This window comes from Quercus lobata, chromosome 11, assembly GCF_001633185.2.
Source record: "Quercus lobata isolate SW786 chromosome 11, ValleyOak3.0 Primary Assembly, whole genome shotgun sequence".
Classification (NCBI taxonomy): domain Eukaryota; kingdom Viridiplantae; phylum Streptophyta; class Magnoliopsida; order Fagales; family Fagaceae; genus Quercus; species Quercus lobata.
Window position 1 is genome coordinate 33,049,732 of NC_044914.1, and position 72,089 is coordinate 33,121,820.

The 72,089-nt window shown below is 34.0% G+C and overlaps 2 protein-coding genes across 4 annotated transcripts; both read left to right on the forward strand.

The window, feature by feature from the left end:
* Window positions 1-2,700: 2,700 nt before the first annotated feature.
* Window positions 2,701-26,550, forward strand: LOC115968311 (DNA repair protein REV1). Of its 2 annotated transcripts, XM_031087667.1 has the most exons (26): window positions 2,701-2,987; window positions 3,183-3,327; window positions 3,679-3,794; window positions 3,905-3,981; window positions 4,203-4,717; window positions 4,920-5,057; window positions 5,240-5,372; window positions 5,468-5,556; window positions 5,729-5,779; window positions 5,864-6,064; window positions 7,702-7,821; window positions 10,317-10,409; window positions 11,996-12,055; window positions 12,142-12,228; window positions 12,448-12,531; window positions 12,659-12,731; window positions 16,268-16,336; window positions 16,526-16,627; window positions 17,660-17,953; window positions 18,071-18,144; window positions 19,672-20,252; window positions 21,727-21,787; window positions 23,659-23,831; window positions 25,376-25,534; window positions 25,621-25,693; window positions 25,851-26,550. In XM_031087667.1, the coding sequence occupies exons 1-23, from the start codon at window positions 2,776-2,778 to the stop codon at window positions 23,710-23,712; spliced, it is 3,429 nt and encodes a 1,142-aa protein (XP_030943527.1). In that variant the 5' UTR covers window positions 2,701-2,775; the 3' UTR covers window positions 23,713-23,831; window positions 25,376-25,534; window positions 25,621-25,693; window positions 25,851-26,550. The 2 variants fall into 2 exon arrangements, with proteins under 2 accessions (XP_030943527.1, XP_030943528.1); XM_031087668.1 differs by lacking the exon at window positions 10,317-10,409.
* A 13,825-nt stretch (window positions 26,551-40,375) lies between these two features.
* Window positions 40,376-48,331, forward strand: LOC115968880 (factor of DNA methylation 1-like). Of its 2 annotated transcripts, none has more exons than XM_031088410.1 (7): window positions 40,376-40,503; window positions 43,245-44,133; window positions 44,812-44,993; window positions 45,276-45,365; window positions 45,484-45,771; window positions 46,435-46,647; window positions 47,814-48,331. In XM_031088410.1, exons 2-7 carry the CDS (start codon window positions 43,245-43,247, stop codon window positions 48,042-48,044), a joined length of 1,893 nt encoding a protein of 630 aa, XP_030944270.1. In that variant the 5' UTR covers window positions 40,376-40,503; the 3' UTR covers window positions 48,045-48,331. The 2 variants fall into 2 exon arrangements, with proteins under 2 accessions (XP_030944270.1, XP_030944272.1); XM_031088412.1 differs by having other exon boundaries at window positions 40,392-40,503; window positions 43,241-44,133.
* Window positions 48,332-72,089: the final 23,758 nt, after the last annotated feature.

The following is a 72,089-nucleotide window of genomic DNA, read 5'->3' on the forward strand; positions in this document are numbered from 1 at the left end:
CAAAATGTATTTTACTTATAATTGGGTAGATCTAAGATGAGTTTAGTATTTCAAGAAACATATTGTTCAAGTTAAGTATTAAAGACATGAAGATTGGTCCAAGAAACAAGTGAAGAAAAGTTGTTTAGTAAGTCTTGATAGATAGCTTGACAGATGCCTGCTATCGAGACTTAATGTGAAACTCGATAGATAGCTCGACAGCAGCTTAATCTATCGAGAATTACGATTTCAGATTTGAAATTCGGCCCACTCTTATATATTTGTTTGAGATTTCTTTTCTCACAACCTTAAACATATATAAGGCTTATTTTAAAAGCCATCACACATGAAAACAGAGACTAAGAAACTTATTTTCTTTGTGTGAAGCTACAACGTTTGTACACCACAGGGTTTTGTAATCGAGTGCTTCCAGATTTTCATTGTTGATGAAGTGAAGAATTTTGCAGCCAATAATACCTGTTCAAGTTGTTGGAGTTAGTCACGTACTTGAGATCTATGCAAAGGGTTAGTCCCAGATTGGAGGTTTGTGCATCAAGGGAAAGAAGGCTACTACAAGATCAAGTTCAATTGGATATTGGAGCGAAGATTCAATTGTAGGTTGGTATTTCAGGATAGACCAAGGGAAGTTGGTAAGATTCCTTATACTTATAACTACTTGATTGTAGATTAGTAAATTCTTGGGAGTTGTGATCTTAAAATCACCCGGTGAGGGTTTTGTCTTGCGAGATTTTCCTCATTTGTCAACAAATCACCGTGTTTAAATTTATTTTCCGCCGCATTTAGTTTAATTGGTGATTTGTTGGTGCCTCCACAATTTGCATGCAATTGAACTTAATTAATCAATTTGGGTAATTGAATTAATTAACCGGAGTCAAGCTATCTTAACCCAACAATATATAAATATATATATATATTTATTTATATATATATTTTTTACTTTAGTAAAAAAATTTAGGTTTGGGTTGGATATTTTTTCTCAAGTTGAAGTCCAAATCCGATTTTGCCACATATATGAACTTCATAAGAGTATCAACATCAGGAAATGCTACTCTATTCTATTTTACCATCTCAAAAAGCTACTTTATTACTTATACTATACAATTTTACAATACCTTCTGCATCCCAAAACTCTATTTTTATTAAAATATTATTTTTTAATCTTTTTTTATTATTTCTTTCCAACCATCACTTTTTTTAAGACTTTGGCATGATTCGATTTTCCTGGGCTTTCCAACAGTATTTTTTTTCCTCTTTCTCCCTCAACCTCTAGCACCGGTTCAACACACAGAGCCACACACACAGACCCATGATACACCGATCAACCTATCCAAACCTATCACCACACACACAGAGCCACACACACACACAAACACAAACCATCAAATCATCAACAAAGCCACACACACAAACACAAACCATCAAACCATCAACAGAGCCATACACACACAAACCATCAAACCAGTTGGAGCTAACAATGGCCACCACACCCACCACCCAAGCCATCGATCAGCAAACCCAAGCCACCGATCAGAAACTCACGTCGCCGATTTGAAACTCAGCCAATTTGAAACCCACCGGAGCAAACCCATTAAAAAAAAATCATCACCATAGCCACCATCGGAGCTACCGATGATCAACCCAACCGATCCACCCACCGATCAATAGATCCATCGTTTCAAACTACCATCAACCAATCCCAGCCCACCGATCCAAACCTAGCTCGCCAATCCACGATGAGAGATGAGAGAGAGGCCGTGTGAAGCTTCAGCGATGGAGATGGGTGAGGGTGAATTAGTTGAGATGGGTGAGGGTGAATGGGTAAGGGTGAATTGGTTGAGATGGGTGAGGGTGAATTGGGTGAGAAATTTCAGAGATGGCGATGAAGCTTCAGAGATGAGAGAGCAGATGGAGAAACAGAGAAGGAAGAGAGGGAAGAGAACAGAAATAATGTGTTGATGAGAGAGAAATTTCAGGGGAAAACATCATTAAAAAAAAAATATATATATATATATATTTTTTTTTTTTACAATATTGCTACAGTGCAATTCTATGTTTAGAATTGCATTATATCAGTATTGCAAAAAAATTTGCAATACTGCTATTTACAATTCTCTGATGCAAGAGTTTTTGGGGCTGCAAATGCTAAATTCTTCTTACATTTGGCATTAGCATTCCCCAATGCTAATGCTCTAATGCATGATGCTCCTCCTATCTTATAAGGTTAAATGTGCATTTCTGCACATGAATGGAAATATTACGAATGGAGTAATGCTAGAGAGGTACTACAAAGTTTACTACTATAAGTCTACAAAATGACATGGCATAGTGCTACATCAACCATTTAAAATAGCCATATGAATGGTTAGATTTTAGGTTTTTGAAATAAGTAATGCTAAATATGCAATAATTTTACAACAAATTTTTGGTAGTAACTTATTATTTTTTTTAATATTAGCCTAGAACTGACATTACTTTTTATCAGTCAATAACGATTTGCTATATATAATTTGTTATGAAAATGTTGCGACCTAGAATTACTTAGGTTGTAATTTGACCATATACCTGACCCAAGCACAACCAACTATCCATGAATCATGGTCCATTAGGTAACCCGCAACCATATGGGACTGGTTGGGTCCTCCACTATATATATCTCACAGAAGCTCCATTTTGCCGCTTCATTTAAATCTCTCACACACACAGAGGAAAAAAGAAAAAGAAAAGCATTTGCGTTGAAAAGCTTGCTCGACACTCTTTTCATTTCTCCAAAGAAAAATGAGCATGGAATCGACTCGCTCAGACAACTCGGCCAAAAGAAGCTTCAATAATAACCGTAACTCGGCCTCTTCAAATTCAAATTCAAATTCAAACCCTTCCAATAAGAAGAAAAAAACCAGTCAGAAAACCCTAGGCGTCGCTTGGGGCTCCAGTTCTCGCTCTTCGTCTCGCTCCTCCTTCAACAATTCACCGTTCTCCAATTTCGGCAGGTTCTTCTTTTCTCTCTCTCTCTCTCTCTCTCTCTCTCTCTCTCTCTCATTTCTTCAATTTTTGAAAATTTATGATTTTATGGTTGAGAATAATTGGAATTTCTTCATGTCAAGCACCGTTGAATTTGTTACTTCGTGTTTTTGTTTTGATTGCGATTTTTTGATGGTGTTGTTGACGATTTTTTTTTAATGTAGTTATATGGTAGAGAAGAATAGGAAACTTCAGAACCAGTTTGAAGCCGAAGCTTCGACTTCTTCTCATGGTGGTTCGGGTTCTGTGAAGCCTATATTCGATGGGGTTTCCATCTTTGTCGATGGTTTCACGGTTCCTTCCAGTCAGGTTCAATCGCTTTTTGTAATAATTTTCTGTTGAACTGTGCTTGGTTGCTGAGAAAATTAAACAAGAATAGTAAAAAAGAGATGAAAGTTGGACACTTAGACCTTATATTAAATTTGTTCCAGTTCTTGGTCTGAACTCTGAACCTTTTGAATTATTTAAAAAACAGGACAATGACTTTAAAAATTCGTCTACACTAATTTCAATAGGTTGAACTCAAGTGTGGGGTGGGGTTTAGGAACTGAACAGTGGAATTTGATAAATTTTGGAGTTATTGTTAGTGTTATAGATTAGTAATCAAGGGTTATTGTTACATCTTCATTTGTCACTGTTATTTATAGTAAGCTATTTCAGGAACTGCGAGGCTACATGTTAAAGCATGGTGGAAGATTTGAGAATTACTTTTCAAGACGTTGTGTAACCCATATCATCTGCAGTAATCTTCCTGATAGTAAAATTAAGAATTTGAGGTTTATCTCACTTTTTTTTTTTTTCAAACTCTTACGAATGTGTGTGTGTTTGTTTATTATTATTATTTTAAAAATCATTGTGATTGCTATTGTTTGTAATTTCAATTCAGGTCCTTTAGCCGTGGGCTCCCTGTGGTAAAACCCGCGTGGATTTTGGAGTCTGTTGCTGCCAATAAACTTTTGAGTTGTAAGTTCATGCATTTTATAAATTTGGATTTCTCTTGACAAAATACCTTGTTAGAGACCCAAACTAAATTCAGTGGAAAAAAGAGGCTTGGTCTCCTCAACATGGCTAGAGTGAGAATTTTTCAGTGCTATATTCCTCTGTAGTGGTCATGCTCTGAAGATTTTCTTTTTCTTCTTCTTCATCTATCTAATTTGCTATGGATTTGATTTTGCTATCTCCAGGGGTTCCGTACCAACTCGATCAGCTTGCTAATAACCAACCAAAGTTGTCATCATTTTTTACTCTGAAAAGAAGCTCAGTCTCCAACAGTGCCTCAACTCATGCACCTTGTCAAGTAAATCCTGAAGCTGAGGATTCGTCTTTAAAAGTTGGTACATCAGGTGATACATATTTTTCTGAAGTGAGTGCACCCTTTGAGCACCATAAGCAAATTAGTAGAGAATCAGATGATCTTGTGAATGAGAACTCTAATGCATCATTAGTTGAGGAGACCACTAGCAGTTCTGGCAAACCCTGTGAAGTGGCTATGGGAATACCAAGTAATATTGACGCAAAAGATGAGAGCAGTGTAAAAAATGATCTGCAGTCAAGTCATTACCAACCCGCTGCACTTGTTAGCAGCAACTGCATAAACAACCAAAATATTAAAGGTTCACCAAGTTCAATGGTCAGTGAGCCTTCTAATCAGAGTCATTCAACTCTTGGGGATCCAAATTTTGTGGAAAATTATTTCAAGGTAATGAATAGGAAAGCAAATTGGTTAAAAGAAATATTGGCTGTATATTTAATAATTATGTGTTTCAATAAGTTTGTTTACTTGATGTGTTCAAATGATTACCAGACAGAACATCTTGTTGCATCATGTTATGTATGACCTTGTGTGTATCTGCCCTGGGGCATTTTCAGGTCATATTCTGACCATATTATAATTTCTGCAGAACTCGAGGCTGCACTTCATAGGCACCTGGAGAAATCGATACCGTAAACGTTTTCACAGCTTATCTAATGGGTTTAATTGCACAAGTTCTAATATTAAAGCCTCTCCTCTGAAGACTGCCATTATGCATGTTGACATGGTAATCTCTATACTCTTGGCTGTTGAATATAACTTTGGCCTTTGGGTGTTTATTGTTTTCCTTCTAAAGACTGATATAATATGGTTGTTAAGTTTACCAATTTTAGAATAATGTGATTTGAGCCTGTAAGAATGGATGTAATGCTGACATGGTAATCTCTATACTCTGATTTGCTTCTCCAGGATTGCTTCTTTGTCTCAGTTGTCATCAGGAACCATCCTGAATTACGAGATAAGCCTGTTGCTGTATGCCATTCAGACAACACGAAAGGAACTGCTGAAATTTCATCTGCAAACTACCCTGCTCGAGATTATGGTTGGTTTGTGCTAAGTTCTCTCTATTTCAATCAACCTTACCACCTTCTTGGGGGGATTCTATTCTGCATTTAAGTTATATTTTTATTCTTATAGGAATTAAGGCTGGAATGTTTGTTAGAAATGCCAAGGCTCTTTGTCCCCACTTGGTCATTTTTCCATACAACTTTGAAGCTTATGAGGAGGCAAGCTGTAAACCATACACTTGAACATTTAATTTTCCTGACCAAATAAATTTCTCATAGAGTGTGAAAGTTGGCTTTCTATTTTCTTCTAATTGCGTTGCTTTTTATATTTCATCTTCCTTTTTTTTTATTGGGTTTATTGGCGGCACATAATCTGTTGGACAATTTGCAGGTAGCTGATCAGTTTTATAACGTATTGCATAAGCATGGCAACAAAGTGCAGGTCTGCTTGTAAAAATGAATTCATTTTGTGCATATCAGTTTTCACTTGTTGTCTTGCTAATATTTTAACTGATGTGGAATGTAGGCTGTAAGCTGTGATGAAGCCTTTTTAGATGTGACTGACTCAGAGGGGGATCCCCAGCTTCTAGCTTCAAAAATAAGAAAAGAGATTTTTGAGACTACCAGATGCACTGCAAGTGTTGGTATTGCTGGGAATATGCTTATGGCTCGCCTTGCCACTAGAACTGCAAAACCAGATGGTCAATGTTACATTCCTCCTGAAAGGGTGTGTTTTGGGAAAATTTTCATGCTCATAAGTTGTGTATGTATGTCTGAATGTGATAATTTTCAAGTATGTAAAGCACAGCATTTTAACAGCTTTAAATTATTTTTTTACTTATAAAAAAAAAAGCCTTATCATTATGTTGGGATTGCATGCCTTCGAGTCTTGTAGATTATCTTATATTTGGCAGCCATTTAAGTTTAAATTGAAAATTTCTCATTGTCTATTTAAGAACTACTTTAAATATTAATTCTGTTGTTAAATTATTAGGCATCTTAGATTCTTGTTTTCATTTCCTCAAGCACAAGAAGGCAATGCCCTCTTTATTTTCTTAGTGGATTCTTGCATGAGGCTTCTATGAGCCAGGGCTTATGTTTAATTTATTCATGTATTTATTTTTAAACATGTATATTAGAATATGTAGAGATTTGATGCTGGGTGCCTGGAGTAGTTGATATTTGAGGTTTCTTCTCTCTCTCTCTTTCTCTCTTCAAAAAAATTATCATCAAAGGATGCCTGGTTAAATTTTTGGCCCATGGATGCCCATCTCTATAAAATTTACCTCATCTTTTATATAACATATATATGGTACTTTGCATCTCTTCAACTCATTGTCGATTGTCTAAATATTCATGTTGCTACTAAGGATCTATAATTGAAACTTGAAAGGGTTGATGATAATTGTTGAATCAAATGTCTTCAATACTGACGGAAATACCTTCCATTAGTCAACTCTTTTTCTCAATCAGTTGAACTAGCTCAGCCTTTCTACTGCATCTGGTGTGGTTGACATTCTTTTCAAATTTTCCCCTTGGTGAAGTTTTTTATCTTATATTTTTTTTATTTGGGGGGGGTGGGGGGGTGTTATAACATATTGGGACATTTGGAATAAAGTGCGTGTCAGGAGTTTAACATAAGAATGGCAATGATATCAAGAAGGCTGCATTAATTTTTTTGCTTGTATCTTGCACCAAGTGCTTTCAATATATGCATGGGCATTTTGATTTTGTCCTTGTCAATCCCATGAGAACTTATTGTCCTTATGGAATTATAGTAAATGGTTGAAAACTTGGTTTATCCTTTTTTCCATTTCATTCATTGAATTTCTCTGTTGAGATTTATATTGCTGCTATGTCATATACAATGGGCACGTTGTTATCTTTTACCCCTAACACTTCCATTTCAATTATGCTTGTTGATGTTTCTTTGGAAATTGGATTTACTTCACCTTATAAGCTTTAAGTTTCAGTTATGCCTATTTTGTTACTTATATTTTTATAAATTGTTCTTTCTTATTTTTTTATTCTACCTGGTAATATACCTTATTTCATAAGCTTGGATATGGTATAAAAAAAAAATTATTGATGGAGCTAATGCCTTTGGTCCTTGGTCCACACTACAATTTTTGTTACTGAATTTTTTTTTAACACTTTTAAGTGGGTGGTAAGTAAGGATGACTTGGATGTTTTTTTACCTTTTATCTATCTTTCCTTGTTGCAATTTTCCAGGTTGAGGCCCTTAGTTGCTCGCTGTGACTTTTTGTTGACTTTGTTATTCTATCTATTGTCAAATATCATGTAAAACTATAAATAGAAGTTCAGGGTTAGTGCAGATTGCCTAACGTAGTTTGAAAATTTCAGGTTGATGATTATTTAAGTCAACTTCCAATCAAGACACTTCCAGGGATAGGGCATGTTTTAGAGGAGAAGTTGAAGAAGCAAGATGTTTGGACTTGTGGACAGTTGCGTATGATTTCCAAGGTCTTTTATACTACTGATATTTCCTTTCTTTTCATTTGCCAAAATGGTTAAATTAGGTGAACCTCTCCATTTTGTTTTATGATTATCAAATTAGAATGGTTGAATTTTGCATGTATTATTTTGGTGAACCTTTTGCACACATATTGTACACTTAAGGTTTTCCTTCAATCTATAGTACAATTTCATTTATTACTCCCTCCATTACATTTTGTTTGTCGAGTTTAGAAATTTAACTTTTTAAGGTAACATCATTTAATGCTTTGTCTTTCAAAGAGAAATATATAAGTTTTCAAAATTGCCCTTACAAACTTTCAAAAGTTTAAATTTGAATAAAGTAAAGGGAAGGGTATATTGGGAATAAGATCAAAATAAACTATAGCCACATGTCTAATACAATTAACCACATGATACACATGTTTTGGCCAGGTCTACATGCATGGGAATTAGATTTTCCTAGTGGAATACTCAGCCATGGTATCTCTATTTCCATATGGCATATTTGGCTGTGTCATTACCATTGCCATGTGGCATACTTGGCCATGTCATCATCCCCTACATCAGTACTTATATAAAAAAAAAATGGATGGGGAAAAAATATTCAATATATGCCTAGGAAACTTGAAAATGAAAGGAGATACAAGACTCTAAAGAGATACAAGTATAATAATCAAACATGGTTGAAAAGTTGAAATAGGAAATGCTGAAATAATTAAGTATTAATATGTAAGAAATAAACTCAAATTAAGGTGTCTTGAACTACCCTAATGTTTAGAGAGAAGATTTTTAAAGCCCTTAATCTTTCTTCCAAAGATTTAAATACAAGTTATTAGGGTCTGAAGAATGTTTGAAGTTACCTTTTAAGTTCAGGACAGGTGTTTAGAAATTTTAAACATCTGTTTGCATTTGAGTCTTTAAAATCAAATGACTATTCAAGTACGCCAATGATTCGAGAGTGAATCGATTGTTTATTGAGACCCTATTTATACTTTCTTAACTAGGAAGCCGTACTTTAAAATCTAATCATTGATTTTAATGCCCCAAATTTTGTGCATAAACATCTGGTACATATTATGTCTCTTTCTTAAAGTTTCTTTCCAATTCAGGAACAATTTTCAAAGCTTAAATTTTGGTTTGACATTGAATTCTTTAGGTTTCTACTCACCATGTGATGAGGCAATATTTTTGTTTGATAGGTAAAATAATATTATTGAAACGAGACTACTTAGTGACAAGAAGCACGAAGTATCCTAAAGAATTACAATGAGAGAAATATCTAGACGTGGATTGATTCTATGAAGGAGTGAATAGAATTAATATTAGTAAGACTCAATACAAAAGGCCACTCATAAATAGAACTAATGAAGGGTGCTTGCAATTGAGATGACGTGCACTCCACATCTTCTAAAGTACGCCGATTTCGTTCCCTCGATATAGTCCACATCAAACATATATATGAATTTGGTCCTCGACATTGCTACTCACATGGTAAATCAAGAACCTTCTCTGGTGAAACCCACTTAACCCCAAACATCCTGAATATACAACTCCACAACTTGAAAGCCACACTACAATGAATCAAGAGGTCATCCACAGTCTCCCCTCTACAACAGCACATACAACACCAGAAAATTCTCATAAGTGAGAATTTTCCCCCAAGCCACTGTCCACACAAAGAAAGAAATTCTCCAAGGGGCCTTGGCCTTCCAAGGAAAAGGCGGATGGGGTGATCCCTGCAATGTCTCATAACCTCTCTATATGGCCTTCCATGTGATGAGGCAATATCAAATAGGGCAAATTGTGTCCGTAGAGTTATGAGCAAATAAAGAAGATTTTAGAGTTTATCTAGTATGTCAGAAGTAAAATCTTGATTTGTTTTCCTGTTGTATAACCTAAAATGATAATATTGCTTCATTTTGGCCTTTAAGGAATATTTTTTTCATTCTTTATACCCTATGAAAATGCTGCATTTTACGTCTTCATTTTGGTTTAGATGTGTTATGTCTGCACTTATGTGGGCCAATGAGCTCTAGTTCAAATGACACCTTCTCCCTTTGTAAGTGAAAGGTGCACAGTGAGTTCGTGGGTTCAAGGCCCATTAGGTGTGTGTAAATTACCTATAAAAAAAACAATGTCAGCCCTTATGCCGACTTGAAAGCTGACAATGTCCTGGGATTTGTTGTTATGTTATGCATAAACATATCTCATTTTAGTTATCTTTCTAGAAGTCTGTGGGTCATGGGTAAATCATTTTTTCCTTCTTGGCTATCCTAAGAATTGGTAATGCTCAGAATGGTCTGTGTGCTATCATTAAGGGGCATCCTAGTCAGCTGTATTTCTTGCAATTCCATACTAGACAATAAACCTTTGGAGGTTTATTGATAATGCTTTACAGTTTGGCTTTTCCTATATTTTGGACTAATTATTTTGAAATTTTATTATTTACATTGTGGTGATGTTCAAGTATTCCACTATTTGCACCTTTTTGGCATCTCTAGGACTCTCTTCAAAAGGACTTTGGACTGAAGACTGGGGAGATGCTATGGAATTATAGCAGGGGACTAGATAATCGGCTGGTTGGGTTAATTCAGGTTTGGCAAAGAACACGATATTGTTTAACTATATAGTTTTGAGTTTAAATAACGTCTTTCTTTTTAGCTTATGGTTAAGGTAGACAAATACTTTTTCAAATATCTGTAGTGAGTGTCATGTTAGTTCCCTTGCATTTTTATGAATGGAATGTTATCGATTTTTTTCTTTTCACTAGTTAGGTGCTGTACTTGGCTGTTATCTGTGATTAGTTAAGTATATGATTGTTTATCAGGAAATTATGATCTTATCTAACTTTTTTTGGAGGATAAGTTTTGACCCCAAGGGAAGGGGGAAAGGGAGACTTGAAACAGTGACCTCTGCAATATGAGGCGTGGTTCCCAGCTATTTGTGATATTCCTTGGATTTTGATCTTGTTTGAACTTTTTTGTTATGAGTAGTGTTTATTACACACATGCTAATGCACACACCTTTACACACACGTGAAAAAGAAACTGAAATTGTGACTTGAAGTCATGATTTTCAAGTTGGACACGATTTCAGTTGCTTTTTTGTGTGTAAAGGTTTGTGTATTAACGTGTGTAGTAAGTTTTTTCCTTTTGTTTTGATCGGTTTATGGGTATGGTCTATTCTTCGACTGTGCGGGAGTTTGGTCCCGACAAGGTTTGTTGGAAGCCAGCAAAGAACAGAAGTTTTGGGGTTAGAGGATTTTATCGTTCCTTCTACCCTCCTACCCTTTTATCCTTCCCTTGGAGAATGTTATGGCAATTGAAGGTTCCTCCAAGGGTAGTTTTCTTTTCTTGGTCTGCTTCTTTAGGTAAGATCTTAACAACAGATAGCCTTCGTAAAAGACGTGTGCTTGTGCTTGATTGGTGCTATATGTGTAAGTGATGTAGGGAATCAGTGGATCACCTTCTGCTTCATTGCCCCATAGCTTGGGAGTCGTGGTCACTGGTATTCTGTTTGTTTGGTATCCACTAGGTTGTGCCTCATACAGTATTGAGTATTTTGAGTCTTGGCAGGGAAAGTTTGGGCGACATCGCAACATAGATGTTTGGGGAATACTGCCTCATTGTTTGATATGGTGCATTTGGCATGAAAGGAATGCTAGAAGCTTTGAGGGTTGTGAACTTTCTTTACGAGAATTTAAGTCTTTTTTCTTGCACATTCTCTTTGACTGGAGTGTGGTATTTTCTCATTTTTCTTGTTCTTCCCTTCCTGTTTTACTTGATCGTTGTTGGTTCCTGATTTGTGCCCCCATAGTACATCCCCAATGTACTTGGTTTGACACTTTTTTTAATAATATTTTTACGTTATCTATAAAAAAAAAAAAAAAAAAAGTTTTTTCCTTTTGTTATATATCACAATGGCCAATAAAATTGTATATCTCTTATCTTCATCTAATACTTTGACAAAGAACATGGACTGCTGTATAGTTTAAACACCTGTTTGCAACAACGGTTGTTCATCATGCTAAAGTTCATTTATGATTTGGTGACGAGGTGTCACAGCCCATATGAGCCAACTAACTTGAATTTAGCATTCTTGTTTGGATCAATATTCTTTACTTCTGTTTTTGTTTCATTTGCCATCATTCAGCCTTGCTTATCAGAGATGTGATCTGCAGGAAAGCAAATCTGTAGGTGCTGAAGTGAATTGGGGTGTGAGGTTCAAGGATGTGAAAGATGTTGGTATTTTGATGCACTTTGAAGCTAATTATCACATTTCTGTTTTTAATAAATTTGAATAGTTATTGACGTTGTCCTTATTTAGGCTCAAAACTTCCTCTCAAACCTCTGCAAGGAGGTTTCGTTGCGCTTGCAAGGATGTGGAGTGGAAGGGCGCACTTTTACCCTCAAGGTGTCATATTTTTGTTTAATGTATCATTCAAATATATTTTATCATTACTAGCTTTGAATGATTTATTACTGGATTCAAGTTGAATGGGCTTCATTTATTTATCTTTCTTTTAATTTTATAAGAGGTTACTATGCCTTAAATATTTTGAGGAGCTTCTTGTCTTTTATGGGATCCAAGTAATTTGAAAACTTCTCGGTTTATGTGATTCATTGATCTTAGATAAAAAAGAGAAGAAAAGATGCCGAGGAGCCTATAAAGTATATGGGCCATGGAGATTGCGAAAATCTGAGTCACTCCACAACGGTAGAAATATACTTGACATAATTTTATACGCATATCTATGTGTGTATATAGAGCTAATTTTGCATCATTAAATGGTTTTAGCTTGGGGATTTGAGTTCAAACTATAATAGTAATTGATGTTTTAAAGGTTCCAGTTGCTACTGATGATGTGGAAGTACTTCAAAGGATAACAAAGCAGCTTTTTGGGTCCTTCCACTTGGGTAAGTCAGCTTCCTCTAAATTTAATTTAATTTTGGTAAGCAAAGAAAATTCATTGAGGGCAAAAAGGAGTGCAATCAATGTATATGGGAAGTATACATTGGTTAGATATGATTAAGCCAAGTTACTTATAAAAAAAGAAGAAGAAAAAGATATGATTAGTCCAAGTTCATATTTAGACCTGACACCACTTCGAAGCACAAAAATAGAAATCTTCATTTTTCACCAAACCGACATCACCTCAACATAGGCAATAAGAAGCCGTAATTTACATCATAACATACTTTCGCCAAATCCAATTTACAAAATATCCCCCGGACTCTTGATTTGATTCTACTATCTAAGAAGCATTCATTGGAAATTGAAATTGAGCCTAGAAATTGTCTCCCTTTAATAAATGCTTTTTGTTATTCTAAGATGTTATTATGTAATGCCAACCTAAACATATTAGTTAGGACCTAGGCAATGATCTTATAGACCCCACCAATAATACTAATAGGTTGAAAGTCTTTAATTTCCACAGCCCCAATTTTCTTAGGAATAAGTGCAATAAATGTATCATTAAGAATTTTTTTTTTTTTTTTTCATTAGTATGTATCATTAAGAATCTTTTTAAACTCTCATGTTATCATTTTTTACTGCATTCCAACAAGTTAGGAAGAAAGCCAAAGAAAACCCATATGGACTCTATTCATTTCTTTCACCACCTCAAAAACCTTTCCTCAAAAGCTCTCTTTATTAATACAGCCTCCTTTTCACTGATGTGATTGAAAGGAAGGCCGTTCAACCTTGGCCACTGATTCACCTCTTCATTGTACAGATTCATATAGAATTGCACTATATCCCATTAGGCCTGTACACACTAGCAAAAGCACACTCAAACTGGCCCTCCACATATTTCTGAATTTTTAAGAAACAGAAAATCTCCCGTAGACTCTCTAAGTTTCTCTACAATCCTTCTATTCCAAAGCAATAATATACCACTAGCAGCCCCTTTTGCACCCGCACCCAAATAGCATCAGTCTACTTGTTGTTACCCCAAATGCTTCTCTCTACACTTTTGAATATCAGCTCCAATTTTGTCCATTGAAGGCACACCAAGTCAACCTTCCGTGATCTAAGTAAATTTCTGATTCTCATCCTTTTGTCACCATTGGCTTTATTGGAAATAATTTGGACCTCCACCCCTTCTTACTAGAAAATCACTTTTAACCTTATAATTTAAAGATCACTCTATATTTTCAGATCTCTTCTACCTTCAGTGGCCTAGTCAACTGATCTTAGAGGATATCCTTTTGCTCCCTTCTTTTTCCATTTTGCCTCAATTACTACAAATAAGCTTAGAATTTTCTCCTAATAGTCTTTGAAGTCTTTGCATGACACCCCCATATATCTATTGAATCCATTGGTCATCTGTCTAACCCACTTTGAAATATCTGGTTCAGTGGAATGTCTCTTCATAGGCTTCAATAGAATGTATATTCAAGGGTTAGCAGAAAATTGGCTCACTTAGAGTAGAGTCTACCTTGATATCTGATGTACAACAAATTGTGGTGGGTTTAGGGTTGGAGAATTTGTGGATCTTGGGTTTAAAACCCTTTAGAAAAAGAGTTAAGGTTCAAAAGAGAACATATTTGATTTATGGTTTAAAAAAGGAGAAGAATCAAAATTGAAAATGAACTCAGAGAATTCCCCAATAGTTGAGTTGATTGTGGTGGGTTTAGGATTAAGAGAATTTGTGGATCATGGGTTTAGAACCCGTTAGAAAAAGAGTTAATGTTGAAAAGAGAACATATTTGATTTATGGCTGAAAAATGTAGGAAAAGAATCAAAATTGAAAATGAACTCAGAGAATTACCCTATAGTTGAGTTGATTGTGGTGGGTTTAGAATTAGGAGAATTTGTGGATCTTGGGTTTAAAACCCTTTAAGAAGAGTTAAGGGTCAATGGAGTAAATATTTGATTTATGCCTGAAAAAAGAAGGAAAAGAAACAGAATGGAACTTTTGTAAAATCTGTATACAGTGAATGGTAACATAAACAGTACTTTTGAACATGATCGTGAACAGTACCTGAGAGAAAGAAAAGAAGAAAGAAAGAAGAGAAAGGGAGGAAAAAAAAAAGCCTAAGGCCAACGTGCCTTAATACACAGAACACTTAATTATTTTATTAATCAACTCTAACTTGTTTGAGTACAATAAGACACTTATGTAGATCCTACTCTTAACTTCTACTAGTAGAACTAGGTCTTCTATTTTGACTATACCAAATCCCAATTGAATCAAACCAAAGCTCACAAGACCCATAAACTAAATAAGACTTACTTATGTATAAAAGAAAACCCATGGCCCATAATTATGGCCTCTACCCAACCATTGTAGAATTTTAAAAAACACCTTTGAGTCTTAAATAATCAAATAACATATTCTTAGGCTTTGCCTTAACCTTAGGCTTCCAAATAGGATATTCTTTCTCTAGCCATGCTATGGTTGTGCCATCAATATCTCGTATCTTCCTTACAACTTTCATCATACTAACTTATTAAAAAAAAAACTTTCATCATTCTAGTTTAAATGGGTTGGCTGAAAGGCTGGTTTTTGGGTCAGTTATGAGAACAAATCCTTCCCTGAAGTGTGTTCCTCCTCTTTTGGGACTTGGAACTTACAATTGGTGTCATCGTTGAAACTAATGTAAGTTGTACATTGGAATTGTCTTCCTTCTACCGCCATCTAAATTCAATGCCACTTGCGGGTTGGAATGCAATTGTGGTTCCCCTTCAACATGACCACCATTTGTAGTTGATCCTTGATATTGCATGGTGGATTGGTTGATTCCAACTCTTCTACTGTGGGTTTCTGCTGCTCTGCCATTGGTTGACGCAGTCTTGATTCCCTTGATGCTTCTTGACTCGTTTGACTTAAAAAGATGGGTTTGAGAGTTGATGAGAAACAAGATTGTGATAATTGGCCAAAATGAGTAGGTTGGCTTGAACCTGAAATGGAACCTGATGTGGAAGCCCCATTGGAGTTTCAGATTCTCCAAACCTTGACAGGCTTGGGTTCAAAAACCAATGGATTGTTGCCTTTGTCTATATTGTGTTCTCTATTAAATGGCAAAAATTATGGTCTAATTGCTTTTTATGTTCAAGATGTTAAGCTATCTCTATTATAAAACTAATTGTTGATTAAATTAATAAAATTTTCACTTCTCTCTCTGCCCCTTCTCATTTGATTCTTCATCTGGCACTGTAACTGTATTTTATTTCAAATTCAAGTTTTTGGCCTTTTTTTTTTAGTATGCAAAAATGTTTGTATCATTAGTCACTATGTTTGTCGCTTGAGGACTTGTTTAGGTTGGCTGAGATTTGTAACCTGGTTATGACCATCATATATTAACTACTCTATGGCATGAGGGTTCATGGTGACTGCTTTGATACTTTCCTCCTTGATAATAGTAAATTGAGTTTTAACTTTTAAGATTAGTTTTATCACATAGTATGTTTTTTTTTAAACATCTATATGTTCATTAATTTTACATAGATGTCAAGGAGATTCGGGGTGTTGGCTTGCAAGTTTCCAGGCTTGAAAGCACAGAGAATTCCAAGCAAGGTATGTGTTTTATTGCTTGAACCTAGTTCCCACTTCCATTATGCTTACCAAATCTGCATTACTATTGTATAGTGTGCCTATGGAAAGACTAAATGTGGTTTACACAACCCCCTCCCCCAACCCTCAACCTGCATTGCATCACTTTATTCTGACTGATAGTGAATCTGGTTGTTGCTTCATTGTTCGAAGGGCTTGAAAGAAATTCTTTGAAATCATGGCTCAACTCTGCCTCAGCCAGAACAGAAGAACTATGCAAGAACAATTACGTAGCCAAAGAGAGTTCTAATCAAGGTAATTGGGTGATATAATTCTAAGTTGTGTTTACTTGACAATTAATTCTTGTGCAGTTGGAAATGGAATTAGCAATTAAACCACTGTTCCCATTTGTTTCAGTATATTTTTGCTAACCATTTTATTTTTAAAAGCTAACTCACCTAGAGAGACTTAGTTGTATGGTTTTTTATTAACCATTCTTTGTTCTATTTCTTTGGGTAAACATGAGAAATAAATAAATTTAAGACACTGTAAGAATAGATCATTCTAGACATGCATTTATCTGAAGTCCATGTTAATCAAAAATTTCATAAGTGAATATGATTTTAAACAGCAGATTAGGCATCCAACAAACTGAGACTGTAAAATTTAACTGGTGAAGTTCACTAATAAAGTTTTCATTAGAGAAAAAAATTGAAGTCATTCAGATCTCTTTGGATATCAACAAAGCACATTGCACATTTTCATCACTAAATGCACATGTATGGAGTGAGAGAGTTTGGTGCTTTACATTCCTTCTTTCTAGTGGAATACGGGTTTCATGTATACTAACATAGTTATGGAGCACTTTTCATATCTATTCTTGGTACCAAAGTATCAGCCTTATGTTATTGATCAATGTTGGGATTTAATATGATCAGTACATCGAGTATACTTTCAAAAAAAAAAAAAACCTTAAAAAAAAAGTACATCGAGTTATTTTTTTCATTGACTAAATAATGTTTGCTGACATCAGATCCCATGCAGCTAATTTGTAAGTTGTCTTGTCCTCTCCAACCAAAATTCTTAGCTAATTATCTAATGTGGAAGGTTTTATGTAATCATATTCAATACAGGAAAGTGTTGACTGCTGAATTTATAAAACAAGCCACTTAGACATTATTTTAAACTTCAGGAAAAATATGTCCACCCTTGCTGATGTGACAGCTTCAGATTGTTTCCTAGTCTTCCATGTATCATGTATCATTTAACTATTATTTTTTTGTATTCTTGATTTGGTTGAAGATGAACTAAAATTGTATGGCTTCTGGTATTGGTTCCATTTCACAGGTTGTGAAGGAGAGGGGGATGAAACTTTGGGCCAGCTGTGTGGTAATTCAGTTGGGCTTTCAATTCAAATGGACAGTAATACCTCCAATGGTGCAGCTTGTCTGAATGAGGTTTCAGTGCTGCCACCTTTATGTCATCTTGATATGGGAGTTTTGAAGAGCCTTCCTCCTGAACTTTTTTCAGAGTTGAATGAAATATATGGTGGGAAATTGGTTGATTTGATTGCTAAAAATAAAGGTAAAACTGAAAATATCAACCATACTTTGAGCGCTTATTCACATGAAAAAATAGAAGGTGAGGGCTTTTATTTATTTATTTATTATTATTTTTTTGTAATAATACCAGGATATCACTAGTTGTTTCTCTACTAATTCTGAGTTCATAAGGGATGTGTTGAATTTGTTTGCTTAGGTGCAATGAAAGAGGGGCAGGCAGCTCTCCTTTCTAGCATGGTCTTCCAAAATGAAATTCCAGTAGAAAATAAGGTAACATTTCATATATATATGATTTTCCTTTTCTTTTAATGGGTATTTTTTCTTCATGAATTTTCTCTTTCTAGCATGGTATTTTTTTTTTTAATGTACCTATCAAAAAAAAAAGAAAAAAGAAAGAAAGAAGAATTTTCTCTTTTTAATGCTTTATTTTTCCCTTGACTGGCTATTATCAAAATTACATGAAAGAGTTTTCAATTTATTGCATTCTGCAAGACTTATATTTTTATCTTAATTTTGATTTTCTTTAATTTATAATCCATCTTGCACAATATCAAAATGTCTGTTAAATGGCCATATTTCTATTTTAAAGTGCCTCTAAAAAGGTTTTGACATTTTTCCCACTTTCTTCCTGGGTTTGTTGTTGTCTTTCTGGAAATCAATTTCTTCTCCCTAAAATCTTTTGTTGTTATTGTTATTATTATTATATTTTATAAGAATACTGCATTGCATGTTGTCTGTTGGAAAAAACTTCAAAGCAACTTGCTTACTAGATTCTTAAGGGACAAAGTACTAGCATTGTTTCATTTATGTCCATCAATTTTATTAAGAAGCTGAAAGATAGGATACAAGGGATTGCTTATAAGAATATCTTGTTTTGAAGACCGAGAACTAAGTGTTGCTAAGCTGAAGTTTTTATTTTTGAAGACGCTATATGAGTGGACTTTGCCACTTGTATCCTTCTTGGTTGAGGGGTTATTAGATTTCATGGACTCGTCTCTTTGTACATTAGTTAGCTCTTTGATGCTTTTTATCTTTTTTGTGCATTTTCTGTACACAATCTGTGTATTGGGATCACAATTTTTTAATGAATTACCTATCAAAAAAAAAAAATAATAATAATAATAATATAATTTCTTTTAGTCATTGATGCAGTCATGCTGGACATTGAGTTGTGAGTTTTTGAAATGTGATGTAATTAAAAGCTCCCATGAATGGTCGATGTGGATTTTGTGGAGGGAGTGAAATCATTGCACCTTAGAAGATTTCAGCTGAAGATTTCCTTTATTAGACAAATATTGAATGTTAAGGGTATTAGTGTTAGTAGCACTGTTACATAATTCACTGACTCACTTTCGTTTGCATGTAAGACTTGATCTATTTCTTAGGCTTCCTTGTGTTTATTAATGCATGGGGTAGTTCTTTAGATAAGATAATAGAATTCGTTATTTATAAATACCATGCTATAAAAAGAAAATTTGAACATAGTTACCTGTATATTGGGTCTAATTTTGAATATTGTCTATCTAACTATCTACTGTACTCTTATTTCTCTTTCTGTTTATGTTTATCATTTTAATACTTTTCCTAAGTTCTTTAAGATAAATGAGAGAAACACAGCACTTCAGTTACCTTCCTTGTCCCATACATAAGCTGTAACCCTAGTTAAGGATATTGCTACTGAGTATTGCTTTTGCAGCTGTTCTAAAATGAAATAATGATTGAGTTAATGGTTATTTACATGCATTTTACATCAGTATTTTTAGCTTATGGTTATTCAATACTTTTACTTTTTGCTAGGCAGAGCAGCATATAGCTAAGGAAGTTCCGTCAGTTTCTGGGGCAGAATCCTTTGTTCCTGCTTCAGGACTCAAGAAAACTGATTTGATACCTTCCTCTCTAAGTCAAGTAGATACCGCGGTTTTACAACAGTTGCCTGAAGAATTGAAAGTTGACATACTTGAGCATCTTCCTGCACACAGGATGCAAGTCTTTTCTCCAAATGTTCTCTTGGATCCTACAGAAATCCCTCTGGAAGCATTAGGTACCAAGACAGCTGAGAACAACTCTGGATCAAAGGATTTTGTCTTGGACAACAATCTTTGGGTTGGAATTCCTCCACAGTGGGTTGATAAGTTCAAAGTCAGCAATTGCTTGATATTAAACATTCTTGCAGAGATGTATTACAAATCAGGCTCAACTGGAAATTTATCTCCAATTCTACAGCGTATTAGTTCTGTATCTTTACATCAACTAGATGCATTTCAAGATGGTTGGGATGAAGCTATGTACATCTTGTGTGAGCTTCTGAAGCAGTATATTAAACTAAAGATAGAATTAGATATTGAAGAGATCTATGTTTGTTTTCGTCTTCTTCGAAGGTTTGCTTTGGGGCTTGCTAAATCTCTTTCCGTCATGCATAGTTTATCCTTCTCCATGGTTATATTCCTTTAATAGCATTTCATTTGGCACTAAAGCTGACACTGGTTTTTCTGTCTTCTAATTTGATCCACATAACATCTTTTGGTGAATGTTATGATGGTTTGGGTTGTCTTTGCATGTAAATTCTTAAGTTCTTGGTTTTAAAAAATGTGGCATGACCTGAATTCAGGCTGGCTTATAGTTGAGACTTAGCTAAAAGCGTATTTTGTGTATTCTGATTCTGTTTATGAAACATCCATATATCAACTTCATAATGCATGATGTTGTACTCCTCCCTATGTACACTGCCGGTGTACAAGGATGTTTTATTTGGAATCAATAAATTTTTGTTACTTATCAAAAAAAAAAGAAACTTCACAATGCATGATGGCCCTTCTATCTTATAGGCTTGAATGTGTGTTGTTAATGTGAATGAAACTGTTAGGAAACTGACTAATATTTTTTAACCTGGAGCTGTAGTAATCTAATCATTCTCATAAATGTGGACTTAACTCATTTGCTGATGACATTTGGCTCTCGTGTTTGTGAATTTTGGTTCTTAACCATTTATCATTCTAAAATAAACAAATAAACTCCTGTGGGGTTGAAAATATTCCCAACTGCTGGCCTAGAATTCTGTCCAAAAATCTTCATTTAAATTGATAACTTCTGTATTTTTACTTATTCTAAATGTCTGGAAAGTTGCACCAGTAATTTGTCTGTCAAGGCTAAAAGGAGGACATGTCAATTAAGGAGATAATAGAGAGCATGACTTTAGTAGGATAGAATGGAGGAAAAAAATACATGTGGTTAACCCTAACTAATCTATTGAGGATTCATAGTAGGCCCCAAAATTTTTTGGACTAAGGCTTTGTTGTTGTTGTTGTACAATATAAAGTAAACAGTTGTGATCAACAAAATGCTGATTATGGGTGTTGGTCTTGGATTAATATTATTTGACATTTGTTGGAAATGATGAATATATGCTCATCTTTGGTGATAATTTGAGTATTCTAGATCGCTTTGCTTGATGATCAAATAAAATCAAATAGATTGTGATAGGTTTCCTGAAGAGAGGATTTGATACTTTTTCACCTCTTTTTAAATCTCTGATTGTACTATTAATCTTCAAAATTTGAGTGGTCTTATAAATCATAGGATCTGATTTATAGGGTCCCTGTTTGTATAGAACTGGGGATATGCCCTTTCATATTTATTTTATAATAAACATATTATTACCTATAAAGAACAAATATTGTATCATGTTATATTGTTATTATTATTATTATTATTCTCTACCATCTATATGGTAATGATACTATTTCATGATCTTTTGTTGTATGTTATGTTCTGGATTGATTGTTTCTGATTTTTTCTTCAAGCATCTTAAACTGCTGTTCTACATGCATATTGATTGATACTCAAATTCTTCAGGTTTGCAATGAAATCAGAATTATTCATACAAGTGTACAATATAGTCTCTCCTTACCTTCAGGTTAGTACCTCAATTTTCCTGATTATTGCTGTGGCTTTACTTAGGATGTCCTATGTATAAATTGCATCTACTTTCTATGAGTTAAACTGAACACGTCCCGACTAAAAAACAAAAAATCTGCAAGATGTAGGCCTTAAGAAATTAGGATTTTCTATGGTACTTGCTCTGCTGATATTTGTATCATTTTTTCCCATGCCTCCATGGCTTTCCCTGTTCATCTAAATGATTACAAAGAGTAATTTATATATTTTTTTGACCCTTCAGAAAATTTTTTCCCCATTGCTGGTTCTAAACAGTTTCGGTTTTTATTGTTGTTTGGTGCAATAAGACTTGAAAATAGACTTATAAATAAAAGGGACTTGATATTAGAAGTGTAGGGATTTCACTGAATCCTACCCTAGACTACAGCGTAGTAAAGCATTTTTAAACCTTTTTTTTATCAATTGTATCAATTAGTTGACCTGTATATAACATTGTGTTTGGAAGCTATTGTAGAATTAAGAACTATGTTGCCTATGATTTGGATCATATTGCTTTTGTACAATTAAGAACTACATTGCCTATGATGTGGAATCATATCAGTTGATGGGAAGGGAATGGCAATGAAATTGATGTGGATTCATATCAGTTGATGGGAAGGGAATGGCAATGAAATTGTGGTATACACTAACGCAGGATAAACTAGACTTTTACAACAGGGAAAATAAAGATAGATGATGACCTAGGAATCAGCACGAAATGAAGGAAAACCACTAAACATCAACACGAAATGAAGGAAAACCAACAGGAATTAGCACCTAGGGTTGGCTGGAGCTGGCACTAGACCATGGAGACAATTTCATAGAAACTTTATTCATCAAAATAATCTCCCTTTAATAGGGGTACATTATAGTCCTTTATATAGACTTACTAAATCCTAATTCTAAATGATATAGAAAACCATAATTATTATTGAATTAAAAAAATAACTTTGCTTCTAGGAATAAAATACTAATAACCTAATAAACTATTAGGATATAATCAAAAAAAATTGACCAATAAAAATTCCATTTGACTCCAAAATTCAATAAAATAAATTTTTCCTTATGCATCCCGCATCAACCACACTCCAAACCGGAGGTGTAGATTTATTTAGATTACATGGTTGAGAGCAATGAATTAGTCCTAAATGCACGAATGATTATATTTTTTAGCCACGGATGATAAATGAAACAAGCCTCTTTAAATTACAGTGTTATGTTTCTTACTTAGGTAGGGAAAAAAGTAGTATGTGAAAGCATCTACTTACATACATGTAAAACACTTGTTGCTTTAGCTGCTAGGATCACTGCCTTATACTCACTTCCAAAAGTATTTCCTATGCTGTAAGTTTTCTGTTTGCTAATTTGTGACCTTGACTTATATTTATAAATAATAAATAGAAAAAACTGGGTAATATTTTTGTACAAATTTGCGGTAAAAACTAAAGTGTGTTGTATGACAGAAGTGGACTGGGTTTGTAGGATGTGCATTCCACAATGTAGATTACTATGGCATCAATGTTTTGTGGTTTCTCTGAGTTGTTACAGGCTTAATAGTTCCTAGATTTATCTTACAATTGTGTCACCTCGGAAATACTATCCATATTTGGACTTAGTGTATTTTTTTTTTCTTTTTTCTGAAGGGATCTATTGAACTTCTGTAAAGAGATTCATACAAGTTGAATACTGTCCTCTATATTTTGGTTTGAATAAAAATAGTCATAAATTTGTAACTGCCTAAGTTGCTCTCTTGCTATTAGGTAAACACTGAACTGCTTTCTTGATATGATAAAACTATCTTTTTTTATATGATTTTTTTTTTTTCCTTCCTTTTGGAACTCAACCCTGCAGGCATTGGTTGGAGAAAAATATGGAGGAAACTTGCATATGTCATTGAAGGATTAATGCTGCACTTATTCTGTGATTTCTCTGATTGATTAACCTTGTTCCAGTGTCCAAGCGGTGCACTGTGCAATTCATGAGGGATAATTACCTTTAAACCACAATGCAAAATTTGGGGAGTGGTATGATTTCTTGAGCAATATACTTACCAATTTTCTTAATGATTTAAAATATATATATATATGTATGTATGTATGTATGTATGAGTTTATCAATGCATTCCCTTGGTCAGTTTTCTAATCGTTCTAAGTGTATGTGCATCATACATTGTAACTTGAAATATTATGTTGCAATCATTAAAGACTGCGCTTTTATGGTGGAAATACATGCCAAGATTTACAGAGGATTATGTCCATTCTATGTACTTGGGGATGGCTACGCAAATTTTATGGATCTTTTTGTCTCTCTACTTTATTTTTTACTAACATTTTTATTATATTGAAATCTTCATGTCCTATTGCATAATATTTTATTCTTTACTCATGTATGTTTTCTCTTTATTGTGCTTATAACTTGAATTGTATGTTTAAGTTGAAAATTTTTGCACTTCCTTTTTATATTTGTGGTATACCTAAGTTCCATTTCTTTGAGTAGAATTTGCTACTTAATAGAAAAGACATTTATTAAAGGTCGGGTTATAATTAGTACTCCATTATCAAGCTGTCTCTGTTGACCTCCTCTTATCTTTTCTTTGATTTGGATTATCACAAACTTGTCTCACAAAGCATTCTTTGTGGTCCCTTTTCATGTCTGAACTGTAGATCGAATATTTTATTAATAGACTTTTTGACTTTCTAGTCAATATGCATATATTTTTCTTTCGATTATAGTTAGGTCACTTATATGCAACACTTGAAAGGCTCGTCTTTTCATTTTATTTCTATATTTTGTCCTTTTATAAATTTCTTTTTTCTTCATAGATGATTGACAGGCTAAAGAGAATGGTCACTTTTGGGGTATATTTTCTTGTCATCAAATTTTTTATTTTTTATTTTTAAATGTAATCATTTACTTTTATTTCAGATTCAAGTGGAGAAGCATTAAAAGAAACTAAACATGGATGTTTAGTTACATGTAACCTTTACATCATTATGTAATTTATAGAGTTGTGATTTGTATATATATATAAAGAATTTTGATTTTTTTCCCTACTATGCCATCAGAACTTTTATCCTTTTCCCCCCTCTTTGTTAGATAAATCACTGAACTCATCTGTGGTAATGTGATTTTAGCCATCAAAATCTTTTAACTTTTTGCTTTAGGGATGAGCAATTAGCTATAGCTCAACTTGGCTCATTTGCATCTCTAAAGCTAATGTTTTTTTTTTTTAAATTGGTAAGTTACACATACTCGGTTGACTATTTATAATTCAGAGACCTTGAGCTAAACTGTTGCCAACAATCCATGCTTAATTCATTTCGTCAAAGTTTGATAAGCCAGGTCTGCTCGGTCTGTTAAAATCAATCACTCATAGCTTGTGTCAATTTTTTATTACTATGTATTTAAAATTCAAAAGATCTTAGAATATAATTGATTGTACTCTTATCTTTGATGACATAACCTGTCAATTTGAAATATATGTCCTTTAGGCCTTTTTTGTTCACACACACAGACTTCTATTCAGGGCTTTTTGTTTCTATAAATCTTATAAAATTTTGGATGACAGAAAACCATAAATTGGAGGCCTGTATGAAAGTGTTTTGCTTACGAACCTATGAACCAGACAAGACAGTTCAAGCATTGAGCTCGTTTTCGAAACAAGCTATATTAGGCCCAAGCTTCAGCTTCATTAACTTCATAACCTGGCCCAATCCAAGCATAACAGGTTCACATTCCAACTCATGAATAAATTAAGTTTATTATATTTGTAGGTAAAATTAGAGACCTTAATTAAATATTTTTTTTGTCCAGTTGAAGTTCCTGAGACAGAGATGGAACCTCCCTGATAAGATTCTTACACCCAGATCTTGGAAACATTTTCAAGGTTCGTCATTGGGCTTGCTTGTGAGTATTTGAGTAAAGACATGTTCTAAATTACTCAAAATGCTGGATACTATGTGATATCCAAGATCATCTCATTCATAAAGTGCATTTGAGTAAAGACATGTTCTGAATTACTGGGAAATTTTTTTTGCTTACAGTTCTGTTGGTGTTGAAGTGCATGGCAGTTAAATTATTGGAAATGCTTGATTGTAGTAGCTTGTGAATTGCCGCTGCCTCTCCTGCTCCAAATCTGCACCTTGTGTTGAAGTTTGAAAATCTGTGTATTTAATACATGAAAGTCCTGTCTGAAATTGTGAGCTCTTGTTCCATTTGGTTTTGTTGGGTTTAATATTTTGTATAGTATTGCACAGGTTGTAAACTAGAGGTGAAGTTAGTTACTCATTAGTTTCCTCATATCCACTTGCTCTCCTTAATTAGGTGATTGTAGGCACTTCAAATTATCAACAACCCAAAAAAAAAAAAAAAAAAAAAAAAAAAAAAAGAAGAAGAAGAAGAAGAAGAAGAAAAGAGTAGGCACTTCGGTTTGTAGGATTGCCAATAGGGCCAAAAGGCTCTGCAGTAAAAAGGATAAAGGTATGTTTTCCCTTGCTCAATTACTTGTAAATATAAATCTTGTATTTGACCCGGGCATGATATGATTATTGTTGTTAGATTTTGAAATCCCAAAATGTATATTACTTGTATTAGTTTGACTTAAGTGTTTTGATGTATATAAAAATTAGATGTATCGACATAATTTGACTAAGGGGTTCAGTTTCAATTGTCTCAAATTTTAACATACTTTGACATTTGTTCCATTATAGAATGAAATAGCAGGCGTCATATTTTTGAAATGTAGACTCTTTTGTTCCATTATGGATTCAGTTTCAATGCCAATGACTTCAAAATTTGTAACCAAAAACATTGCATGCAAGTTACGACTTATAATTTGTGTCTTGACTTTTTCGATCTTTACTTGTGAGAATACTGGTTACGATGGCTTTAGCCTTTGACTTTGTGCAAACATTTCTTTGTTTTTGTCCACGTGTTTGTTACTTTACACAAATAAAAGTGTCCACGTGTTTGTGGTCATTCTACTAATAGACACCTATGATTCTCTCTCACCAAATTCTGGCTTAAAGGTGGTGGTAACATTCTTTGACTTCTTAAGTTACATGATTTCAGGCAAAGATTTAGCAACTTAAATCATGATGAAGACTGAGGAGGGTCAAATTAATACTAGCAACATTATATTTTAAAATAATTATATTAAAAAATATGTGATTTTTTTTTTTTAATCATTGAATTGAAAGGAAAGACTAACAAGAAATCAACACCATCAACTCAGATTGTTTTTTTTTTTTAAATAAAATTTTTATGTTTTATATCATTGCTAATATTTTATGGTGAATGGTAAAACATGTCAATTTTTTAGCTAGGTGGACAGAAATCCTATATGAAACGCAAAGTATGTCTATGTATATTGAATTATTTGTCCCATTTTAGTGACTAGTCGGTTGTCAAAACATTAAAATGCTCATTTTAAGGGTTACACGTGTTGGACAAACCTCTTAATGTGAAAAGGAAGTTAGATATCTGAGAGTAGTTTGAGTGTTGGGCCATTGGGGGAAAAGAGAAACACTTATTCGGTCGTAAAAGCAATCAGTCAGAGAAAAGAGATACTAAAATATATTTGTTTTTGAGAGAGAGATTATACATCAAAAAGTAAAGGAATTGCCGTGGCCTAACAATTGTTTAGCTAGCCCACCAAATTTTATGTACCTTTTGTCCCACAAATTGACTTCATATCTTTCATCCTCCGCATCGCTAGCCAAGCATGCATTTCAATGGTCAAACCGTGGGCTAATACGTTTTCAAACTCAAAACATCAAAGAAAGAAAACACAACCCATCTCCACCGCTAACTATATCCTACGATAGCCAAAGTCAAAAAACAAAATCACACCTTTTAACAACTCACCTCACCTCTCTTCTCTCTATCACCTTATATATTAGACTCTCCTTTCGCTCTATACCACACCAAAAGCCTTTAAGCCTCCAAGATTACTAAAAATAATGAAGGGACATTCTCTTACATGGGCTTTCAATATCATTTTCATCATCATCTTCACCCTCTTGCTCTCTTATTCCATGCATATTGAGGGTTTGAGAGTTCTCAAAGATCAATCTTCTTCTTCTTCATCCATGAAAAGTTTTATTATAAACCAAGCTTATTCTGGACCCAGCAAAGGGGGAAGCGGTCACTGATCAGAACCATGGTCGGTTTAGCTATTTTACTTACAATATAAGGTTCAACAATTTTGCAAGAAAGGAATTAGTCAACGTCGTCTTGCTTCAGCGTGGTCTAAATCAAGTTATATTAACCAAAAACTTGCTCTGCTAAAGTTGTATGCAAATTTTGTGGAGATGATATTTATGTCAAAGAGGTCAATTGGAATTTATGCCTTCATTTATTTTTATTTTATTTTTTGCATTTTTTTAGGTCAGAACCTTTTCATTGAATTATATATGTAAGTGGTTCATTTTTTATACAAGAATGTATACCAGTGTGACCTTTTCTCTTGCTTAAATTTGGGGTTTGCGCCCACATTTCTCTGTGTTAGGCTGCTGATGATAGATTGCATGCATGTCAACTAAAAGCAAAAGTGATTCGCCCTCTAAGTTGTGGCGATTTGTATTGGTTAGTTTTAAATTTAAATGCATATGGAGCAATTTTATTATGAAGCAATTTTCCCAGGAAAAATATGGAGTAACTAATGAAAAATGTCACAATATGTAAGTTCATGTAATTAGAAGGTTTTCTTAGTTCTTCCGCGATCTAATATTTCCATGCAGGGTTCAGAAACACATTCATGAATAACGTGCCAAGCAATTTTTATCAACCAGATTCCGTAGGAGCTTACATATATATGTTGTATTTGATAAGAATTGTTAAGTCTTAAAATTTTCAAAAGAATGATATTCTTTGAATGAGTAACTAAAAATTAAGAATTAGAGAATCATAGACCATGATAAATTGGTAATGATATGGTGACAACAGTTTGGTAGCAAAGATGTTATGGTATATTGATGTTAATGGTGGTGGTGGTGTTGGTGTTGGTGTTGGTGCAGTGCTAATGTTGACAGATAGTTGTGGTGGTGGGGGTGATAGGGAGGTTAGTAAGGGCTTGTGATAGTGGAGGTGACAGTATGACAAGTAGTAATAAGGGTAGGTATCATGACAATAATGGTCTTTTATAAAATTTATAAATGATTCATTCCTCATGAAATTTGGATTAAGATTAATTTAGATACTTTTTTTTTTTTTGGTTGAGAAACCTAAGATTTAGATACTTGACAAACTGCTTTCAATTCTAAATGAAATTCTTAGTCCTCCTGGAAAAATAAAAATAAAAATTTGGGAATCTTACTTTATAATTTGGAGTAAAATTCCATCCCAAATTTCTTATCCAAACACAATAATGTGTGGCATAATAAAAAGATGGAGATTAAAGTATTAAAGCACTGTAGTCTTTTTTTTTTTAAGATACAGACAATATTATCTTTCCATTGAAAATAAAATTCAATCAAGTTGTAAGCAGAGCCAAGATTTCAAATTAGAGGGGGTAAGAGGAATAAAAGACAATATTAAAAAAATAACTTAATATATATATATTAATGATATAATAAATAAACCATTTTAAACTACTTCACTTCAAACTTTGACCATATCATTAGGATGGTAATTAGAAACTTCTTAAAAAAGCATGAAGAATTGCAAAATCTACGTCAACAGATGTGTAATACGTAATTATCAAATTAAATCTTTAAAAAAAAAAAAAAAAAAAAAAAAAAAACTCAATAATTCCAGATTGTGTTTATTAGGAAGATAATGTTTATCCAAAACAGTTGCTTTGATTTTGTAAAATGATGCTTTTATGTTGTGGACTGATGTTGTTTTTGTGTCCTTGTATAGCATGACGTGAGGAATGATTCACATCAATTGGCTTTCTCGGAGTAGATAAGGCTGGTTGAGGAGAAAAAGGTGTGTGACTCAGTATTTGGTTTTAACTATAGAATGTAGCTTGTAATCTACTGTTTAACAGCCTGTCTTTAATTTGAATTTTTGTAGCTTTCATTAGTTAGGAATTTAAAACTAAGCTTCTAAGGATGAAACAGGTCCTCCTAGAGATACTTTACTTGGAAAACCAGCAATATGCTAAGCAAAAAAAGGATATGGAAATTAGAGTGATGAAAGGGAAACTAGAGATGATGAAGCGTCTTCGAGCTGCAGCTCATCTGAAGAAGATGGAGAACATGAATAATGAATTGCAAAAATATAAAAATAAAAATAAAAAATGAGGATCTGTATGAATATAAGTAGAATAACATAGCAATATGTTAACCAAAAAAAGGAGATGGAGATGAAAATTAGGAAACTAGAAGTGATGAAGCATCTTCAAGCTGCAGCTCTTCTGAAGGAAGAGGACATGAATGATGAATTGCAAAAAAAATAAAAATAAAATTGTGGATCTGTATGCTTTGGAATATAAGTGGAAACAGCAATATGTTAACCAAAAAATGGAGATGGAGGTGGAAATTAGGAAACTAGAACTGGTGAAGCATTTTCAAGCTGCAGCTCTTCTGAAGAATTAAGATGGAGGACATGAATGATGAATTGCAACCAAAAAATATTGAGGATCTGTATGCTTTGGAATATAAGTTGCTCTTGTAGCTGTGTGATATTAATTAGGGTTAGATGTGTTTTACGCTCTGTTGGTTATTGTACCATAGTTTTATTAGAACTGTTTAGGGTTTTTGGTTTTCTGTTAGATGAGTTAACCTTCTTTAACTTGTTCTGTGTTTGGTGTTTATAAGATTGGTTTGTTCTTTTCATTGAATTTATTCCATTTAAGCCTTGTTGAATCACTTGATTAACCTGTTTTGGTAATGTTACACTTACATGCTATGCATGTATATGCCTTAGCACTAAATTGAAGTTGCTTGTGCTGGGGTGTCATTTGATTCTTGAATAGTACCTATGACATGCTATATGTAATTTTATTGATATAGGGTACGTTTGTTACTTTTTATGCTCATGGAATTAAAAGTTTGGATAGAGCTCCTTCAGGTAATTCTGGTCTGGTTATAATTAAGAAGTTATAATAGATGGCGTAGATTGCAGTCAAATGCTCCACCACCGAGCTATGAACCCATAAATAGTGTAGATAGATATTGAAAGGCCAAGATGGTTAGAATGAAAGCCAACAGCCCAACATCTAACACTTATTTTCATAGTAAAGTGTACTGTAGGAAAGTATTCAGAAGTATAAGTTTACTGGGTATGTTGAATGTGCGTTCAGAAGAAGTATAAGTTTGGAATTGGAGTATGTTTTACGGAAATTTTCTTTTCTAAAGGGATCTATTAAAGAGCTTCATACAAGTTGAATACTTTTTTTTTTAGATTAAATTCACAATTTCTAATAACTTAAACTTTTGAGAGAATATTTAAATCATTAAGTATATTTCCCAAGAAATCTTACGATTCTCCAAATTTTGTATCGCGGTTTAAAGGTAATTATCCCTCGTGAATTGCATGGTGCACTTGGCCATTGGAGCAAAGGTTAATCAAGCAGAGACATCACACAATAAATGCAGCATTCATCCTTCAATGATTGACAGGCTAAAGAGAATGGTCACTCTTTGGGTATGTTTCCTTGTCGTCAATTTAAAAAAAAAAAAAAAAAACGTAATCATTTACTTTTATTTTCAGTTTTCAAGTGAAGAAGCATAAAAAGAATTGTGATTTTTTTCCCAATTGCCACCAAATTTTTTTGTTCTTTTCCCCTTTGTTGGATAAATCACTGAACTCATATGTGGTAACATGATTTTAGCCATCAAAATCTTTTAACATTTTTAGCTTTAGGGATGATCAATTAGTTAGCTATAGCTCAACTAGTACTTCCTTCTTTTATAATTATTGGTTGGAGCATGAGGTTGTGAGTTCAGTTCAGTTGATTGGTTAAAATTCAGAGAGACCTTGAGCTAAACTCTAGCCAATAATCCATACTTAATTCAGTTCGTCAAAGTTTGATAAGATAGCCAGATCTGCTCAGTTTGTTAAAATCAATCACTCCTAGTCCTAGCTCATGTCAAGTTTATATTGCATGTATTTAAAATACAAATGATCCAAGAATATTGTTGATTGAACTTATCTTTGATCACATAACTTGTCAATTTGAAATACATATGTCCTTTAGCCCTTTTTTGTTTACACACAGATGAGAGGAATAAACACAAAATTCTTAGATCTATGAAATATAAAAATAGAGAAAAATATGCGACAAAATAAAACAATCACACAAGACAATATATATGTGGTTTGGCAATTTGCCTAAGTTCACAAAGTTGCAAAGATTTCACTATTCATAGAAAAAATTACAAGATGTGGCAATACAGTTTTCTCTTTCTAAAAAAAAACATGAAATCCTAATCTCCAAAACAATAGTTTTTCTATATTATGCACAAGATTCACAACGGACTACAAAACGGGCCAAAAATTATTTCCTGGGGCAATGGCTTAGACCTATCGGCCCAAGCTTCCGCTCCAAGGATTTAGCCTCAGAAAATCGCCTATTAAAAACTATTAGAAATTTTATTTTGAATTGGGTTATGATTCGGATTAAATACAACTAGGCTCCACAAAACTCAACAATGCACACATATATACACATAGACTTTTACCCTATAGAGGGTTTTTTGTTTCTATAGATCAAATGGGAAAAAGATATGTTATAGAATTTTGGATGATAGAAACCATAAATATCTAGGCCTTTATGAAAGAGTTTGAACCAAATTTGGGCCAAAGCCAACGACTTCAAAATTTGGTACCCAAAACATTGCATGTGAGTTACGACTTAGAGCATTAGCATCCAAGGATGCAAAAAAGTTCTATTTTGCATCCTTAAAACCTTACTTTATCTATTCTACCATCTCATTTTACAACTCCTCCAACATCCCAGTTTCTATTTTTACATCCAATTTATTAAAATAATATAAACTATACAATATTAAAATATATATATATATATATATATCTCTCTCTCTCTCTTCCATTCCTCTCTTTCTCTGTCTTTATCTCTCTGGTTTGTCTCTATCTCCCAAGCAAACCAATCACAAACACCACTTCACCACCACACATGCCCATCAAGGTAGCAACCACCACCACCACACACCCTAGCAAGGCAGCAACCACCACCACCCCACCATCACACACATTGCACTAAGGCAGAAACCACCAACAAAACAGGAGGAAAAAAAAACCAATCACCAAGCACAACCACCACCCAAACGCCAAACCACCACTAATTCAAACAAACAAATAGACACCGATTCAAATAGACAAACACAACCACTGATTCATCATTTCATCATACAAACACCAACAACAACCTTCATCGATCTAGCCACCGATTCAAACAGACAAACACCAACAACATTGATCCAGCCACCAAGAAAACCACAAACCCAGAAACGATGAGGAAGCATGCTTCACTGAGAAACCCAAAAATTCCAAATGAAACCCAAAATTAAATCAACAACCCTTCAATCTTTAGTTTGGGGATAGAGCAATACAGTGAAGAGGAAAAAAAAACACCAACTTCTTCCATCGTCGATCTAGCCACCAAGAAACTACAAACCCAGAAACGAGGAGGAAGCATGCTCCATCGAGAAACCCAAAAATTCCAAAAGAAACTCAAAATTAAACCAATAACCCTTGATTCTTCAGTTTGGGGATAGAGCAATACAGTGAAGAGGAAAAAAAAAGTCATCGAAAAAGAGAGTGATTGAGCATGGGCAATGGAGCTTTTGTAGTTGGTAGAGAGAGGGAAAAGAGTGATTGAGATGAAGAGAATGAGTGAGAAGAGGAGAGTGTAGTTTGTGACTTGTACCGTGTAGAGTAAATGAGGAGAGAGAAGGTTCTCATTTTCTATTAAAATAATAATAATATTTTTACAACCAAGTGAACAGTAGGTTCTATATATAAGAACCCATTGTTCACAAGTTGCAAAAATTTTTAAGAACCCATACCTGGATGTTGGACAATTTTTGATGTTTTGGATGTAAAATAGCAAATGGGAGGTGTTTACACCCCCCAATGCTAGTGCTCTTATATAATACATGTTCTTGACTCTGAAATTTTGGTTACTATGGCTTGGTCATTTAATTACTTTGTGCAAACATTTCTTCATTTTTGTCCACGTGTTGTGGTCATTTGGCTTAGACATGGAAAATGGTCAGGATGGGTCGGGTCATTCGAATTGCGGGTCCAAAACAAGCCATTTTAAGCTTGTTGAAAATGGGTCGGATCGATCGGGTTGTGGGTCAGGTTAGCCCATATTTTTCACATTTAAAATAAAATAAAATAAATGCCAACTTTTTAGAGACAATGAATCAAATCAAATAATTAGACTATTTGTTACTAATTTACTATCATACATGTGATGTGAAGGAAAAAAAATAAACAAACCAACAAACATAAGGATTTTCATATCCTTGCAATTCAAACAGTTTTGACTTTTGAGCATGACTAAATTTTTTTGCACACTTTAAATTCAAAGCTCACTAATGATATCATTCTCACAAAAGAACCAAAAAAAATAATAATAAAATAAAAAACTAAATGTTATGGACCATGTCAAGTTATCAGCCTTATTAAGTGCACAAATCTTGCATTTAAAATAATAATAATGTTAGATTATATAGAAAGATAAACTATTTATATATATATATATATATATATAAACCTCTAAAAATAAACATAACAATTTAAGTGAACAAGAACAAGTAAATATTTTATAAGAATTATGTATACCTCAATCTACTCAACGTTGGTAGTAGATTCAACACTACAAATATTCATACTTGTGAATTATAGTTCAAGTTGGCCAATTTCATCAATATCTTTATCTACAATACAATATTTTAATATAACATAAGTGTACCATGAAAGTAAATCAAAGCTTATCAATAAAGAGTTAAAAATGTATAATTTATATGACTCTATTAATAAATTAAAATACCTTCAAATCCATATAACCAACTTTGGATTTTGCCTTTTTTTGAGTCACTATTGAATTATTTTGTTTTGTTTATTGTTTGTTAATTTGTCGTTGACTCACTGTGGCCGGGTTTGTGGCTTTGTGCTAGTTAGATACTTAGATTAGATAGATATTAGTATATTACATTATTACTATTAATACTACATTAAATAGACAAACTTGGATAAAACAAAAAAAAAAAAAAACAACTTGGACATGTTGTTAGATACTTAGATATTAGTATATTATTATTCATTTTGTATATTATTTTTTCTTTTCATTTAACTCTTTATTTTTTTTTTTAGTAAATAGGGGGCATAACTGCTAGAACACACAAGTTCATTGTGTGTTTTATAATAATGATATGTACCTAGGAGTAGTCTAGCACACCTTACCATAAATGTCATATAGTTTTTAAACATTTTTTAGGAAAAAAAAAAGTTAAAAAATGGGTGGGCCATAGGTTAGGTTGGGTTGGCCCACAAATAAAAAAGGTGGGTCACGGGTTGGCCCATATTTAATTCGGAACAAAACGAGCAAGTTTGGGCTGGTTTGGGTCGGGTCAACGAATTTCAACCTATTTTGCCATGTCTAATTCTGTTGATAGACACTTATGATTCTCTCTCACCAAATTCTTGGCTTAAAGGTGGTGGTGACATTCTCTGGGCTTCTTAAGTTACATGATTTTAGGCAAAGATTTAGCAACTTAGATCATGATGAGGATTGAGGAGGATCAAATTAATACTAGCAACATTATATTTTGAAATAATTATATTGAAAAATATGTGATTTTTTTTTTAATTAATGAATTGAAAAGAAGAAAAAAATTGAAAGGAAAAACATAGGCAAGAAATCAACACGATCAATTCAGTTTTTTTTCTTTTTTGTTTTTTTGTTTATGTTTTATATCATTGCTAATGTTTTGTGGGGAATGCTAAAACATGTCAATTTTTAGGCCAGATGGACATAAATTCTATATGAAACGCAAAGCATGTCTGTGAATACTGAATTATTTGTCCAATTTTAGTGACTAGTCGGTTGACAAAACTTTAAAATGCTCATTGAAGGGTCACAGAGTAGGTTTGAGTGTTAGGCCATTGGGGAAATGAAAGAGAAACTAAAATATATTTGTTTTTGGAGAGAGAAATTTTACATCAAAAAGTAAAGGAAATGCCGTAGCCTAACAATTTTGAGCCCTGTTTATAACATTTTCACAACACTTTTACAACATATTCTAAGTGACAGGTTGTTATTGGTAGTTAGGGTAAAAAAAATGTAATTTCAATAGTAAGTTCAAATTAGAACCAATAATTCTAAGTGGCTGATTGTTACAAATTGTTATTAGTGGGGCAAAAAAAAAAAAAACAATTTCAGTCGTAAGTTTAAATTAATTAGAACCAATAATCTTAAGTAGCAGGTTGTTATAGGCTGTTATTAGTGAGACAAAAAAAGTAATTTCAGTAGTATATTTAAATTAGAACCAATAGCAATAAACCATATATGATTTGTTGTGAAAATATTATGGATTACACTTTTCTAACAATTTTAGCCCACCAAATTTTACGTAACTTTCATCCTCCACATCGCTAGCCAAGCATGCATTTCAACGGTCAAACCGTGGGTTATACGTTTTCAAACTCAAAACCTCAAAGAACATATATAACGCATCTCCCAGTGAAACAGCGCAACGTGAAAGAACAAAAACACACCTATCTTAAGCACTCACGGACTCACCTCACCTCTCTATCACCTTATATATATTAGACTCTCCTTTCACTCTATACCACACCAAAAACCTTTAAAGCCTCTGAGATTACTAAAAAGAATGAAGGGACATTTTCTTACATGGGGCTTCAATATCATTTTCATCATCATCTTCATGACCCTCTTGCTCTCTTATTCCATGCATATTGAGGGCTTGAGAGTTCTCAAACATCAATCTTCTTCTTCTTCTTCATCCATGAAAGGTTTTATTATAAACCAAGGTAATTCTGGACCCAGCAAAGGGGGAATGGGTCACTGATCACAACCATAGTCGGGCTTAACTATGTTACAGGTTCAACAATTTTGCAAGAAAGCATTATTCAGCATTGTGTTGCTTCAGCCTGGCCTAAATGAACTTATATAACCAAAAACTTGCTCTGTTAAAGGTGTGAGCAAAGTTTATGGAGATAGTATTTATGTCAAAGAGAGGTCAATTGAATTTATGCTGTCATTTTTTTTTTTTTTTCTTCTGGTATTTTTCTTTCCTTGGTCAGAACCTCTTCATTGAATTATATATGTAAAGGGTTTCATTTTTGATACATGACTGTATAACAGTGCAACCTTTTCACATGCTTAAATTTGGGCCGGGTTTGCCCACATTTCTCTTTGTTAGGCTTCTGATGATCTCGATTAGCATGCATGTCAACTAAAAGCAAAAGTGATTCACCCTATATTCAGCCAAAAAAGAAAAGAAAAAGTGATTCACCCTATAAGTTGGGACAATTTGTATTGGTTTTAAATTAAAATGCAAATGGAGCAATTTTATCTTGAAGTAATTAATTTTCTCAGGAAAAATAAAAAATAAAAAAGGTCAAAATATGTAATTTAGAAGGTTTCCTTAGTTGAAACCTTCTAAATTATGACATGTATAAGGGCTTCTGATAGCGGTAGAGAGGTTCGTAAGGGCTGGCGATACTGGCAGCCAATGACAAGTAGTCAGGGTAAGTGACATGACAATAATAATGTCTGTAGAATATTTGTTGTAAATGGTGGATGAGAAATGCAATCTTCATACCATTTTTAAAATATTTTTATAATTTTCATAATAAATCTTAAGTAGTAAGTTATTATAGAGTGTTATTGGTGGAAAAAATAAGTAATTTTAGTGGTAGGTTTTAACCACTTATAAGTTATTATGAAAATATTTTGGACGTATATAATCCTTGTAGAATTTGGATTGAGATTTAGATATTTGCATGTTTCATATTTAAATTTTCAAATAATTTTTGAATTGTATTTCTTCATTGACCCAAAAAAAGGAAATTTAAATATTGGGAATTCTCACATTATAATTAATTTGGAGTAAAATTCCATCCCAAATTTCTTATCCCAAGTCCATACACAATAATGTGTGGCAAGATAAGAAGGTGGAGGTTAAATTATTAAAGTACTTTATTTATTTATTTATTTTATACATAATTTAAAACATATGTCTACAACATTGATAAATATGGTACAAATAATTTTATATTTCCAAATGGAAATTTAATTAAATCAAGTTATATGTTTGAGTTTAACTGAAAAATCTAAAGTATTAAATTTGTTAAAAGTTTAAACTTTTTACACTTAATTTTTTTTTTTTTTTTTGGGAGAAGATAATGGGTAGTGTTTTTTTTTTTTTTTTTTTGAATGAATGAATGAATAATGAGTAGTTTTCTGTTCAAAGTGTTTAAAAATTAATCAAATTACAAAATAAAAGGATGCTTTGGATTAATTCAACTTTCTTATCACAAATACTTCATCCTGGAGTAAATCTTCACCTAGTTAAAAAAAAAAAAAAAAAAACTTGGAGTGAACGTCCTTTGACTATGAGACTAAAATGTTTGAAACTGATTAAATGACAAAATAAGAGGATGTTTTGGGTTAATCCCACCTTTTTTTTTTTTTTTTTTTTTTTTTGAGGAAGGATTAATCCCACTCTCTTCGCACAAAGACTTCATGTTGACAATAAGACCATTAGATTAAAAAATGTACATATGAATCTTGAATTTACCGTGCGTCACACATACATTATATTAATTCAGAATAAAATTGAGACACTTAATAAAAAAAAGAAAAGAAAAAAAAAAAGCAAGATGAGGAATCTTTGTACTAGGAAGTAGACACGATAATACGAACAATTTTTGAAAAATTATAATATAAAATAGTTGGTACGAGTACGACACAAATACAGTACTCTCAATGAAGTTTTCATGTTTCCTAGGCTTTGTATTACAAATTTACTATAGAAAAAGAAAATAAAAACGTTGATTTCAACAAAACTTAAAAAAAAAAAAAGTTGGTGTTTATCAAGCTAGAATAAAATAATTTTAGAATAAAAAAGATAGAATTCTTGATAACAAATATTAAACTTTTGTCCCCTAAAAAAAAAACTATTAAACTTTTGTGTTTATAAAAAAAAATAATAATTAAAGCAGTAAAACAAAACCTAATTAGAACAAAAAAGGCCTGTTCGGTAGAAGGATTCTTGTTTTTATTTTCAAAAAAATATGAAAACATTTTTCGAAAAATTGAAATTGAAAATAGTTTTTAAATAATAATTTTTACATTATATATGTTTGGCTCCCATTTTTAAAAATAATTTTCAAAATACTAAAAAAAAAATGTTTGAAAGACCATTAATATTTTTTATTCTTTTAAAAAGTTCACAAAAAGTAAAGTGTAGAATCTTTAGATTATTATTATTATTATTATTATTTTTGATAATGATAAGAATAGAGCTCATGTATTTTTAATTTTTGGATAATAATTAGTTTCAAATTTGGAGCATGAGATTTTTTTGTGATAAAAATAAATTCTTTAATTTAAAGAGATAAAAGAGTTTGAACAAATTAGTAGGATCCACTATTTTCATTTTATTTACAATTATACTATTAAAATTTTTTTTTATTTTTTATTTTTTATCTTGAAAACACCCTCTCAAAAAATTATATTTAGAGATTATTAACTGTGGGGCCCAAATAATTTATGGGCCAGGTCCATTTACCTGTGGGGAGTCCAAAGACCCAAGCCAAGGAGGGCTATGGCCCAAACTCGATAATATGAGGCACAAAGATAGCCTCGGGATATAGCTGAGGACAATTCAGTTCTCGGCAGACCCAAAGCCCCACCGGAAAGAGGGGCAAAAACGGTATAGGACTAAGCTTGAAAGAAAATCTAAAATATCCAGGGAAAGCTGCCCTTACTGCCATTCAATACTCTGCACCTGACAGAGCCATATTCTTCGGTTTTTACAACCACCCCCGACGACTTTGGGTATGGGCAGATGGGACAAGTATCAGTTTTGGAAAGGTTGACCCTATACGTGGATGAAGGACAGTGAACGCAGGCTAGTATAAAAGGAAAAATAAGTAATCTAAAAAGGAGGGGCTGGGAAAAATGACTAAAAACCAGAGCCTCCTAGCCTACTTTCAGGAGAAAGACTCTAGGGGTGAAGAAAACTTAACCATGTATGAACACCGCGAAAAACCCACCGCCTGGTGACCAAAGCCTAGCCTTTCAAATCCACGCTCTACAAATGATATTGTTTGGGCCATTTTACGTGCGAACTCAACACTGTTACGGTTCGTTACGAATTATGTCATTACATTAACCAAACAATATATTAAGCGTAGAACCTAGCATCTTATTATTTCCACAAAAAAAAAAAAAAAAAAAAAAAACTATATTTAAATTCATTCACCGCACTGATTGATTCTATGTTAAAAAACTGATAAATTTTAGTACAACCACTTATCAATTAATTACACTTGGCGTAACACGCACGGCTTCTTCTATGCCCAAAGTATATATAATTTATTTTATATTATTTATTATTCTTCGTAAAGATGTCAGATGTGTCCAATACAATTTTCTTTTTCTCCAAACATTTGTAAGGCAACCTCGTGAATCGTAATCATCTCTCTCCCTTCAAAGAAGAAGAAGAAGAAGAAGACAGAGAGTCAAATGTATGTACTCTCTCTATAGAATTTCTCTTATTTGATTTATTGTATTTATTCAATATAATATCATTTTGTTTGTTCACAAACAACAAAAGAAATCTTTGATATTCTGAAGAATGTGTGTGTTTGTGTTCAACGTGGCTTAAATTTGAAGAAGAATTTTGGTGATTATTCCACTTAAAAAGTTCAAAGTAAACCCACTTCCTAAATATGCTTAGTAGTAGTTGTTTTTTGTTGAATCTAGTGGGTATTTAAGAAGTTTGAAAATAAAAATTGGATTTTGTAGATATAAATTGTAATGTAGAGGAAACCCATTTCCTATAAGGAAAAAATAAGTTATCTGGTTGTGTTATTTACACAATATAGAGCAAAAAATAAGGTATGACTCCTGGAAAGGTAAGAAACCATTCTTAGTTTGGAAACAAGTTTACATGGTCATTATTTAGAATACAAATCCTCTATACCATATTATTTTATGTTCTACTTTATTTTTTACTAATTTCAATTTGTCTTTTTTTATTTATTTATTTTTTTCAACTTTGACTATTTTATAAGAAAAGTTAAATAAATAGATGACAAATTGTAATTGATTGGTGGAACATAATGTAGAACACAAAAAATATGGCACATAACCACATTTTGTATTCCACTTTAAGTTACACCAATCACAATTTGTCTTTTTTTTTTTTAAATTTTTTTTAATTTTGAACTTTTGGCTATTTTATAAGGAAAGTTAAATAAATACATGCTAAGTTGTGATTGGTGGAATATAAAATGGAACACAAAAAATGTTAAAGACTCTATACCACATTTTGTGTTCCACTTTATGTTCCACTAATTACAATTTTTTATTTATTTTAAACTTTGGCTATTTTATAAGGAAAGTTAAATAAATACATTGCAAGTTGGAACATAAAATGGAACACAAAAAATAGTAAAGAAGATTTGTATTCTATTATGAAGCAACTTTTCAGGTACTTAGTTGGTTAAGAGTCTGTCCAATTCCTGAATGTTATAAAATTATCATGTTTTGTAAATTTGACATTGGATATAAGCTTGGTGACTATGAAATTTGTGGGGAAAGTAGTACTCACTAGGCTGGTTTAACTTAATTTTTGACCCAAAAGATAGTGTGATGAAGAATTTGGAGGGTACTCAGAGTTATGCATAAGAAGTCTAAGTCATGAATTTTCTGCTATATGTTTTGAAAATAATAGTCTGTTTCATTTTATCTCATGTTCAAGAAGAACCCTCATTTGTTATGCTGACACATTATGTTACAACCTTAAAATGACTAGATTCTTGATCTTTGTTTTCTCATTTGGGGTTCTTGTTTGATTCTTACACCTATTTGTCATGTTAAAACATTTTCTTCTCATTATTTCTAGCTATGACTCATTATTTAATAAAATAATCTGCAAAAATGGAAGCAAACTAGCGTTTTAATTGTGCTTTGCCACTGTCCTTGTGTTGCAGCAACGATCATCTATCTTTTAATCTCTGTATATGGCTTTCGAGTCTTCATTAAATTTAATAAATCTTCCACCAACTTCAAGGATTGATTGGCTACCAAATATTCTTTTCAGTTTATTTCTAAAAGTGTCACAACAACAGAAAGTTACCCTCATAACTTTAATTTTGAATTGGTTTGTATTTGTATGTAGCTTGTCTAGACTAGATTTTCTGTCGAAGTTGATATTTTTGTATTAAATAGATATTAAATATAGTTTCATATTCTAAGAAATTCACCGAAACTATAGAAATTTAAAACTAGTTACCCTATTAGGATTGACCCGATGTAGTTTGCCCAACATACCCTATTAAGATCAACCTGAGTAAGTACTTTAGTTCAGGGAAGATAAGGAAGAGTAAAGTATCCCATAACCAATGAGCTCTAGCTTAAATCGCACTTTCTCCATGATCCATATAAAAATTAGGGTGCAGGGTAAGGTTGTGAATTTAATACCTACTTGCAAATAATACTCTCACAAATCTTTTAAATTTTTTTTTTTTTTTTTAATTATCTTCCTGTATCTAGATTATTAGTCATTCATCTGTCTTTTATCAGCTATTGCTTAAGCACAAAAGCATGCACACTTTGCAAAGCATAACAGACAAGTAAGTGAGTTTTGTTTTACTGTTATAAAAAGTGATAATAAGCTTTAGTTATTTATATATGTATTTAAAACCATGTTTATTAGATGAAACCCAAATGTAAATGGACAAATCCTTATTGGTTCATTCTGTTCTTTAAATTTTAGTATTTTTTTATTATATTTGCTCTCAATGTTGAAATTATTTAACTCTTCTAATCTCAAAATGCCTTATACTTTTTGAATATCTTTCAAGGAACTGTGTTTTTTAATAGTGGAATTTGATGTTGTGCACTCAAATAAGAAAAGTGTAGTATTTATTCTTTTAAATGTTTATATGATTGCCTCATTGCAATTGCAGTGTTGCAAGACTATTCAATTTTTTTTGCAACAACATTTATTTTCCAACGGGCATTGGCCTTATTTATGCTTTAATGTCAATATAACCTAGCTTCACTCTTCTAAACTTTCTGTTATATAAAGTGGTCTGATGTTTTTATTTTTGCTTTTCATTTTTGGGTGAAACTGCTGCTTGATGTTCATTGGATTGTCTATCTGACAAGCTTCTACCTTCATAATTTCTAGCGTTTCTATTCTCACTTCAAATCTCTTCATTCTTCTGACATTGATTTTCGGTGTTTGTATACAAGTCAGATGGACTACAGTTCTGAAGAGTCAGATATTAGTGAATCTGAGATCAATGACCACATAGAGAAACCATATGAGGAGCTGAGAGCTGGAAAGTACAAAGTTAAAGGTTTGAATGGCAACCTTAGATGTCCATTCTGTGCTGGGAAGAAGAAACAAGATTACAAGTACAAGGAGTTGCTTCAACATGCTTCAGGAGCAGGTAAAGGTTCAGCTAAAAAAAGTGCAAAACAAAAGGCAAACCATCTTGCCCTGTCAAAGTACTTGGAGACTGACCTAGCAAGTGAAGCAGACCAAACACAATGTCCAATTTTGCCACAACCTGTTGCTCCACCTCCAAAGCTAGATGATTTATATGTATGGCCTTGGATGGGTATCCTTGTTAATATAGTATTTAGCAATAAGGACATTTTACTTGTTACTGAACAATTGTTGACAAGGTTCCGGAGATTTCAACCGGTGGATATTGTAGTTTTCTCGGATGGGGAGGACCAAATAGGACAGGCCATTGTAAAATTTAGTAATGATTGGAAGGGCTTCATGAATTGTTCTGAATTTGAGAAATTTTTTGAAACTGAACATTGCGGTAAAAAGGAGTGGTATGCACAGAAAATTCATGGTCGTAAATGCTATGGGTGGTGTGCACGTGCTGATGACTATGAAGCTCAAGGGGCGATGGGTGATATTCTTCACAGGAATGGGCAGTTAAGAACAGTATCTGACATTGACAGGGAAGCAGCGCAAAACAGAAACAATGTTGTGGCAAAACTAGCTAATAAAATTAATATTACGAATGAAAATCTTAATGAAATAGAGTACAAGTACAACGAAAAGACCATGACCTTAAGTAGGATGCTTGAAGAGAAAGACAGGCTAAACTATGCTTATGAAGAAGGTTTGTATTCTTCATTTTCTTTTTTTGTGCATATTTCTTGATACATGCTTCATTTTTTGAATTATGTTCATTTGCAGTGTCTGTTTGTGTCTGGTGAAACTTCCTTTAAGTTTCTGGTGAAGCTTGCTTCACTTTGTGCTTAGCCAAACTTAAATAATATTGGTTGTATCATATGTTTCACTGTCTGTTCAAACAGTCTGATGATTGTTGAATTACTCTCCTTGAGAAAACCAAATTAACTATAAGATTGTACTTGTTCCTTATTTCTGGATTTGCACGTCATGCTCTTGAGACCTATGGTTTTATGTGTTGTGACATATAAGAAAATAAGTTTTCCAAGACTTTTTTTGAACTAAGTTCGTAGCGTTGAACCCAAGGAATGAGACGATCATGAAATCTCCAGCAATTTAAAATATAGCTAATGATTTTTGTTAGAATTGTGGTTAAATGATTAAAATTAATTGTTTTCTAAGAATGTAGATTTCTGATCAAGTGTAGCATAGCATGGTAATGGTCTAATCAGAGTTGGTGGTTCTAAGTTTGAAACCTTGTAAAATTCATCATTTCCTAAAAGTTTAAGCTTTTAGGACAAGTGATAGTTTATCGATTTTTATAATATGCACAAATATGGTATATGAAAAATTGATCATATTTTTAACTATTTGACTTATTTATCAGAAATAATGAGGTTGCAGCGGCTTGACCGTGGAAAAATTCATAGGATACTTGATGAACAAGAAAAACTGAAACTTCAATTGGAGAACAAGAACAATAGACTTGAATCCTGGAGCAAAGAATTGAACAAACGTGAAGCACTAACTGAGCGTGAGAGACAAAAGCTTGATGAGGAGAAGAAAAAGGTGATATATGTGAAAGTGAAATTCCCAGCCATTCAATATTCATCCATAAGAAGTTTAACTTTGTTCTTCATATCTATATCTCTCTATATATGCATAGCTTATGTTACTGCCCCAAGTAGCATGTGGGATAAATGAACCAAATCTACTAGTATTAGTATATTCGGATCAATTTACTGACCAATTTGCAGAAGCTTCTTGAATCGATTAGGCAAAAACAATTGCTTTGATTTTGTAAAATAATGCTTCATGCTGTATACTGATATTGTTTTTGTGTCTATGTAGCATGGTGTGAGAAACAATTCACTTCAAATGGCTTCCTGGGAGCAGAAAAGGGCTGATAAGAATGTCGCAAGGCTGGTTGAGGAGCAAAAGGTGTGCAACTTAGTATTTGGTTTTAACTAGAGACTATAGCATGTAATCTACTGTTTAACAGTATGTCTTTAATTTTCACTTTCTGTAGCTTTCATTAATTAGGAATTTTAATTTTCAGAGGGAGAAAGAGGCTGCCCTAAATAAAATACTTCAGTTGGAAGAGGAGCTGGCTGCTAAACAAAAACTGGAGATGGAAATTGAAGAGATAAAAGGGAAACTTCAGGTGATGAAGCATCATAAAGATTATGATGATGCAGCAGTTCAGAAGAAGATGGAAGAGATGAATGATGAATTGCAAGAAAAAGTTGAGGATCTGAATCATTTGGAATCTACGAATCAAGCTCTTATTGCTAAAGAGCGACAGAGCAATGATGACTTACAAGAGACTCGCAAAGAATTAATTACAGTATGGTTTCTCTGCTATATATATATTTACTTTTTTTTTTTTTTTTGCCTGTATATGGTGAAGGTTCTTCAAAACATCAGCACTAAATAAGGATTCTTGATAAGTTCTTGAAGGATTTTTTAATGAGTTTTCTTTACATTAAAAGCTTCTGACTTAACCCCCAAATGTCATCCTATTTCTCTCCTTCCATTACTTCCACGTGAGACATACACAGGTTTGGTTGGTTTAGGGCATGCTAAAAATATGCAGCCCGCATGCCAGACTGACCTTATAGCACCAATTCTGACAGACTTACACCAACTGCCCCAGAAAAAAACTGTACGGGTCAGTGCAGATCAGTACAGTCTAGGCAGGTGGTTAGGTTTTTGCATAACCAGTCTTGGCATTTCAGCATTATATTTAGGCTTGAAAATCATAGATTTCTTCTTAAATTTTACAACCACTCCAATTGGATAACTGTTTCTAAAGCATATCAGAGATCTTCTAAATAGTAAATACACATAAGACATCTCTTTTTTAATTTCATATCCTAGTCCACTCTTGAATCGAGCGATAGTCATGGGTTCACTCTTCACAACTCCATAATTGATAAATAATTCCTTATATTTCCTGGTACATTCAGAAACACAAATGACCTTGTGCTTTCCTTTTTACTCACTGTAGGGTTTGACAGATGTGCTTACTGCTCGAATGAATATTGGTATAAAGAGAATGGGAGAAATCAATCAGAAGGCATTTCAAGATGCATGCAAGGAGCGATTTCATATTGAGGAAGCAAATTTGCAAGCCTCAATGCTGTGCTCTTTGTGGCAGGAGAACCTGAAGGATCCAGGATGGCATCCTTTTAAAATTGTTCATATCAATGGGGATACTCAGGTATATTATTTTAAATATTTTTTGAACCTTATTATTGTTTTTTTCACGTATGTATTTATTTTATGAGCTTGTGCAAATTTGCTTGTCTTTTATTATTTATATTTGCATATGTTATTGTAGAAGGCATAAATTAGAATTAGCTTGCAATATAATATTTCTGCTCTCACGTTATTCATGATGGGTGATGGGTTCAACTCTCTCCAATTTCTTACAACTAGTAAGTTGCCCGTACGATGTATGGATAATTTTGTGATATTTTATGTAAGACGGTTTTGGATAATATTGTACATATATTATAAAGGAAAAGTAAACTAAATTAGAGTAAAGAAACATATAAATTTTGATATATTAAAAATTAGTTTAGTAGTTTCACTGCATATTTGTAGCATTTTTAAGGTAAGATTATTTTTTTTTTAAAAATCATGAAACCAAAAATAAATACAAAAGAGTAATGAAACCATGAAAATCACCGTCTTCTACTCATCAATAGTGCGACATTAAGATGTGGTGTGGACAAATGCATGCATGTGTCTTATAGATGATTTAAAATTAAATTATGCTAAGGCATATAATTATATTTAATCTAACAAATTAATTATATTAATTATAGATCAATGTTACAAGTTCATTTTCAAATAGGGATAAATTTGTCTATTTAAATATATTTAATCATTTCCTCTCTTTCTCATCCTAATTTTTAAAATATCTAAACAAGAGGAAGGACTAATTATTCCCCTCTCCTTTGCTTAATTTTAAAAACATCCAAACAAGGTGGAAGATAACTATTTTCTTCTACTCTCCTCCCCTCTACTTTCCTCTCCTTCCAAACATAACATAAAATTAGTTAATGTGGACTTTTGGGTAACAGTAAAAAAAACTTAATGAAAGAGGTAAAAAAAGGCTAAATGCAAAATTAGAGCACCACTTGGTATGACCTCATACACTCCCATACGAGGTCTTTGCTTTTATATATATATATATATATATATATTGATGATTGTTTTTCTCATATCAAGTCTTTGAGCATCCAAATGATGACCCAAAGCTCTCCATATTGGTTTGTACAGTGTCATTAGTTCCAGGATCAAACATTCTCTTTTCCTGCTCACTTTGACATAGATGATTGGTTGTAGATTAATCACTCGCTCGTCTGCTTTTTAATACAGGAAATAGTAAATGAAGAAGATGAGAAATTACGAAATCTCAAAGAGGAGTTGGGGGATCAGGTGTATGCAGCTGTTGTTACCGCATTGAAAGAGATGAATGAGTATAATCCAAGCGGCCGATACGTTATTCCTGAGCTTTGGAACTTAAAAGAAGAAAGGAAAGCTACATTAAAGGAGGTGATCAGTTACATGATGAAGAATATCAAGGCACTTAAGCACAAGAGACCATGAGGCATTGGATTTGAAATATTTTCACTTTTTAAATGGGAGGTACACTGATATTCTGTTAAATGATTCTCGTAGCTTAAGTTGTTAAGAAATTGTTAATTTAATCATGGTTCTATCAAAACTGTTTGGTGCCCCATGAACTGTTTAGGGTTTTCTGCAATGAGTAATAGAGTAATAGGTAGTTTGCTACTTTGCTTGTTTTGGGTTTTCTTTTAGATGAGTTAACCTACTTTGACTTGCTCTATGTTTGTTTTGGTCATGTTACATGCTATATATACCTTAGCACGAAATTGAAGTTGCTTGTGCTGGGGTGTCATTTGATTCTTGAGTAGTACCTATGACATGCTATATGTATTTTATTGATAAATTGGGCACGTTTTTATATGCATCTGGAATTAAAATGAACCCTAGATACTAGGGGGGGGGGTGCTTGGTAGTGTATTTTGAACAACAGTTTTCAGTGTTTAAACAACATTACACATATTTTTACACACTTTTTCACCTACACGTATTTCCAAAAAATACAAACAACGTTACTAGAACAACATTACCAAACGGGCACTAAAATTCTATGTTTTTGTTTATGAAATTTTTTATATTCATCCATAAGCCAATATGAAAAGTACTTATTGACTAACATTGTGGTATGATGTATCTAGTCTGTTTATGCTGAATTTTGTGTCCAGATGATATTGTTGGAACCTATTTTAATGATATATATTAAATTAGTATACAGAGAGCTCCTCAAGGTAATTCTGATCTGGTTATACGTAAAAAGTTATAATAGAGTGTGTAGATTGCAGTCCAATGCTCTACCACTTAGCTGTGGACCCATTGATAGTGTAGATTGATTTTGAAAAGCCAAGATGGTTAAATTGAAAGCCAACATCTAGTCATCTACAGCTTATTTTCTCAGTTAATGGATTTCTTTCGATAAAATAGTAATTGGCCCTTTGGGACCCTAAATCCTTAGGAACATGTTTGAGCTTTCTTCCTAGTGGGGGGATTTTAATTAATGATATAAAAAATCAATTGGTGTTGAAATATACATGGCAATTAACCTATAAATGGTAGGCCATACCTGTAAAACTTTAAGTAATTTAGAGACCCTTAAGGAGTTCAAATAAATTTTGTACTAGAGCAGTAGAGCTGATCGATAGGGAATTAATTTAGAAATGACCTAAAAATATTGGAATTGTAATTATTTTACGATTTTTACTCTCAACTTCAGTTAATTGGATTGAGTTGAAATTTCATCAAAACAGTACATATAAGTTGTTTGATGTAGGTTATGTCGGGAACTTCTTTGAGGTGGGGTTAAGTGTTTTATCAGTGGTGTGATGGTTAGAATTACAAGTTTTTTGTTTGGATTCGTATTGACAATCTCACGTAGGACAAATTGGAGAATCTCTCAATGTGTGCTTATATTGGGTTAAAGTTGTGGTGGTTAAGGTTTAGGAGGATGTGTGGATTAGGGTTTAGAACTTTTAAAAGAAGGGGTTAGGGTTTAAGAATGAATAGGGTTTTGTAGGGAAGAGCAAATATTTGATTTAGGGTTGAAAAGAGGTCAAAAGAAATGGAAATTGAATTTCTCCACATTTATCAATAACTCACATAAACCATGAAGAGGGACATTATATCAAAGAGAAGGAAAAGACATAAAGAGAGAGAAAACGAGAAGGCCAGCAAGCATCTATACTTAAAAATAATAAAAAAATAATAAAAAAATATTTTATTGAATAACTTCATATACTACATTGGGCATAATTATATAAAGGACTCTTGTATTAAGCTCATCAGATTGAATGTAGCAGCCTCGTCATATCCAAGAGAATCTACATTCGCTTTTAAATTGTCTAAATTAATATGTAAGTTGCGACAGTGTTCATCAATAAACTCCTTATATGGCGAGTTCACTGGATCTATGGACCAATAGTGGTATTTGAGCCTTGGCATTGTCTTCAGTCAAAGATCAGTTAGAAGTGAGTGACAAAGGGAGCCATTTTCAAAACCTTGTGCCATTTATTAAAAGGGTAAATTTCACATACCTCCCTTGAGGTTTGGGCGATTAATGCCAATAAAGTCCACGACATTTAAAAAGTGACAATTTTAGTCCCTATTCTGAAATTGTTTGTAACACCGTTACATACCCTCTGTCCACTCTCTCACCCCTCTCTTGAGTCTTCTCTCTTCCCTTTCTCTAATTCCAAGAAGAAGAAAAAACTGAAGAACAGAACCCACAAAGCCAGCAACCACCGACCTAGCAAAACCCATAAAAGCTAGCGACCACCAACCTCCAACCACCAGCAAAACCTACAAAACCATCAACCACCAGCAAAGCAACAGCATCAACAAAACCCACAAACCTAGAACCACCGACCACCAACAAAATCCACAAACCCATCAGCAATATCGACCACCCCACAACAAACCCAGAACCAGAAACACAAACCAAAACCCACAAAAATCCAACACACCCACAAAAAACCAAATTCTCTATCACCAATCCAAACCAAAACCAACCCACTACAAAACCCACCACCACAACGCCACCGCAAAGAGGAAGAGAGGAGAAATTGCAAACCCACCACCATGGCGCCAGATTTGAGTAGAGGAGATTGAAACGTTGCCAGATTTGAGTGGAGGAGAGTGAAACGTTACCAGTCTAAGCTTAAACATCGCTGGATTTAAGCCAAAGTTACCAGATCTACGCGGGTTTTTGAAAAATATCTTCAGATTTGAGCCAAAATCACTGGATCTAATTAGATCTGAGAAAAATCATCGCCGGATCTAAGTGAAGGAAGGCTGATCGTCGTCGAATTTGAGCAGAGGATGGTTAATTTGAAGTGGTTGTGGGTCGGGTCGGGTGGCTGGGGTTGCTTGGTTTGGTAAGAGGTTATGGATTGAGATGGTCAGAGGAAGAGAGAGAAAGAGAGAGAGAGGTGATTCTGGGTCAGAGGAGGAAAGAGGAAAGAAAAAAGAAGAAAGAAGGAAAAAAAAAAAAGTAACGGCATTTGTATTACAGTTTGGTCATTGGATTAGGATGGTCAATTTTTAAATGTTGTGGACTGTATTAGCATTAGCCCAAACCTCAAGGCAGGTTTATGGAATTTACCCTTATTAAAAAAACCATTAATAGACAAGTTTTGGGAATGACTTCCATTGCCTACTACAACTAATCAATGTATACCCCATCATGTCGATGAGTTCTTGCAGATCACTATAAGGGCTTTGGGCTATAGTGGTAATCTACTTAAACTGAAACAAAAGTTCGGCACCATTACCAGCATTCTAATTTGAATTAAAATGTCTACCATATTAAAAATGGTGAAATTTGGGTGTAGTTATTTAGATGATGAATCTGAGGTTCCCAAATATGATTCAAATGTATGTTTCCAATTGCCTACTATATAACTCCTAAGGAACTGGGCCAAGTGTCAAACGGTCAATCCCTGATTTTTTTTTTTTTTTTCCCTTTCATTTAGATTGTTGGATTGACTATTGGCAATACTAAGTTTGGAATGTATGGGAGGGTTTGGTTACTAGATATTGTGGTGAACTAGTATAAGGAATCACCACCAATCATTGAGACTCTAAGGTGTCATTGTTCGTCTATATCTAATTAATTTTAAATCCAAACATAAGGAAAGATTCATGTCAATACTACCTATTCTAGGTACAATTCAAAATTATGCCTCGAACCAAAAAAAAAAAAAAAAAAAAAAAAAAAAAAAAAACCCAAAAAGTTTGGTTACAAGTGAAATAGGTGTTAAATGCATCACAACATGCGTCTCTCTATGGCCTAATTTTAGTGCAACTATTCTTAGGCCTTAGTAGCCTTTTTGGTATTCCTCCATTGCCCATGCTTCATCATGATGTCATCCATTGTTGATTTTCCTCATGCTCTTAGTGTAGCCATCCCTAGCCATATCAACCCCCTGGTCATTATGTAGTTGTCATTAGGCCAATATAGCCATTTTTCGACATCCTTCATTGCATAATCATTCTAAATTGTGCTTGGTCCATTCTCCATCCATCCTGGTTATTCATGGTCATCTTCAAAGTATCTTCATGAGCTTACATTTTAAGCTTAATTTGTCTTCTTGCTCTAATCATGAGTTGAGGGAGATGTTAAAGATAATATGCTCAATCCAACTAAAGGCTCAAGCCCAATCCTAATTTTTGTGAAAGCAAAGTATTCTAATTGTACAACAAGTCTTGTAACCATGTTTTAGTATATGGTTAGTCTAGAGTTTGACCTCCTACAAATACATCACATTGGGCTCATTATAATATATAATTGAGAATAGTGAGTATGTAGCTATTAAGAGTTTTTTGGCTGAACCACATAGTCCTTATATTCTCTCTATAACATGAACCATTTTTTGGATATTTGGTTTAAAAATTTGGATGCCAACATCTTCTTTTTCCAATTATATACAAGAAAACATAAGAAGATAAGAGAAGAAAAGATAATTCTTGGTTGCAATACAACATTTTCTATTCCATATCTCTCTCTCTCTCTCTCTCTCTCTCTCTCTCTCTCTCCCCTTAATGGGTAACCTAAAAATGGATTAGGTTCTAACGGATTGATAGGTTTTTTTAATGAATCAAATTTTGGGTTTTAATTTTTATTATTAAATTTGATCCACGACACTCAAAATTTGCCACTTCATAGCCCCATTAAATATTTACGTATGCACCGAGATGATTCTCAAAAAAAGAAAAAGAAAAAGTATGCACTGAGACTAACACCTATTAATACAAGGATTACTTGCATTTATTTTTTTAAATTTCGGGGATCAATAAAGCTCATTTCAAATTTGAGAGACAAATAGCACTCAATGGCAAATTTCAAGAACTCATAGTGTATTTTGGCCTTTTTTTACTATGTGAAACGTTAGAGGCTCCCACAGGTTTTTGCTGTCTTTGATATTCTAAACACAGGATTTTAGAAGGTGTTTCTCTCAACCAAAAAAAGAAAAAAAGGATTTTAGAAGTTGCAAATAGAAATGGCTCTCTAAATTTTCTGCAATACTTATAATTATTAGGTTCATGTACTGTGTTTTGATCAATGAAGTTTTTATCAACTTTAATAAATAAATAAATTATATATATAGTTAAATATTTAAATTATACTTTCCATCCCTAAAATATAGTTATTATTGAATATTTTGGTACTTAATTAAAAAAAAAAAAAAAAACTACTCATATTACTTTGAATTTAGCTATTCCATCTACTCCTGTTCAAACATATGCAAGATTTGAACCCGGTAAGGTTTTAAAATGTCTTGTAAAGATCCAAGAAAATTGCCAAGGTCTTTATCGAGGCATATGACAATTGGTAGTGGGTCATAAATATTTTTCTCAATTGCAATTTGTAATCTCCCATATATGGAAGATCTATACACAGAATAAATGAGCTATGGGTTCATTTGGATAGAACTTATTTTGCTGAAACTGAAAACTAAAAACTGAAAACACTGTAGCAAAATAATTTTTAAATGTGTGAATAGTGCCGTGAGACCCATTTTTAATGAAAAAGTTGCTGAAAAGTGAAGTTTGTAGGTCCCGTGCATTGTTCACGGGACCCATGGGACTGATAAAAAAGGCTGAAAAGTCAACAATATACGGCTACTGTTCATGAACAGTAGCCGTTTGTCCCCTAAACGCGTGCATAGCAGCAGAGAAAAAAAAAATAAAAGAAAAGAGAAGAAACGTAAATGCAAAACGCAACAGCCGGATCCAAATCCACACTATGTCTAAACAAGGGCAAGGAGAAAGAGAATTCTGATATTGTAATATGCAGAAAAACTCATTGGTCAAATAAAGTTGCCCATATCTAGCGTGTAACTAAGAACTTTGAATGCAACTTCCACTGACGCATCTTGTAAGTTTTAAATTCTAACCTACCCAAACCAAACCAAAATAAAACACTTACAGTCAAACAATAAATGAAATTGGAGTAATATAGGACACAAATTAGCTTCAGTGCATTGAAACCAACAAGATACAGACACGTATGCATGAGTGCATTGAATCATTGGATTATATTTCTACTGGATTATATTTTTCTCTTTGCAAGGGAAGCCCAAGTCAATTCGAATGTGTGATTTGACGCGTACGATTTGAAGGTAGAATGATATAACGTATGTGGAATATAACAACAAGTATGCCGGAGAATCTAGCCTTTTGCCCCTATTTGGCAATATGCCCCTGTTTGCAAACTATATAGGGGCGTGCCCCTGTTTCGATACTCGATGACACTAAAATCGAGTTACTTAAAGTACTCAGTTATGCTAAGGCTGAGTTCTAGGCAGGTTCTTGCCACACTGGCAATCCAGCTTGGCTTTTGCCCAATAAAATATTCTCGAGTTTCTGTTTATAACTCGACAATAGGGAAACCGAATTACTGATGGGATTTCAAGTCACTTATTAGCATGTGAAGCTGAACTCGATGGATAGAAAATCGAGTTATTAATGTTACTCGACTCTGGCATAATCGAGTTGCGCTGCTATGCTCTAACGGGATTTCAAATCACTTATTTGCATGTGAAGCCAAACCTGATGAACATGAAATCGAGTTATTAAGTTTACTCGACTCTGGTATAGTCAAGTTGTTCTGCTATTTACTTCCCCCCTCCACAGATCAGCTTCTAATGCAATTCTCCTCATCATTTTCAGATCAGCTTCTCCTTATTTTCAGAATATTCTGTCAGAAGTTGGTGTTATCTCTCTATCATCTCAGGTGAGAAACTCATTTTCTTCTTTGAAATACATAGAGAATTTTATTGTGTAGGGAAAAGTAGTTGTAGATATTATAAAAATTTATCAACTATAATGTATGTTTTTGTTAGAGAAGAATTTTCATTTAATAGGTTGTATTACTTGTGCTTCAGTATTTTCTTGAATGAGTGTTATGTGAGTAGATTAGGGTTATATTAGTTGTTTGGTGTTGTTTGGTGCCACAAGAAATGTACAATAATCTATAGAAACGGTGATGAGTGTTATGTGTGTACATTGAGTTATATTTGGTCTTTGTTGGTGTAAATTTCATTGACAGAAAATGAAAATTTTTAGATTTGCTAAAACTAATTTACAGTTAATCTTTAGATTTACAAAACTTGAATGTACATACTCATAACTGGTCAGACATTAACAACAACATTTTGTATTGCACATAACGTGTAGATATTAACAATAACGTCTAATGTTTATGGTCAAATGTGAGTGTTAGTATTTCATTTTTAGCATGTAATAGTACACAAATTTATGAATGTCTTTGTCGTGTACCATTTTATGCAGCATTATATTATTTACAAATAGTTGATGCACATTGTTAACTTGGTCATTCGATGTTATTGTATTTAGTGTCAATGTCTGGTTTTGGCAACCCATAACTCTATAGGGCTCATGATGCGTTCACTGTTATGGGTCGTTGCTGGGTATTGGAAGATGAGTTCAGCTATCCAATCAATCTGAATTTATGAAATAGTGCTTATGTTCACAATACCATGAGATAGGAGTGGGCTTGGTTATTTCGTGAACAGCAAATGTTTTATGATGAGTTGGTTGGTTTTAAGTTGCCAGTGCCTCAGCGACTCGCATCGCAGATGCCCAGAGACACGATCGATGAACTTCGTAAAGCATTGAACCACATAAGAGAAGAAAATAATCGAATGAAGACACATCTTAATCGATATCAGACCCAAGTCGAGATTCGAGAGTCAGTGGAGTGAGGGTGGTACGAGCACGCACAATTCATGCAATCACTTCTTGCTGATCCCATTTATCAGTCAGATGTGGAGATGTTAGATGAAGAGTAATCGTGTCGTGATGTAATTAGACTTTGTTGGAGAACTATTTTTCTTAACTATGTTTTAAATGTATGTGTGTTACTGTTATTGCATTTGCACTATGTAAACCTTATTATTGATTGTGAGGAGCATGCACGTTATTTGTAATCTAGATTATTCCCACATAACCCATAAAAGTTAAATATTCCCACACATGATGTTTTTCAATAAGCACCTACAACATAACACAAAAAACTTAAAATAACTTACACGATGGCACCAATATGCATGCATTGCATATTGAACACTAACGCTACTAACTTTATTAACTTAACCCTAGACATAACACACATACCACATAGGCATTCACTTTGATAGGTAGTCCTCATAGTTGAGGACATTGTTACGTTTCGCTGGAGTGAGTTGTCTGTTCGTTGCGGTAGCTAGCTCTTCCGCCAGTTGTAGCATGTGATACCTAGACCTACGGAGTATCATTAGATTGTTCTCTTTTTTTTTTTTTTTTTTTTTTTTTTTTTTTTTTTTTTTTTTGTCACAGCACGCTCATATTGGTGTAAGTTTCGCCGTGGCAGTGTGAGCGAGCTACGGTAGACAAGAGGCGTTTCGAGTCGCACGAGATCATTGTGCAGAACGTTGGACTCGTTCACGCGAAAGTCCCACTCCCGCTGCAGTCCGGCATAGTATTCCCTTTCGTCGGAATCTCTCTCCCTCCTATAATTATCTGGAAAACGAGGTAGCATCCAATTGCACATTGACATTGGAAGATGTGACTTCAAACAAGTATGTATAGATGTTTTGCAAGGGTAGATGTAAATGAGATTTTATATAGAAGTTTTGCAAGGGCAAGTATTCACGTGGATGTGACCATATGTAAGGGTAAGTATTAACGTGAACAAAGATGATATGACTCGACAGTGTATTGTTCAGTGAGGTGTTGAGAAGCACATGCAAAACTGCGAACATGACTTGGCTGTACAGTGGCACCTGTTGGTGCATATGGTTCACTAAGCCAGTTATTTGATATGACTATAGCTTGTGCTACAGCAGCAGGCTGGTGATATGTACTGTAAAGGAGGTTGCGTATTTATTCACGTGAAGACTATTCAGCATTCCTATGCTTTATCTGACATGACTTGACGAGACAGTGCCGAGCTGTGTTAAATTTATTATAAACTTTTCAGGGATGTTCTGCATCCTTAAAAATGGTGCATTGCAAAAGGATGCATATCTGTGTATTGACGTGCGTATAGGTGATATAACTGGACAGGGTTCACGTGAAAACTATTCAGCACTCCTGTGCTTCATCTGACATGACTTAACGAGACAGTGCCGAGCTGTGTTAAATGTATCATACACTTTTCAGGGATGCTCTGCATCCTTGAAAACGGTGCATTGCAAAAGGATGCATATTTGTGTATTGACGCGTGTTTAGGTGATATGACTGGACAAGGTTCAACAATGCAAAGCTGTTGAGCAGCACATGCAGCACTGCAAACATCAGTGTAGCAATGGTGGACAGCTCACCCCCAAAATTGATGCATAAACTTTGAAGGGATGCTCTGTGTTTTCACGTGAGTGTGGATGGGTACTTTTGGTTAGGGTTCAATAGTGCTAAGCTATCCACCGTAGCTATACTCACTGCTCCCTATGGTGGTATTTGGCAAGTGAGATTGAAGAAAGATGATAACAACATTTGGTTTTGTAATGGTTGGCAGAATTTCATTGAATACCATTCTATCTGTTCTGGTTTTTTTTTAGTCTTCAAATATAAAGGAAATTCAAGCTTCCATGTTCTTATATTTGATAAGATTGCCACTGAAATTTAATATCCACCCAGCAAGAACTGTAAATTGGAAGATCATTAGGTAGAAATAATAGACTTAGATGAAGATGATACAAACATATCCCTCAGATGATTTGCCCACAAAACATGAAGTCAGAGACTAATTTGTTACGAAAAAATTTTCTTGTACATATAGAGGAAGAGAGAATGAGTGGTTAGTCTGGTTTGGATGCGTTTGTATGTAATGTATCTATATAAAGTATTACACTAGCAGAACTAAGATACACGGATACGGGTATATGATACAGCGACTCACGGTATCATATATATGAATTATTTGTATTATTGAATCATATGTGTGGTTGGTATGTGTGGTTTGGATGAGTCTGTATGTATTGAATCTATTAAATTTTCCAACAAGTAATGTGCAATAAATCTAAGTTGGGTGATGAGTGTATCTAAGGTTTTTCCTACATTACAAAGCAAAGGACATTGTCAGAAACAGGAAAAAAGAATCATATGTAGCAACAAAGAATAGCAAGGAAAGAATGAGCAAGTGATTTCATATACACTTAGCCAATCCGTTGAAAACATTGCAACATACTGACATAGCAATGTAATACATTACCAGTTTCATGTTACGCATGATAGAAGGGAGTATTATCTTGAACAAATATGAGTGTCTACACCTCGACGGTGATGGTCCTAGTTGGGGCCCACTCTACTCCGGCGGTTGGTGTGTGTGGTTTGGTTGAGTCTGTATGTATTAAATCTATGAAATTTTTGTATTAAATTTTCATATGTAGCAACAAAGAACAACAAGGAAAAAATGAGAAACTGATTTCATATAAACTTAGCCAAAACTAATGAAGAGTTAATCTTTAAATTTGCAAAAGTTAAACGTACATAATCATCATTTGTCAGACATTAACAACAACATTTTGTATTACACAGAATGTGTAGACATTAACAACAACGTCTAATGTTCATAGGTAGAAATTTTTGGAAATCATCATTGCTTGAATCTGAGAAGTCTGAAATATCTCTTTCATCATCTAACGCAGTAATTTCATTAATAGACTTCATGGCTCGCTCTTGTGCCTTTCCCTTTAGATGCTTCCTAGCTTTTCGATTGCGTGAAAACGGTCTAGTTGCCTTTGCATTTGATTGTTCTCTTGTTCAAGACGAGCAAGTATGTTGGTAGGTTCATTTCTAGGTAACTCGGCTAAGCGTGCCTATGGAACTCATAACCCATGCCATTGACAATACACCTCCAACTTGTACCTCTTCTCGTATAAGGTTGACCGTGGTGGTTCTTCTACGGTGAACTCTATTGCGGTGGTATCTGTACTTAGTTTTGTAGGTTTGCTGACCATGATGTGCCTAACGCTTCCAAGACTCTCGTACGTGTATATTGGCATATTAACGAAATCTTTCTTCTTTCCAACCCATTTCCCTCCATAGTGGTCTGTGTATGTCTGTAGTTGTTGATTTGCTGGAACTTGTGATGATCCATATGTTGAAGTAGATCCAAACTTGTTTCGAATTTTACGATTTGACGTAGTTAATCTATGAAGTTAGTGGGGTAGAAAGAAGATCATTATTGTGGTGCATTTATAACCTCATTTCGTGGTCTAAACATTACAACCCAAAGTTATTAGGGCTTGTCATGTCAATACAGGCTGGAAAAACACTATATGAATAGGGTCATAAATGTTCCCAATGTCATGTGTCTAGCTTCATGTGGGGACCACACCAATTTAAATATGAAATTGATGTCTAATTTTCCTCCATCTGTCTAAATTTAACTGGGATCAGTTGTAATTATGCTCACTTTCATATAGAAGTTAGGTGAAAGTTAGCTGTGCTACTTTTTTTTCCCCCCACACTTGCGTATTTTCAGGTTCACCTCCCCTTCTACAATAATCAAAACCCAAAATCGTTTCTCTCCTACTCAGCTAACGGTGCATGTTCCCAGTTACCACACCGATTCAGTCACCTTAACATACAGCTCCCCTCTTCTTCAATGAATGCTATGGAATTTCAAAAGAATCTCTCGGTATTCCGATTTTACTTTTCTTTACAAGTTTAATGGTTCTAGTTTATGCTCTGCAAAATGAATTCCAACTATTCCTAAGGTTTGATTACTGCTTTCTTTCATTTGCCTATACTTTTGTTCCTTTTTGTCAAAAATTTTATTGTTTAATTATATAATTTTATTGTTTTCCTATGATTGATGTTGCATGTTTATTTTCCATTTCATAACAAGTTGCAAGGAGACTCACACTTTTAATGGTGATGATTTATGCTTCCTAAAGGTTGATTACTTCTTTCTTTCATATGCCTATACTTTCGTTCATTTTTGTGAAAAAATTATAATGTTTAATTATATATATATATATATATTTTTTTTTTGTTTTCCTATCACTGATGTTGCATGTTTATTTTCTGTTTCATAGGAAGTTGCAAGGAAACTCAGAATTTTACTGGTCTTGGTTTATGCTATGCAAAACGAATTCCAACCATTCCTAAGGTTTGATTACTCCTTTCTTTCATCTGCCTATGCTTTCCTTCCTTTTTGTGAAGAATGTTTATTCTTTAATTATATAATTTTTTTTCTTTCCTATGATTTATGTTGCATGTTTATTTTCTGTTTCAGAACAAGTTACAAGGAAACTAGGGAATTGTTTGGATTGAATTTGAGAGTTCTGATAATGCATTAATATTTCCGTGATATATTTCAAAAAACTTGTTTATATTGCACACACAGGGTTGTCTCCCCATGCTTTAGAAATCAAAATTTGAAACACATTTGGTTCTACTTCTTCTTCTTCCCCTGATTGTGTAATAGTATATTCTGTTTTAGCATAAAAATTTGTTGGTAACTTATATGATAAAGGGTCTGTAAACAGCTTATTGTCTTAACAAAGGTCATTTATGTTTTTACAGTTTATGTCCTTATTTGGTGTGCTTTTTCCCCAATAGGAGATTGTCATAAAATTGGGAAACTTTGTTGCCAACAAACTGAGGCTTTTTAACTACTTATTTCCTTACCAAAGGTCAGCTCTTTTTTATTGTTTATGTTGTTATTATTATTGGTCAATTATTCGGTAGTCACAATTGTACCAAAACACCATATTATCCCATCAATCTATTTGCAAGTCATTAAAAAATACAACAAGTAGTTAGCTGTGATTTTCCATAGTATCTGCTTATTTGGTTAACAAATGTCAGTTTTTTTCCCCTGTTTATGTTGTGATTACAAAAGTATGGTTAGTATTTAACCCTGATAATCAAATACAATAATAGGTTATTCTCTTGAAAAAGGTTAGCTACTTTTTTACTGATAGTGTTGTTATTATTACTAGTAAATTATATGACTTCTTGTTAATATGCTTTTCGTTAGAGCTTTGAACATTTTTGTTTTTAATCTATTCACAAACTACCAGAACTTTGTATTTTCCCAGCTAATAAATTTTCAAGTAATTAACCAATATGGTGAGTGGTTAGCGGTAATGTTGTGTTAGTGGTTCGATAATTATGGAACAAGTATATTATTTGAGATAGTTATGGATGAAGCACGAGCTAGAAGGTCAAAAATGCGTTTCATTTTAAATAAAAAAAAAAAGAGCTATCCGAACTCAAGTAGGAATGTGTTGTAGAAGAGAAGTGGATCTTGGCAACCTATTTGATGTTCCTATTTTGTATGGTCCTGGTACCTTTGCCCTTCAACGTAAAACCATCAATGGAAATCTATTTGAGGTACCTAGAGAAGTATGGTTCTGGTATTTGTACCTTTGAATGTCATGATAAAAATGGTGCTACTAAGAGATTGAAATCGGGGAAAACAGTGGGAATTATCAACAAAAAATTAGTGAAGGCTCCTATTATTGGATGTGATTTTCATTTTGATAATGTGGAAAATACGCTAGTGCTGTCTCAATTGAATGATGAAATCCTCCAAAGATGTGACAAAGAAGTTATAGATGACAGCTCATTAGATGTTCCTATGGATGTGATGGTAGAAGAGGTGGCAACTTATTTTATTCCAAATAGTGTGAATACTACCTTCGAGAGCACTTCACATGAATCCAATACTATATCAGGTTAGCCTTTTGTTATACTAATAATGTGCAATGACTGTTTGGAATTTATCTTTGCACTACTAATAATGGTAAATTCAGCAGATGATCTTTGCAATGAGCACTTGATCCATGTGATAAGCCCCGCCGAAGTTGCTGCCCCTATAGGTAATGAATGGAATAGAACTTATTTTTTTCCTTTATTTTTTTTTTTTTTTTTTTTTTTTTTTTTTTTTTTTTTTTTTGTGCACATGCCTTTTAAAACTATATGTATCAACATCCAAATTAAAATGCATGCATATGAATGTTTGAAAAAACATCCAGAATCCAGTTTGTTTTCCATTACTCCATCAATAAACCCAACTACCTAAGTAGCTTAAATAAATAAATAGCTGACTGTTTTTTTTTTCTCTTGCCTGCTAGCATTAAAATCAACAATAAGACTGTCCATTAACCCCTCTCTATTGTAAGGTACCAATTACCTATTCATAAATGTTCCCAATTTTAGTTAATAACACTTTTATCTTCTTTTCCCTTACCAAAGATAAATGAGTTTCATACTTCTATTCATGGTTTCACAAACAAAACCAGGTCAACCCTCTGATTAGCCAGCTCTCTTAAAAACATTGAATCTTGTGGCAATACCTCTTTGACTCTGTTTTTGTCTATCTTTATGTTTCTTATTTGTTTCAATCACATACTTAAAGTAAGTAAGAATCTAAGTAGAGCTTCAATTATTTGGGTACCTTACAATAGAATCTTATTTTTTTTTTAAGAATCTAAGAATCTTATTCTCCAATTATTTGCAAAAACAATTATTTGTCCCATGAAAGAAAAAGATTTTGATTTTCGTCTTTCCATGGACCAAAACTTTTTCTATTTAACTCTGTCTATTTTTATATCAAATTGCTCAAGAAGAGTTAATATTAGTATATATTCTAAAACCTTTACCATAAAAGAGTTTCTAGAAAATTTTTCATTATAGATAATTTATTTCAAAACTTGATTTAATTAAAAAAAAAAAAAAAACACTCTATGACCGGATCTAAAGGAATTTATGGAGGCATTGCAAGCTGGAGCGAATGTGTGCATGATTGGCCAATTTGGTGTTGGGTTTTAAGGGAATTAGGCTGCTTGAAGTGGTAATTTACGCTACTTTTTTCCTAATGTAATTTGCACTACTCTTATTTAGAGGGTATTATGTAAACAAGTATTTCCATGTAATTTACAGTCTTTTTTTAAAAGTAATTTATGCCACTTTATTTTAGAGGGTATTATTATATTATATATTTGAGCCACTGGATAATGTTACCCAATTTAACCCAAACATGAAGCGGTTGTTATCTAAGAAATTGTTGTAAACATACTTCTTTTGTAACATAAATTATATTTATCATTTGTATAATTCTATGTGAAATTCAATTTACATTTTCTCTTTTATCGAGCATTACTTTACTGCTCCATAAATAATGTTACGTACATTTTCTCAGTTTTAATGGTAATTGATATCTTTGAAATTTAATCTCTTTTTAACTTTTGTTATGGATGTGTAATAAGTGGCTAACCATTATTGATTCCTTCACCGTGAAATAATTATGGATGTGTAGGGAAATAATTATTGATTCTTATTTTGATAAACTTTTAAATAAGGAAGGGTCACACCAATTCTCCACCTTAATCTTTTAAATTTCCCTACAATTTAGCCTTTTATTTTCTTGGACAATCAGATATGTTAGTGCCTAAATATAAGGATATGGATGGAGAAGTGGAAACACAAAACAAATGGATAATCAATGACAGGAAATAGGAAATATAGGTATTAATTATTAAAATAAATATATATAACGTTCATCCAAAAGTATAAACGTGTATGAGTACGGCAAATTTAATCTAATTTTAACTATAAACTAGCCTTTGAGCACGCGCGTGCTCAGAGGCTCTTTTATTTTTTGGGTAAGGGTTAATTTAGAGCATTTATTGTAATTTGGGATTACTACATTTTCCAATCACAAAAAAAATAACCTAGGGGTGTGATGAGTATTATGTGTGGTGAAATAATTGTCCATGACAACGCCGTACTTTTTTTTTTTTTTTTTTTTGTGGAAAATGTAGTAATCACAAATTATAACCAATGCTTTAAATTAATCCTTACCCATAAAATAGAACAACCTCTGCGTACGCGCGTGCTCAGAGGCTAATATCTGTTTAATCTACTTTTATGATCTCTTTTTATTTTTTTGGTATAGCCATTGCAGAACTAATCGATAATGCATCTGATGAGGTAGGTTCCTTTCTGTTATCATTTCAATGACTGTAGTTTTTCTTCAAATACGCATATGTTATCAATGAGGTTACCTTATCCACATTCCAGTTGAAGGAAAAAAAGAAAGAAAAGGATCATTCAATATAAAAGTCATCACACATTGTGAATATGGTCATATTATCATAAAATTAAAACCATGTTTGTGGACCTTGAAGAGTACATCTAATAATATACAAATACTTGAGAATCACATTAAAAAACTTTCATATAATCTATGGAAGCTACAAAATCTACTCTCCCCCCTATGCTACAATCCCTACTTCCCCTGTCTGTTATGTATTGCCAAAGGCAATCATCAAGAGTCAGAGGGTAGAGGAGGTGGAAAAGCACTCCTATACTCTAAAAAATCCGCTCTCAACGTAGCAACCTCAGCAATAAGCCCATCTAAAAGCTGTCCATGAGCTGCTTGAGTCGTCATAAATGTCTCCATCATAGCACGAAGAGAGAGAGGAGGAGGAATGGTGGGCTTTGCAGCTGCGCTGTCAGCATGTACCCCATCATCACCATCGTCAGCAACAACAATTGTAGGATTAACAGGACTCTCCTCAGCATGAATGTCTCTAATGGTGGACTGTACTCGTGGTCTCTTTAATGAACCAACACTCGGTCCAACTTTCTTCTTTTGTGCACTCCACTGTTTGAGAAAGGTGGCTTCTATAGGGGCTATGATGTGGATCAACTCTAGGGAAGGAAATTTTTCTAACCCTAAAAAGTTTAGAACCCTATAGACGAAAATTGGGAAGAATAGACCATGCTTCTTACACTTGCTCCTATGCGCCTCAATAAGCTTTTGATAGAAAAGGGAAGGAAAACAAATGGAGGCATCAGTGATGAGGGCGTACAAAAAGAAACACCTTTCTATAGGAATAGTATGGACATGGGAGATGGGGAAGATGTTGTGACAAGCTATCCTAAAGAACATATAATTAAGCTCGGTTAGCTCACTCGAGTTAATTCTTCGGTCAGATCCCTATACCACTGATCTCCTGCAAAGAAGAGTCATAACATCAGATATAGGAGGATGCTCCAAGTATGGATAAGTAGGTCTAATGACACAAGGTACATTAAGAGCATTGGATACATCATTCTTAGTTATGAAAAAAATTTGACCTCGAATCCAAGTACCCAATTTATCATCAGAATGAATATGGAGATTGGAATAGAATTCTCTAATCAGGGCAGCTGGAGGGGGTTGTAAATCTTTACATAGAGACAACTAGTTCCTTCACTGTAGATTCTGATGGACAGAAAGAGGTAATTCATCTAGATTGATTTGTCGTTCTAGCCAAATATTCCTATGCTGAATTAAGTTTTGAAACCTTTGCTCATTTGTAATCGTTTGAAACATTGTTTGATCAAACACAATTGCAGGCTTAGATGAGGAGGTAGACGCTCTTTTGGCTTTAGTTTTAATGGTTTTAGACTTCTTAGGAGCCATAACTAGGATCTACAGAGACGGAACGAAAGCACAACAGAAAACCAATATTTAGAACTGCGTTAGAGACACATAAACACAATGTACATATGCATGACAAAAAGACTACATGATGCATGGATACAATTGGGGCATCAATGAATGCATTGAAATGATCAATTTTCTATATATACATGAACATTTAGCCATATAGTCAAGTTATTTGAAAAACATACGAACCCACAGTGCACATTGTGTAGCGGGTGTAAAACCAGTGACTACCAATCCATCCAACTTACCACAGTGGTCAATTTCAGGCAATTATACCCAATTCAACAAAACTCCAAATTCCATGAAGAACAAGATTGGCGAATGAACCAACATGCATAACCAGAGGCTAGTATAATTAGAATATAAACGATAGAGAATGTGTCAACAACATGCATACACAACAACCCATGAACCAATTCAAATCAAAACTACTCCGATTCATCAAAATCCCCAAATTCCCAATATGAAGACATGAACCCTAATTTCCCATTTTTCACAAATCATGCGTTCTTTGCAATATATCCGTAGAAAACGTGTGTACAATATCCATACAAAAAAAACCCATTACATATTTCACGTCAACACCCACACCCATGAAAATCCCCAAATTCCATATGAACACATGAACCCTAAATTCAATGGGCTTTTACAAATTAGCTATGTTTATGTAATTAAAGGGTACAAATTGTATGAACAACATGCATACGTAAAAACCCATGAACCATTTCAGACCACAACACCCAAAATCATGAAAATCCCCACACTTGCATAGTTCGAGATTTCAGCTTTTAGAGGGAGATTAATGCAGAACTTTCAGTTAATTTGAATGAGAAGTAAGGGTAAAAGAGTCTTACTATAGTTGAGGATCGATGTCTAGAGCTTGGGAAGTCGCTTTTGAGGCTGAGGAATTGAGTGCAATCGACTGCTGCTTGTGTGGGGAGTTGAGTGCAACAATCCAACAACAAAAAAAGCACTGACCAGCTGCAATAAGAAGAATCCACATAACTCAATGTTAAGATAATCGAGTATTATAATACTCGCTAACTATAAAACCGAGTTTTATAATGGTGACCAATCCAACACCAATCGAATACCAATCAGTTTTTACAGACAAGTTCCTCTAGACTCATGCATTTTTTGTTAATACTTGACTTTGCTGATGTCGATTTTTATAAGAGTAACTAGCTTCCTCGGAGAGCGAGTACTGTCTGGTCGTGGTATTTGAGAAACGTCTGCATATTACTCGAAATTAGTGGTATCGAGTTATGTGAAATGTAACTCGATTTCGCCAAAATTGAGTTCTGTGCAATACCCTTCCACACCGAACATGATCTATGCATGTTTCTTTTGTTATCAGCTGCAGCTTAATTTTATCAACACACCAAGTATGTTATGTTTATTACAATGTTCATGAAGCACTTGTGCATTGCAATAAATACACCTGTTGCTTTTGAGATTGCCCCTGCTATAAATATGAATGCCACCAAGTTAAATAAACAGAAAATCAAACTAAACATAACGCACTGCTTGTAATAACTACAATTTACATGTAACTGAATTGTTCGCTTGACCAGCTTAGTGAAACCCCATCTAGTACATAACATTAATGCCACTAACAAAGTGCATGACCACATAAGTACAGAACTTAGTATCAACTTCCAAGCAAAAAATGACCAATCCCAAACCGTCTTCTCGTCATGTGCCCATTCAATTAGTGTTGTTCTAGTGCTTCCTTAGGCAGTAGGGATCATCTTGGCTGTGTAACGTACGTCCATTATCACCCATCCACCTTGGCTGCCGTACCTACTGTAAACAGTTCGAATATGTTATATACACTGGACTTATATAAGTTATTAACAAGCAAAATAGCCACAACAACGCTCAGATTCATCACTTACGACGAAGAATGTGACAAACAATTGAACAACCTCATTTCACGATAGAAGAGTAAGCATCATATATAAATACCAATAAGGGACTCATTTATATTAAAAGTATGAACACTAACGTTGCTTTCATGACTAGTCCAAATACTTACTATGGCAATAGAGAACAATTTACTACTATTGAGTTGTTAACAATCACGTAACGATTTATATGACAAAAGTTGTAGGAGAAATGGAAGCTTTACCTATGTTGCATCTCCACCGCTTGTTGACTCCGCATTTCAAGTAGGACATGTTCTAGGGTTGTGCCCCTCTTGGCAACACAACCCATATCTTGACTTGGGTCCATTCTCGATCCATAGGGAGCTCGGCAACTCCCTATCATCATTCTCGTCCATCTCATTGCGGATTCGTGTGGACATTGGCCGACCTTTGTTCCGGATTAATTACGGGTTGGGCATCACTAGTCTAGTTTCTTCCGGATCCGGCCATGCTAATCTGTCTTTCAATGGTTGGAATATTGGTTCGTAGCTGTGGTACCTATGACTCACGCTATAGCAAGGATCAATAAACTGTTGCGCATCGGGCTTATACTTAGCACAAATTGCTATTACGTGTGAACACGAGATCTTGTATGCTTCCCATTTCCCACATGTGCATGTCATACCCCAAAGATCAACCCTATGCGTGTGTTGTCCGCCCCCATTACTTAGAGGATTACCCGGTGTGTCAACCTAATATAACCACGCTTGTGTGCTGTTGACACCCCATTTTGCAACCCGTATTTAACCTCACATGAAGGGTAAAAGGGTAATTTCACATTGAAAATATGCATCTTGATTCTGGTCATTAGATCCTTAATCTCATTTCACCAAAGTGATCTTGATGTTGTAACGATCAAATCGACTGGTCATGAGCCCTAATCGGACCATTAGATTGAAAGTTATCATCAAATCAAGTTTTAATGGCTGAGTTGCACTATTACAAATTGAGTCTGACTATATGTGATTATGAACAATTGATTTCAATTGGTTATAAATATAATCAATTTGAGATCGATGATGTGTCATAATTTGATTGGTTAGGACTACATTTTATGGTAGAGTTGCATACACCTAATTAACTAGATAGTTAAACATTAATTATTCAATGAGTAATTTGTGCAATTATCTTTTAATTAGAGTAAATTTAGAGCCAATTAAGTCTGAAATGGGAGTGATTGGAGCCATTTAATGTTAATTGGGAGCTAATTTGGGGACCTATTAATGTTAATTGTGCTGAAACCATTTTCTAACAAATGACCTCTGCTTACCATTTCATTGATATCTCTCAGAATATTTTGAATCTGTGAATGAGGTTATTTTTCCCAGAAACTAGACATCCGGGGCTTCAATTTGAGCATAAGAATGAGACAATTCCGATCAGAATTGAGGCAGATATGATTTTTCAAAGTTGGCTCTATAGGCTGTGACAGCAGCTACGGGAAAACCGAATTTTGGCTTGCTCCTCACTCCCACCAATCTTTCCATTTAATGCACCAGATTTTCCCAAATGCTAAAATGAGGTCTAGGTTAATGATTCCTTGTCAACTCTCATTAAATGACCTTTCATTCATATTTCCTCCACCACTACTATATAAACCCCCCTCTCCTTCATTCCAAGACACAAAAAATCCCCCTCTCTTCTCTTCTCTTGAGTTCTAGTGAAATTGAGTAGTCTTGTTATATCTTGGTCTTCCTGAGACTCAAGGTATTGAGTGAGAATCACTCTCCCTCTCCTAGTTCTTCTTTTCCTCCACCCTTAGGACCTCCATCAAGAATCTCGACCTCCATTAAGAATCTCCTCCTCCATTACATGGATCTTACATGAAGGTATAATCCCCTTCCTTAACTGTTTGCTTATATGGTCATGATGAGAATTTAAGATTAAAGCATGATAATTCTCTTGAATATGTTTGAATGTTCTTAATTATTCTTATGTGTTCTTCACATGTTCTTAATTGTTCATCACATGTTCATGCATATCACTAGATTTAATCTTAAATCCACATCAAAAATATGAAAAATATGTTTGTTTAGTAATTCTTTCAAATCCTTGAATCTAGGTTATCACTATCCACACACATTCACTAGAGTTCATTTTTTAATCCAAACGTCATGCTTAATAAATTGAATTAGGGTTTATCATATGCACACACATTAAATTCAACAGACAAATTGATTGACATATTGGATGATGTGATATGAATGTTGGCCACTATAGTTTAGAAGACCGGTTTCACCGAGCAAGGTGGGTGCTTAACACCTTCCCATCTTGTATCATAGCCTCCGAGCTTAGATCAAGGGTTAGTAGATCAAATACTTATCCATGTAATTTTTTATTTTTAGATTGTAACTAGGAAATAAAGTCATGTATTTTATCTTAGATTGTATCTAGGACCAAAGCCATGTAATTTTCCTATGATCAATGTAAATTCAATTTCAAATTAATAAAATGAGGAATTTTTCATTCATGGTTTTCTTATTTTTCCAATAATTAAATAAGTGGCGACTCCATTGTAAAACCCTTAATCTAAAGGGAAAAATATAACTAGTCGAATCTCCATTTTGAGAGACAATAACACGACTCCACCCATTCACGTGGGTTTGGCCCAACATCCTATAAAAACGGGCCGGGGGCGCGGTCTCTCACATGTGCACATCCGTGTCACCATATGGTCCTTTGCCTTCGCTTGATTTTTTTTGAATTTGTCCATGGCAAACTTACACCATTCTTGACCCACTTCCAACTAATCTAGAGTGAGATTATGACGAGCATCAAAGTAGAGTTCACTTTGAAAAAGGTGAACCTCACCATTGCTGTTATTGGCAAGCTGTGTGCACCTTTTAGTACTCCATTAAAGCACTCCGATAGGTTGGTTGTCATTGCTCTGTATCGACGTCCTCTGTCGTGTGCAAGTGTCCATTTTTCTTTGTTTTCAGCTTTGAGGTATCTATGTGCAGCCAGTTTGACATTGCAAATTAATTCCGGTGTGGCTTTAAACTTCCTAACTTGATTTGCACTTGTTGCCCTCCATACCGAGTTCTTCAACTCTGGAATTTTCCATTTTGTGTTAACATTGCTGGCTACATGGCGGAGGCAGTACCGGTGATGGGCCTGGGGAGGTTGCAACCAATTCATACTTGTGTCATCAAAGCAAGCTTTTACCCCCGAATGTCGGTCAAAGATGATGCAAAAATTGGTCTGGTCCGTAAGAAATCATTTCAGGCATGCCAAGAACCATCCCCATGTCTCCTTGCTTTCACTCTCAACAACGGCAAATGCGAGCGGGTAAACCTCGTTGTTAGCATCCGTTGCCATTGCTATCAACAACTTCTCCTTGTACTTGCCATAGAGGTGCGTTGCATCAATGCCAAAAGGCACAGTTAAATGTGCAAGTTCCCGACACAGCACAATGGTCGCACTTCAACTGTGTCACTAAGGTTGGATCTGCATCTTTTAACACCGCTAGAAATCGAGGCAATTCTGTGTATGATTCATCGAAATCCCCGTAGATGGCTGCAACCGCCTTATGTTTTGCATCCCAAACCTTACAGTGAGATGCCCAATGGTCGTGTTTCGCATGCAGAAGACTACGCAGGGTTGTTATTGTTCTTGAAATGTCTTCCTGTACGTATGACTCAAGTGTGATGGCAATGAACTTTGAATCCATCATCCTTCCATCGTGATCCACTTGGAGTGACAAGTAAGTGTGGGGACCCTTACATATTGTGATCATCCACATCTTGTGCCTTTTGCTGGAAATAGCTCGAACTGACCACAAACATGCATAGTGTACATACGTTACAACCAGTCTCTCGGGGTCTGACTTCATGTACTTAAATTTCTTATTGAGCCCCACAGAGAACATGGTTAACGCGTGCTGAACCGCAGCTTTATTCTTGAATATCATCCCCTTGCTCGGTTCATCCCCTGGTCTCCGACTCATTAGACCTGTTTCCAGGGAAGGTGATGGGTCATGAATGTCATCCCATGTGTTTGACGTGAACCATTCAGGGTTAGGGTTCGGATTGGGGCAAGCATCCACATTGTTTTCAACTTCTAGTTCATCTAAAAATTCCAGATTGTCTACTGGTCCGTCATTATCAATGAACTCCTCGTACACATCTCGAGTGTCATCCATTTCGATTGCCTCGTCCAAGTAGGTTTGGATATCTTCATTTCCATGAGTATACCCTTGACCCTCACAGGTTTGGATAGACCCTAACACTTCGGCGTCTTCAATATTGTCCATAGAAACCGCATTACATGGTTGAACGGTGTAGGCCAAAGATGTTTTGGCTGTAATTGAAGGGTACACAACGGTTACAGGAACTGCTTCTTGCTCTCCAGCTCTACTAGCATACTACGAACCCTGTCGACGTTAAACCCAACAGTGTCAACAGTTACATACAAGTCAGAACCTATGAATTGCCCTGCTCGCTTTATCACTCCCCACATTATGTCCACATCATCGTCGCATTTTAACGGAATTGAATTGTAGAAAACTTGGGTACCCACCAGTTGCTGCAGAGCCCGAAATACAATGGAGATGTCATGGGAATCCTTGTCTAACTCTAGCGTTGACATTATCTTCTGTTTATGTTTTCTCATGTGTATCCCATGTTTCACTGCAATAAGTGTTTGCTTTTGGTT

Excerpts from the sequence above, each read along its gene's own strand:
- LOC115968311 (XM_031087667.1), top strand. The coding sequence starts at position 2,776 with ATGAGCATGGAATCGACTCGCTCAGACAACTCGGCCAAAAGAAGCTTC. Across the intron at positions 5,058-5,239 it reads CCATTATGCATGTTGACATG|GATTGCTTCTTTGTCTCAGT; the intron begins GTAATCTCTATA and ends TTGCTTCTCCAG. Across the intron at positions 17,954-18,070 it reads TTCACATGAAAAAATAGAAG|GTGCAATGAAAGAGGGGCAG; the intron begins GTGAGGGCTTTT and ends TTGTTTGCTTAG.
- LOC115968880 (XM_031088410.1), top strand. The coding sequence starts at position 43,245 with ATGGACTACAGTTCTGAAGAGTCAGATATTAGTGAATCTGAGATCAAT. Across the intron at positions 44,134-44,811 it reads AAACTATGCTTATGAAGAAG|AAATAATGAGGTTGCAGCGG; the intron begins GTTTGTATTCTT and ends CTTATTTATCAG. Across the intron at positions 46,648-47,813 it reads ATATCAATGGGGATACTCAG|GAAATAGTAAATGAAGAAGA; the intron begins GTATATTATTTT and ends TTTTTAATACAG.